Here is a 71137-nt window from a genome sequence, read left to right as displayed (position 1 = left end):
CTCAGTTTCTTTGAGATCGGATGGATGGATGAACACGAGCGTGTACTTACCTCGAGCTTGGTGCCCTCGGCGATGAACCCCAGCACGGCGCTTCCGACCCCGAGCAATCCTACCACGACGGACAGGACGATCACGCTCGTCTCCATTTCTCCAGTAATCTTTGAGCCGATGTCTCCCAGACCGAGAGGCTGTGAGACGGATGGGCGTAGACTTGAGAGGCGTGATCAAATGCAAATGGCCTGATGCCTTAGGTAGAGGACGCTGATGAGGTCGTCTCGTCAAGCTATTAGTTTTTTCTTCACGCGTATTCTTTGCCCATAAACAACCATTGTTACGGGCACCTTCCTGGCACCGGCTGGTGGGGAAAGCGAGGTCAAGATCACTGACGATCACGCCTAGTCGTATGCGGAAAGATCAACGCGCGACATGTCTGATATCATAGCTTATCAGTGAAGAAAATGACGTGGTTACTTCGATGCCAACTTGACCGGCTAGCATAGGGGACACGTACGTAAGCTCACGACTTGTTAGTCGTGAATTCGTGCTCCGATTCGCAGAGCTGGTAGATTTTTTAATGAAGCATTTCGCTGTGAAGGCCAATGCTTGGTCTTGGGGTAGAAGATAGGTTGGGTGGCGCGCACGCAGCCCTCGCGGACTGCTTAATCAAAGGACGCCAAACTTTTCTTTTTTCGAATATAAAAGGACACCTAACTTTACCTGACAAGCTAGCGATAACAAAGATTCTCAAAAAAATAAAAAAACTAGTGATAACAAATGATGTGTGGTATTGTGGTGCACCTACTAGGCTACTAGCTGATGGCAAAGTCAACTAGCAACGCAAGACGTGCATTTGTCAGGTTTAAGGATGCTGGCCGCTGATTACGACACTTTCGGAAGCCGATATGCTGTGTGCACTTTGTATAGAACATGATGAGCAGGCGGCCGGCCGATGCCTTGAACCAATAATGCTCTATGCTGGATGGTGTCAAACAGTTCGCAGAATGTACCACGGCACTGTTCGTCACCATACCAATCAGGCTAGTCAACTCTGGCAAAGTTCTCTAGTGCTCTTGCCTACCGACTGTTGCGTTTCCTGAACTTGAACGACATAAGAGCAACTCTAGCAAATCATCATCAACTTGCATTTCCAATATCCCCGCAAAAGAAAACACCTTGGATTTCCAATATAGTTTTGCGTGCATTCCCAAAAAAAAGGCTCCGGACCTTAATGAAAACTCAGATTGCCGCAGCTTCTAAACAATGTTCCTCTTACTTTTCCGTACACTTTTTCTTCTGATAAAGAGGGCTCCCCCTACGATTTCATTTATCAAAAACTATAATGTCTAAGCAGAATAAAATAAAATAAAATAAAAGATAACATCGCTAGAGAATGCACTAGAATGCCTAAACTAGCAAGCTGAAGATAAGACCAACTGAAGAATCACATGGCTTCAGCAGGCACCAAGGCGACGGAAGGAACATTTGGAACATTGCTTATCACAGGAGTTTAAACGCAGTAAACTACTCCCTTTCATCCATATTAATTGACGTACACTTAGTACAAGACAAAGTGACTTCCCCCTATCAAAATGTAAGACGCTTTTTGACACTATAATAGTGTCAGAAAACATCTTATATTTGATATGGAGGAAGTACATAGCAAGGACCAAAAGTGTCGCCTGTTGTACATGTATGTGGGTCTGGGTTCTATATGCAGTACCTGTAGTATCTGTCTCCCTCTGTATGTACGTGTATCTTAGGAGACAAGATACCGGCCGCGCACCTTGTACCTATATATATGTGCCTAGTGCACGATCAATCAATTATCGATGCACCAAATCATTCTCTACATGGTATCTATCGCAAGTCGATCTTTCAGCTTCCGCTAACCCTAGCCGCCGCCTCGGGCCGCCACGACCTACCGCCGCCGCCGCCGCCGCCGCCCCAAGCCAACGCCACCACCCCTCCTCCCCGCGCGCCACCTCCCCACCGCGCGCCTCCACGCCGCGCCGCCCCTTCCCGCCGCGCCGCCTGCCTCCCGCCGCCGCGCCGCCTCTCCTTAGCCGCGCCGCCGCCTCCCTCCCCACAATCTATCGCCATGTCTTCCAACGCCTCCACCTACTCCAACCCCTTCGCCGTCGACCCTCCGAGATCCGCGACATCAACGTCCATGCCCGCGTCCCCGTGACCCTCGACGCCTCCAACTCCACGTACTTCGCGTGGAAGACGTACTTCACGCTGCTCTTCCGCGAGAACAATCTTGTGGATCACGTGGATGGCACCGTAGACTCCCGCACCATGGTGGCCGACGCCGAGTGGACCGCGATCGACGCCACGATCATCCGGTGGTTCTTCACCACCATCTCCAAGGACTTGTTCCACACGGTCGTGAGTGCCGGCGACGACGCCCGCGCCCTGTGGGTCAAGCTGAACGGCCTCTTCACCGACAACCAGCTTCAGCGCCGCGTTTTTCTGCAGCAGGAATTTTTTGACTGTCACCAGGATGAACAGTCCATTGATGACTACTGCCGCCGCCTGAAGACGTTGGCGGACGAGCTCCGTGACATTGGAGCCAAGGTGGACGACGACCTCCTCCTCAGCACGCTCACCGCCAGCCTCAACGAGGACTTCGGCAACGCCGCCTCTAACCTCACCTTGATGCCGGAGCCCTCCTTCCCCAAGTTTGTGGCGTACTTGAGGTTGGAGGAGCGCCGGATGAAGGGGGTCAAGAAACGTGTGCAGCACCACGCCCTCGCCGCCGGCACCTCCCGCGGCGCCCCTCCACCGCCCGCCCCACCCGCGCCGCGCCAGCAGCCGCCGCCACCAGCGCCTCCGGGGTACTTCCCCCTCCCGCCCGCGCCTCCCGCCCTTCCCGCTGCCCCCCAGCAGCCGGGTGGCGGGCGCTGCGGCAACCGCCGCGGGGGCGGCCGCAAGCAGCAACAGGCGCCGGGGGGGGGGGCCGTCAGTCGCAGCAGGTGACTCCCCCATGGACGTACGGCACCAACCCGTGCACCGGCGTCGTCCACGCCTACTCCATGCCGGTCCCTCGGGCTCCGGCTCCGGGCATCCTTGGGCCCCGCCCGGCGGGTCACCAGGCCCTCTTCGCCGCGCCGAACGCCGCTCCCTAGAGGTCCGCGCCGGCCTATGGGATCGCGCCCTCCTACGGCGCCGCCGCTGCTCCGGCCTTCGGGGCTGCTCCCGCGCCGACCTACGACGGGTTCTACCCTCCTCAGGCGCCGCCGCCGTGGGACCCGGCCTTGCTCGCCGCACTGCACTCCGCCCCGTCACCGAGCTCCTATGGTGGCGGTGGTGACTGGTACATGGACTCGGGCGCCACTGCTCACATGACTGCTCATCCCGGTAACCTCACATCTGCCACTCCCGTTCATACTCCCACCCGTATCACCGTTGGTAACGGTTCCTCCCTACCCATTACTCACGTCGGTCATATGTCTTCTCCTTCTACTTCTACTCCTGTGCATATGTCTAATGTTCTTGTGTCTCCTGACTTAGTCACTAATCTTGTTTCCGTTCGTCGCCTTACTCGTGAGAATCCTATAACTGTTGAATTTGACGATATCGGTTTTTCTGTGAAGGACACCCGTACACGGATGGTGCTCCACCGATGTGATAGCCTGGACGAACTTTATCCAGTGCATCCCTCCGGCGCCACCACCACCCGTCGCCCCGCCGCCTTCGCCGCCAGTGTCGATCTTTGGCATGCCCGTCTCGGTCATCCCAACTCCACCGCTATGCGTCAGATTCTTCAAAGTTTTTCTTTCTCATGTAATAAAGTCGACGATCACTCTTGCGAGGCTTGCCGTCTTGGCAAGCACGTTCGTCTTCCCTTTAGCGAGTCTACAAACATTTCCACCTTTCCGTTTCAGTTGTTGCATAGTGATGTTTGGACGTCCCCGGTTGCTAGCAACACGGGCTATTTATACTATCTGGTGATATTAGATGATTTTACTCATTATGTGTGGACCTTCCCTCTCCGTCGCAAGTCCGACGCTCTTGCCACACTCACCGCTTTTTATTCATATGTCACCACACAGTTCGGTCGTACTATTCTCGGCTTGCAAACTGACAACGGCAAGGAGTTTGACAACGTCGCCGTCCGTAATTTACTTGCGTCCCACGGCACCATCTTTCGCCTCACCTGCCCCTACACGTCTCAGCAGAATGGTCGCGCCGAGCGCGTCCTTCGCACGCTTAACGACTGTGTCCGCACGTTGCTCTTCCACTCCTACGTGCCTACTCGGTTCTGGCCGGACGCGCTCGCGACCGCCAACCTCCTCATTAACATTCGCCCTTGTCGTTCCCGCTGGAACTACACCCCTCACCAGCTCCTCTTCGGTGCGGTTCCATCTTATGATGGTCTTCGCATTTTCGGGTGTCTCTGTTATCCTAGCACCGCATCCACTGCTCCTCACAAACTCGCGCCCCGGTCCCTTCCTTGCATCTTCCTTGGCTATCCTCCCAACACCAAAGGTTACCGGTGCTATGATCCAGTCTCCCACCGCGTTTTCACTTCGCGGCATGTGTACTTTGATGAGCTCGTGTTCCCGTTTCAGCAGGTACCGTCACCTTCGGAGTCTCCTGCGACGCGGTTCGCCCCTGCCTCCACCTTTGGAGGACCGCCCAGCCGCGCCCCGGGTCCGGCCCTGCCCGCGCTCCCCGCGCCGGCGGCTCCTGGCGCTGCGGCCCCAGCCGCGGCCCCCGACGCAGCGGCCTCCTCGGCCGCCTCCGCGGCCCCCGACGCCGCGGCCCCCGTCGCCGTGGCCTCCTCGGCCGGCCCCGCCGCGGCCCCCGCCGTGGCCCCCGTCGCCGCGGCTCCCTTGGCGGCTCCCGTCGCCACGGCTGCACCCCTCCCCGGTGTGGTCACTCGGGCTCGGACTGGGACCCTGCGTCCCAGCACGCGCTACCCGTCGGACGAGTACGCATGCGCGGCTTCTACCTCGACGCCGTCACCGCTCCCCACCTCCGCTCGCGCAGCCCTTCGGGATCCGAACTGGCTAGCTGCGATGCGTGAGGAGTTTGACGCCCTGCAGCGCAACCGTACGTGGCAGCTTGTCCCGCGGCCACCCCGTGCCAATGTCATCACTGGCAAGTGGGTCTTCCGCCACAAGACTCGTCCCGACGGTTCTCTCGAGCGCTACAAGGCGCGTTGGGTGGTGCGCGGTTTTCGCCAGCGCGCCGGCGTGGACTTCACCGACACCTTCGCCCCGGTTGTTAAACCGGGCACGATTCGCGCCGTTCTCCAGCTTGCTGTTTCTCGCGCTTGGCCTGTCCACCAGCTCGATGTGTCTAATGCTTTCTTGCATGGCCATCTCGACGAGCAGGTGTTCTGTCAGCAGCCGACTGGTTTCGTCGACACCGACTATCCGGACCACGTGTGCTTGCTCTCCCGTTCTCTCTACGGGTTGAAGCAGGCACCTCGGGCCTGGTACCAGCGGATCGCGGCCTTCCTCCAGCAACAGGGGTTCCGGTCCACACGGTCCGATGCCTCCCTGTTTGTCTACCACCAGGGCCACGCCACCGCGTACCTCCTCCTGTACGTCGACGACATCATCCTGACTGCGTCCTCGCCAGCGCTTCTTCAGCAGATCACAGCTCGCCTCGGCACCGAGTTCGCCCTCAAGGACTTGGGGGCTCTTCACTACTTCCTCGGCATCGAGGTAGTGCGCCGGGCTACTGGCTTCTTTCTGCACCAGCAGAAGTACGCCTATGAGCTTCTGGAGCGCGCGGGCATGCTTAATTGCAAGCCTGCTTCCACGCCTGTCGATACGAAGGCTAAGGTGTCCGCCGTCGAGGGCTCTCCGGCGTCCGACGCTCCCTTCTACTGCTCCATCGTCGGTGCGCTTCAGTACCTCACACTGACGCGTCCGGACATTCAGTATGCTGTCCAGCAGGTGTGCCTTCACATGCATGCTCCTCGTGACACCCATTGGGCTCTCGTGAAACGTATACTTCAGTACATACGTGGCACCACAGCCATGGGTCTCACCCTGACGGCCTCGCCCGACACCAGCCTTGTCGCCTACTCCGACGCCGACTGGGCTGGGTGTCCCGACACTCGACGCTCCACTTCCGGCTACTGCGTCTACCTCGGGCCCTCTCTGATTTCGTGGTCGTCTAAACGACAACCCACGGTCTCACGATCGAGCGCCGAGGCCGAGTATCGGGCCGTGGCCAACGCCGTCGCGGAGTGTTCCTGGCTACGACAGCTCCTCCAGGAGTTGCTATGTGAGGTCACCAAGGCGACGCTCGTCTACTGTGATAACGTCTCCGCAGTGTACCTCGCTGCCAACCCTGTCCATCACCGACGGACGAAGCACATCGAGCTCGACATCCACTTCGTCCGGGAGTACGTCGCACTTGGTCGTGTTCGTGTTCTACATGTGCCCACCAATCAGCAGTTCGCCGATGTGATGACGAAGGGACTACCCACCTTGACTTTCGAGGGTTTTCGGTCCAGTCTTTGCGTCACCGGCGACGCTTCGCCTGCGGGGGGGGGGGGGGGGGGGGGGGGTGTTGAACATGTGTACATGTACGCAGGTCTGGGTTCTGTATGCAGTACCTGTAGTATCTGTCTCCCTCTGTATGTACGTGTATCTTAGGAGACAAGATACCGGTCGCACCCCTTGTACCTATATATATGTGCCTAGTGCACGATCAATCAATTATCGATGCACCAAATCATTCTCTACATCGCCTTCGAATCAACTCAAAAACTTCATTGTATCCTGAGCACCCCAACGCGCCACCCTGGAGCAACACAATAAACCATTTGCGCACCAACTTTTGAAATTCAACCATACTTCATACATATATTACATACTGAATGAATACTAGTTCATAGTCAGCATGATCCAAGGTCGAAGGGAACCTCCTCCTCTATGGCATGGCGGCGGGCCTTGGTGCGAGATTCGTCAAGGGTCCCCTAGAGCTCGGTGCAATGGTGCGGCAGTAGGCACGTGCAGTCTCGACAATCCAAATGGAGTCATGGGACTACACCATCATGATTTCCACCCTCCTCGTCTCTCCTCAAGGGCCCTCTAGGCGTGGTCCCCTAGGCTAAGCCAACAAGCATGAGTCGGAGGAGTCCTCCTTGTCCCCGTTGTTGTCATCATCGACATCCGCGGCGGCGGCATAATCCCGCTCTACCCAAATCTCATTCTTAGTTGGAGGAGAAGGAGGGTTGCAGGAGGAAGAGCTCACCTCAAGTGAGCGGTTGAACCGCACAATCATGTGGCTAGCGACACAACAAGCCTTCGACGACATGGGTAGGCTACAGATCTAGCGACGATGGGTGGGAGGCGGAAGGGAGCAGAGTTGTGGGTAGAGGAGAGGAGTCAGCAGTGATGAAACTTGGCGGGAAAGGCGCGTGTGGGAAGCGAGCCCGGGTAGGGAATGCGCCGCCACCGGCAATGAATAGGTGAGTTTCTCGATGGCAAATATGCCTAAGGGAGTTGTATGGACGGGGACACCATTAAATGAGAGCGAAGATGGCACTACAAGCTCCCTCCACCCAAATGATTGGGTTTAGAGGGCACACCCCCCCCGGTTCACCAAACCTTAAAATATGAAGGCTACACCCCAATTTTTGGAGGTATAGTGAATATACTAGAGTGAGTTTTTCACTCCTAATCTTTATATTATGTATTATTAGTTCTATATCGATAATACCGTAGTTTGTCTAACAAAATGTACGATTGTCTGGACCTCGGTATCCAAGTTAACATATGAATCAAATTTACAAAAACTCTAATCTTGCCGGGTGGAATCTCTCTCTAATGATGGAGTTCTTGGTGGTGAAATAAGTGATCTTATAAGTGGAGGAATCCGGGATTAATCCAAGTGAAGCAATTCCTTCTGGATCTCCCCTCTTCTCTTCTCTTCTGCTGTGGTGATGTTTTATTCACCTCTCGTCTGTCTAATGTCTCTATACCTTCACGAATGTTGGAGGGCTAGAAGAGGCAGTGGCGCCGCCAGCTGGTAGAAGAGATCTAGTATGAGTGCCTACACTCGTAAGAGTACCCGGATTCACTTTTGTTGGTTTCACGTCAACAGGGAAAGTTTCTTATCACCCCTCTATCTACTTGAAGTCTCAAATACGGTGTTAACTTTCTCCAAATATATATGATCATGCAATCAAAGCACCTAACCAAGATTTATATGTTTTCAACAAATATGGAATGAAGTACGAGCGAAAATCGGCAAAAACCCACGATATAAAATAGAGAGATCATCTACTTTAGAAATAGCATCACGGAAAACTTAAATAATCTTAAGTGTAAAGTAACTAAATGAGGATTTCAAACCCTCCTCCCCCCCCCCCAAAAACATTTTCCTATTTGACTTGGATATAGAGTTATGATGTTGCTAGTACGAAATGAAGGGGCGGGGGGGGGGGGGGGGGTGCAAAAACAACTGGGGAACACATTTGGCATTTGAGTTAACTCCCCATGCACACCGGTGTGTGTGTGTGTGGGGGGGGGGGGGGATTTAATCACTTCGCCACAAACGAGAACCTGAATAATCTGAACTACTCCCTTCGTCTTTGTGTGCAAGTCACTTTGTTTTTTGTGTCAAACTTTGACTTATCATTTTGCTAAACAAAATATGAGTTATATGTCATAAAAATACCATCAAAAAGATCTTTGAAATGTGCATCCATTGACATGCTTTTTGTGCCATGTAATTCATATTTTGTTGGTAAAATTAATGGTCAAAGTTAGACCTACAAATATGAAGTGGCCTTGTATAAAAAATGGCAGGGTAGTTGAGGATTTGACACCCACATCTTGTATTTCAGAAGGATCTAAGGTTACATTGATTCTACAAAGATGAATAAGGAAAACACAAAATCATCACCCGCCTTTGTGATTCTAGAAACATGAATAGGGAAAACACAAAATCATCACCTGCCTTTGTGTGAGGGCTTAATCAACGACCAAATACGAGAACGGCAACACAAGGAAATCAACGCAAATACCCTGAGGATTGCATCAAAGCATGAACAAAAACCACCATCAAACCCAATAGATAAAAAAACTTGTTATAGGGGGAAAATAAACCTCTAAACCCTAGAACTCCACCCAACCGAGAAATGAGAGGGGAGAAGAACCGAGGAAGCGAAGCAGAAATGACACCAAGTCTGCACTAGTATAGTGCTACTGATAACGGGCGTCATAACCTAAAAAACAACAACTCGAAATGTCTAAAAAGAAACTACGAAAGCAGCCCAAGAACCTTAGAAAATTAAATTAAAAAAAGAATGTTCAAACCTCCTCATGCATGAATCGTGACAAGAACAAACCAACGACCATGAATTCGACTTACTTACCCGCAAAAATAGGAAAAAAGGACCGCCTATACAGTAGGCACCTAAAAAATGTTTCGCGTTAGTCACATTCAATCATGTCCGTTAGATCTCCGTCCAACAGTTTAAAGGTCGTCTTCCCCCTCCCGCTATCTTCGAGAACGCATGATCCAATCCAGCAGCCCTCACACAACCGTCCTCGGACCCATCCCTAACCACCGGCCTCTACTACCCGCAGCCGGCGGGCGCTACCATGTGCCACCTCACCACCCCACCCTTCCCTCAACCTCCCCCACCGTCGTGCTACACATTGCCCCTACCATCCATCCCTCTAAGTCGCGCCCAAACAACTCCGGTGAACGCCCCATTGGTTACGATTCAGATTAGCTCCTGCCGGCTACCACCAGCTCCCAATCATACACGACTTGGCCTCGCCATGACCGGCGCTATTCACGCCATCCTCGTCTTCGGCCTAAGAGCATCTACAAGCGAGTCTCTCATACCCGTCTCAAAACACCCGCGTAGGCCGTCCGGTCAGTGACCGGTCACAAAAAATCGACCCAACCGGACCTCTCAAACTACGAACGAACGCCCGGGCTGACCGGCACACCTCATATCCAGCCCAAATATAGGGCGGATATGGGGCGGCCCGGGCACGCCCGGGCGCGTCCTCCTGACAGGCCCGGCCCACCACGGACCCCACAAAAAACCCCAATCCGGGCGGCAAGCTCAAACCCTAGCTCACTCTCTCCCTCTCTCGCTCCCTCTGTCCACTCCTCTCCCTCTCCGGTTCCGATCCCATCCACCACCATGAGCAGCTCCGGCAGTGACTCTGGCTTGGAGCTCGATTACGAGGAGGAGATGGCCCTCCGCAGTGCGCTGGAGCGGTCCAAGGTGGATACCGATGGCAGCTCCGGATCTGGAGCGTCGCCACACCTCCCGCACCGGCGTAGCGTGGACACCGGAGCTGGACCCTCCCGGCCCGCGAAGAAGGCTCGGGTGGCAAGGCTGAAGCGGGAACAGGACAGGGCGGTCCGTCAGATGAAGGGGCTTGTCGTCCTCTCCAACTCCGACTCCGACAGCGGCGACAGTTGTACCTCGTCGTCCGACGACCAAGACCCTCCACCAGCCGCAGGCACCTACAGCTACGCTGGCGACTGGAAGGGCAAAGGCCCGGCGAGGAAGTGGTGATTCCGGCCCCCCTCCTCCTCAATGTTTATATCGTTTTTAGTTGTAGAAGTTTATGAACTTGTCCATGGACGAACTATGATCTTTTGGATATGGTGAAGTATGTTTCTGTCCGATTGCAGCCGATCTTGTGTTCCTTTGCAGCTCAATTTTATTGTCCGTCGTCTGATCACGTAGGATAGATCAACGTGTGCATGGGTAGTATGGATATAAGGTGCTGGATATGAGATACGCGGATGCAGAATGGCAAATATGAGGAGTGCCCGGTCCGTGCCCGCGGACGCGCCCGGACGCGTCCATGGGCGTTTGAGGGGCCGGATTTGCTAAGTCCAACTGTAGATGCTCTAATGTGAACGGCGTCAAGAAAAATTTAAGGCACATAATGTTTAGCAAAACCAATAAAAAAATCGACTGTACAAAAGAAAAATCAAATGACTGAAGAATAGCGAACACGAGTAAATTAATATGATAGTGTTGGTACCGCACAGTGCACAATCTGAAAGCTCAAACACGCCAAACTTGCACAACAAAAACTCTCTGGAACAGAAATGACACGAATCAATCGGAAGACATAGCAGTTACGACGGAAGCAACACTAAAGCAAGAGTACATCGGGACGGAGAGGTAGAAGCAAGAGGACGCCCTACACAGCTTCTGAGTGTTGTGGAGCGGCAGCAGGCTGGCCGATCGCGATGCCGTCGTGCTTGGTCTCGCCCGCCGCCGACGGTCCCGCCACGGTCCCCAGGGTAGCGGTAGTACCAGCACCCGCCGCCGCCGCGGCCACGTAAAGCACGATGTAAGATATGATCCCGAGCACGGTGGCGACGATGCTCAGAATGGCCCCCATCCTGAAGACGCCGTCCTTGAGGTAGGTACATCCCCGGCCCTGTGTAGTTCTGCGCGTCATGGGGGCATTCCCGAACGCACCTTGCAAGAAGAACCACTCCGCGATCAACGCCGCTATCCTGCACACGCATACACAACATATATCGCCCGTTGATTTGATCGTCGTCACCTATCATGCATGGACTATGAGCACGGAAGCTCACCATGAGACGAGGCAGAGGAGGGCGCCAACGCCAATGATCTTCTTGGACCTGGAGCTCTTGGACCCGGAGAAGCCGGCGCCCCGAGGCTTGCAGCAGCCGCAGCAGCCGCCGACGGCGGAGGCGGTGATCTGGGCCACCAGCAGCAGGAGGGCCGCCACTAGCCCCAGTGCGTATGCCGGGTTGTCAGGGTAGACGCACTCGTTCCTGGATATCTTGATGTCATTCGGCTGCGCGCCACAAGCGTCGCCGGTCCGTTTTAGTTTTCTTCAGATGGATCCTACGACTACTAGATTACCAGACTGCTAGTGTACTTACCGTGAGCTTGGTGCCCTCGGCGATGAACCCCAGCACAGCGCTTGCTACCCCAAAAACCGCTACCACGACGGACAAGACGATCACGCCCGTCTTCATTTCTCTGGCTGATGTTTCAGTTGATGTCTCGCTCTCGTTGGCTGCTTCCTCTTTTGGTCCGATCGAGATGATTAAGATCGAGAAGCCGCCGTGAGATGGATTGATATGGAAGCCGTGTTCTGATGCTTATATAGTATGGAGCACGCTGTGCACGTCGGCATGCTACTAGTTTTCCACGACGAGGTGCAATCACGCGTACTCTTTGTCCACAAGCAAACGAACAAACATTGTTTCGCACTGGCTGGCGAGGACCGCGAGGTTAAGGCTGACCATCATGCATAGTCGTATCCGAAAAAGATCATCTAACGACAAGCCTGGACTGCCTGATGATGACTCAGCTGCTGGCTTAAGCAAAGGAGACCCTTTTTTGCAATTTAGCTGCATGTAAGTTGCATGAAATTTTATTTTGGGTCAGTCAATTTTGTGTGCCGTTGATCTTGCTTTGTGATTCGTGCTGTTATTTTTTTTCTGGTTTGTTCTCTAAGGTGTTTGGTTGTGTTAAATAGATGAAGCCCATTACCAGGTGCGACCCAGCCATTCCCCTTTCTTCATTTGTTTTTTCTGTTTTCACTTTTATTTTCATTTTTCTCTATTAGTTGGTTTTTATTCTATTTCTTTTGTGTCTATCTTTGGGATGTTGGGTGAGTATAACTGTATGCACACAAATATTGCACAATATGTGCCAAAATTGCACTATTATATGATTAATCTTTGCATATTAATAAAAGTACAATTTCAGTGAAAAGTTGTGTGTGAGTTTTTTCTTTCTTCTCAAAGGGTAATAGCAATGCCACTAATTCATTCATTCTTATAAATTTTATTATTTAAACTTTGTTTTAGTTTTATTTTCCTTTCTTCTTTAAGGTAATACAAATGCCACTCAATCATTCCTTTTGTAGGAAACTTATTTTTTGCGAAAATCACATTATTATATATTTTTTCTTGCATATTTTATGTGTATATCCTTTGCAATTTTTTTTGCTTTAGATTTTTTTTTCATTTTCTTAAGGGGTAATACCGATGCCACTAATTCATTCTTTCTTAGAAAACTTCTTATTTTTTTCTACTTATTAGTATATATATATTTTTTCCATTTTCTTAAAGGGTAATACCGATGCTACTAATTCATTCTTTCTTAGAAAATTTTATTTTTGTTTCTTTAACTTTTTCAGTATATTAGTGTAGGGGGATGAGAAGGCCAGAGAAAGTAAAAGTTTTTATGTTATATCATTTACACACAGTTGCAGAATATTATTTTCATCTAAATTTTTTGTTTAATTTTTTGTTAAATCACTCCCATGATTCATTTTTTCTTACAAAGAAATTTGCAATTCTTTGTTTTTCCTCTGTTCAAATTGTCATTAGCTCCACTCCCATGTACAAGTGAAATAGTATGCAGAATTGAAATAAAATTCATACGTACCATGGGATTCAAGTACACATAAAAATCACGGAGCTCTTGTCGATCTACACCTGAAAGAAGTACCAGCCCTATGCATGAATATCAATGTCCACTGCACACACAGTGTGCTACAGCTTGGCATTGAAGTAAAAAAAAGAAGTGAGCAGTTAGTATGAACGATCGAGTAGGAAGCATGCAGACATGCAAGCAAATCTATTGAATGCAATTTGTAGTGAACCGACTGACTCTAAATGGAAAACCAATCAACTTACGTGTATTTGATCCTTTTTTTTTTGCTAATGTTAAGCAAAGAAGACGTAACCGTATGGATACTTCCTGGCATGAAGCCCCGGTAGATTGCTCAATCAAAAGGTCCATAGACATGGTTGCAATTTTATTACCTCTGTTGTTCTTTGTACTGTCATGATTAAAGATGAATAGATTGGAAATTTCTCGAAAAAAAAGGGCATGCTCTATATGACAACTTGTGGATTGTGGTGCGTGTAGCTAGGCGGTGGTCGCTGATTGCAAAACTATTTTTTTTCTTCTAAAAGGGGATACCCCGGCTCCGCTCATCATAATGCACACAACCATTTTATTAATTTACTATTTAAAGTATATAACCATAGTGATAGGAAGGAAAAAAAGAGATCGCAGCCGGGTCGGTGATGAGATTACATGATTCAAACCCATAATCTATTATTGACACGCCAGCCAACTAGTGGAATAATTTCTATTCAACCATCTCCAGATGGTGTACCCAAAGGACATATGCTCTTGATCATCCACATGCTGCAGTAATGGCCACATACGGATTGATGTCGTAGCCTTGAATATGACCTGCAAAAAGAACTATATAGATGATCTGTTAAAAATGGAATCATTCTGACAATTCCAAATTGGCCATAGAAGAGCATGAACTCCCACTCGGACGTGTCGCTTGAGTTTTGGGTGGATACCACCCAACCAATTTCCAAACAAATTCAGTAAGGATTAGGAATTAATTTGGGTTGCGCTATATCTATCAAAGAGTATACAATAATTATGGATTTGGTAAATCAAATCCATGGTTTAATAACGAAACGTGTTAACTTACCATAACAACAACTCAATTCCTATTGAATTCCTATAGTGGAATTCCTATCTATAGGATAGAACATACACATGGTGTACGCATTATATATGAGTATACTCGTTGGTGGTAACAAATTACGTCGGAATGGAATTGTAAAATGGCAAGACAGAAAAAGATGATCAGTTGTTTCCTCTTGGTCACAAAGCAACATTTTTGCTACATTGTCAGTTTCATTTTGCCAAGTTATCTTTAGTAAGAATGGCCCCCTCTACAAAACCTACATGAATACTTCAACCCTAACCCTGACCTTGGTTTTCAAAATCTGATGTTTGTGAAAAGTAGGTTCATAATTAGTGAGGTTAGCACACATAGACTAGATAGTGAAGACACCATTGATATTCAACCTCCATCAAAATACGTCTGACATATATGATAAATTGATCCACATCAATCTACGTACTAAATGGAGTCACGCTGTTCTTTTACCATCAATTAAAAGCCCTACGAAATGGAATATTCAAGGGGTTTGCCTCGAGCACTAAGGCCAACGAGGCCTCTTTTCTTTGCACAATATTATATATATAGGGTTGGGTATTGCATAGCTAATGGAGTATCCCCAACCATGTGTCCTTCCAAAAGCTAGTTGATTGGCCATCACCAACCATAAAAGAACCTTTATTGAAAAATGAAGACCCAATCTTCATCAATCCATTCCAGAAAGGCGAGTCAGATGGCATAACAACTACTTGCGAAACCCGCTTGGAATGCAGGTAAACTAACAAGTAGCGTAAGACGTGCATCTATCAAGTTCCGGGATGATATATATGCTCGATGGAGTCTTTTTTCTTAAACACATATAATTTCATTCAAACTTGACAATCATTACATGTATAGTGCAAAGGAAGAACCGGAGTAGTTTTATTCTCAGTGACATTGTGCCATTTGCTGAAGCATCATCAACGAAGATAAAAAATTCACACGATTGTAGACTTCTAATTATGTGAAGGAAGGCTTGAATTCCCCTCGCCTCACAGCAAGCGACTGGATAGGAGGGAACTAGTAAGATCTCAGCCACCTCTCAAACCCTTGTCTCCCGTCTCGCCGACTCTTTGCTCTTTCCACCTGATGTTGGGCCAAGCAAGATTTGGAGAAACCCTAGCGACGACGACATGTTACCTATGGCGGGAAAGAAGAAAATGGGTACACGGGAAATTGGTGCAAACGTCAGCTTGAATTTTCATGTCAGTGCTGATTCTCGCGTCAAATTTCCTGATGGCAATTTACTAAATGCCGGATTGAAGAGTGGTGGATGGTCCAAGCCAATTCGTGGACATGTCAAGCATAATGTTGATGCAACCTTTGACCCAAATTCGATGCTAGGACCGATTCGTGCGGTGCAAGCAAGAGAATTGGAATATATCTTGATGCTTTCATGGCAGAAGCCACTGCACTAAGATTTGGCTTGAATCTAGCACAAGCTATCAGATGCAATAAAATTGTGGTTAACTCTGAAATTTTTTATGAGATAAAAACCATGCAAGAAGGTGGATACCTCGCAGGTACCGTGGTAGCAATATTTGAGGGCTTTTATCACGTGTTGCTTGAGTTATCACATGCAATGTTTGATCACAATATGTGGGAGTCGACTAGTAGCTCATGAACTAGCTAGACTTGGCGCTCGCTTCAAAAAATGCTAGACTTATGAGTTGCCTTTACAAATTGCATATACAAGCTGACATGTGCTACTTTTATTGCGCTACAGCTATTTCTTGCATAGTACGAGCCTCATGCTAGTCTGGTCTCAGGGGGTTTTCCCACATGTTGTTACTGGGTCGGCCCGTTTCTTCTCTTCATGGCTAGCAAACCAAAAGACGCTCGCTCACTCAGTCATTGTAGTTTTCGTTGGTTTCTTCTTTTTCTTGCCTTATAATGGTTGGTCAGGTCCATTTTCACTAGCTTTTTACTCTTTTCCTTTTATGTGTTTTTCTTAGTGGTTTTCTTCAGTTTTCATTGGGTTTTTTCTTTTCTTTCCTTTTTATGTGCATCCTTTGAGGTTTTCTTTACGATTGCAATGGTCATTTATATTCTTTCTTTGTGAGATTTCTTTATGGTTTTCATCTGTTTCCTTCAATTTTTCCTTCTACCCTTTGTCTTTTCCTTTACGGTCCTCTTCGTTTTCATTTTCTTTGTTTTTCTTTGTGTTCTCGTTATGGTTTTCATTGATTTTTCTCTTCTCTTACTTTATATTTTTTTCTTAATGGTAATTTTTAACCTTTTTTGTGTTTTTATTATAGTTTTGTTCGCGTTTCATTGGTTTTTATTTTTATTTTGAATTTTTATATTTAAATTCATGTCTAGTTTTTCCTATATATGTTGTACAATTTTCTTATACAGCAGGGACATTTTTTATATGCATTAAATATTTTTCAAATACATGATTAACATTTAAAAAAAATATGCTTTGCTGTCTACCCTTTTTTAATACACATTGTATATTTTTCATATGCACAAGGAAAACTTACTGTATAATATGGAACCTGTTATACACGTTTAACCTTTTTTGAACACATGATTAACATTTTTCAAAAACACTTTTTTATTTCTACTTTTTTCATATACATTTTACATTTTCTGTATAGACCTGATTTTTTTATACAAGTTCAATATTTTTGAAATACATCCTTAACATTTTTTCAAACACATTATTTGAACATTTTCTTAATATGTAATGATTATCTTTTTAAACGCATGTAGAAACATTTTTTAAACTATGCAAACATATTTTTACATTTTATTTTGTTAAATATCATGAACATATTTTTGAAACGAGTGAACACTTTCTAGATGTAATCTTTAAGAATGGTACGAAACATTTTTTTTCAATTACACAGATATTTTTTACATTGAATAAAGATTTCTAAAAATGTCATGTACATTTTTTTGAAATATGTGGGCATTTGTGAATGTCACAAATAATTTTTTTGAAAGCTACAAACATTTTTCAAAACTTATGGTAACAAAAAATTTACACTTTGTTATTTTAGAAATTCACGATTTTTTCAATTGTATTAAGTAAATTCAGTTTCGGAATATATGTATATAGAGTTTTTTTTGGAAATGCAAACAAAAACCAAAATGAACAAAGAAACATATGTAAGAGTAAAACGAACTAACTAGAAAGTTGGACCGGCCAATACTAGCGACTGGGAGGGTGCTCCTTTCGGAGATATCTTGTTCAATCTAAAAAAAATCTCATTATTCCAAAAAATGTTTGCAACATTCAGAAAATGTTCTAGATTTGGTAAAGTGTTCATATTTTGGGAAACAATGTTAGTGTTTTCCAAACAAATGTTCCCTTGTACAAAATTTGTTCAAGTTTTTAAAATTCTGAACAATATATGAAATTGTGAGCAATTTTCAAAACCCTGAACAATTTTTGAAGATTATGGACCTTTTCTGAAAAAAGAACATCTTCTAAAGACATGAACAATAAACTAAATATTATAAAAATTGCGAATTTATGAAAAATTAAAAGGAAACTCTTTGAGACAACATACTTGTACTCCCTCACAGGTACTACTCCCATGTAATGCAACTTGTGCTTCATGCGACACTATCTACTCCCCATGCAGTGTAACGTGTACTCCGTGGTGCAACTTGTACTTCTAGCGCTATGTAGCAGGTGTGCTTTATGCACAGTGCAACCTATAGTCGTAAACACAATATGTACTTACCGCACAACACAACATGTGATCCTCAGGCGGTGAAACCAGTACTTCCTCGATCAAACAAGTACTTCCCGCACGTTGTAACATGTACTCCCCATGATTAATAAAAGAACTAAAAAGGAAAAATAGGGATAAAAAAGAGTGAATTCCACTTTTTACCATGTAGTTGTATATTTGTGACATATTTTACCTCATTTACTGAAACTTCTCTCGAAATATTAGATTCTGGAGACTTTTAACACAATTTTGTCCGAGTTTTGCATTTTGCTTGTTCATGTTAGATAGGACCGGCATGTTGTCAGTGATTCATAAAAAATGCGTAAAGATGGGAGGGAAAATCATGTTAACACTTCTCTTGAATATCTGTTGCATTCCTCATCATGGTCCACAAATTTTTAAACCTTGGGCGTCGCCTCACACCTTGCCTAATGGACCGACATAAAAAATGAGGGTCCAAAGCTTCTAAAAGGGGTACTCTTGATTAATTTTCACTCAAACGGGTAATTAGTGTCACAAATGCATATCTAGAGGGTAAAATATGGAATTCACTCAAATAAAAAAGGGAAAAAAAATCCAAAATTGAAAAGAGGAACATGGAATGAAAGGGAAAAACCACCAATCCTCCTTTTTTTTAGCCAAGACTCCTGAAGTCATTTTATAATGAGATAAGTATATTTTTCGTCTCTCGCCTCTTTCGAAAGTTTAGAAATAGTCCCTCAACTCCAAACCAGCAAAATTTTATCCCTCAACTTTCAAAACCAGATAAATTTAGTCCCCCAGGCAGTTTTTGTCTAGCATGAACAGTACACCAAGAACAGTAAATTCAAAAAATAGCAATAAAATGAAAAAAAGCTGAAATTTTATGACATTGAAAATACTTGGGTGTGCATGGTGCGTGTGCAAATTTTCGTCATGTTTCGACCGAGGAGATTGCGGGAAAAAACAAAAATGAACAGTAAATTCAAAAAATCTGATTTTTTTTGGCGTCGAAGATGCTCGGTTGCGCAAGGTGCATGCAAAATTTCCTGGTCAAATAACATCTGAGGAGCTCGTGGTGTTTGGAAACCACCCGAAATGGCACGCACACGTACACTATTTTGTTTATTTTTCCATGAGCGCCTTGGATATCATTTGACCCCAAAAATTGGCACGCACATTGCTCAACCAAGCATCTTGGATTTCAACAGATTTCATTTTTTAATTTTGTTTGCTACTTTTTAATTTACTGTTTATGATAGAGCAGATTCACATTCGGTTCTTTGTCGCGAGCTCCTCGAACGTCCAAACACGACTAAATTTTGCACACACCTTGCGCACCTGAGTATCTTCGATGTCATAAAATTTCAGAATTTTTTGATTTTTGTTGCTATTTGTTTTCAAATTACTGTTCATATGTTTACTGTTCACATCGGAGGGAAACAGCCCGAGGGACTAAACTTATCTGGTTTTAAAAGCTGAGAGACCTAGGGCCAGTTCTTTTGACGGTTTAAAAAATAAGCCGCCTCCTCCCCAGCTTTCCCCATAAGCCGCATCCCTCGTTCATTGGGGCTTCTGAACTAATTATGTGGTAACTAATTTAAAAGTCTCAACAAATTTAGGGAGCAACTTATTTTTTAAGATGGGGAGAGGTAGCTTATTAAGAAGTGGCCCCTAGTTTTGTTGGTTTTGGTGTTGAGGGACCATTGCTACACTTCCAAAAGAGTTGAGGGACGAAAAACACATTTATCCCTTTTATAATTGAAAATTATTAAGGATGACAGTGAACAATGCAATGGAAAGGCACCAAACTACAAAATGACCAGCAAAAATTAATATTACATCAAAAATCATGTTGGCTGTCGTCTTCCTTTGACTGTATGCAGTCAGCCGAAGTTTAAAAATCATACTGAAATAACGGTCAGAAAAAATGGTATCACTTGGGGCATCACCCCATGTAACATGGGCTTGCAATTCTTCACCACCCGTCTAGATGGTACTCCCTCCGTCCGGAAATACTTGTCGGAGAATCTAGACGTATTTTAGTTATAGATACATCCATTTTCATTTATTTTTTCGACAAGTATTTTCGGACGGAGGGAGTAGAAGCAAGAGTAGGCCCTCTACACAGCTTGTGCGTGTTGTTGAGCAGCAACAGGGTGGCCGATCGCGATCCCGTCAAGCCTGATCTCGCCTGCCGACGACGGCCCCGCCACGGCCCCCATGGTAGTAGTAGCACCAGCCGCCGCCGCGTAAAGCATGATGTAAGATACGATCCCGAGCACGGTGGCGACGATGCTGAGAATGGCCCCCATCATGAAGACGCCGTCCTTGACGGCGTGACACCCCCGGCCCTGGCTAGTTTCGCGCGTCATGGGGATGTTCGCCGCCGCACCTACCAAGAAGAACCGCTCCGCGATCAACGCCATTATCCTGCACACACTCAACGCCAGCATGTTCATCGCCCGTTGGATTGGCCGTCACCTCGGTCGAACCCTCGACATGCCTGTCAGGAATGGATGGACTATGAGCACGGAAGCTTAGCTCAGCTCACCATGAGAGGACGCAGAGGGCGGCGCCAATGGCCCGCTTGGACTTGGCAACGGCCTTGGACCTGGAGAAGCCGGCGCCCCGAGGCATGCAGCGGCCGCAGCAACCGCCGACGGCCGAGGCGGTGATCTGGGCCAACAGTAGCAGGAGGGCCGCCAGTAACCCCAGCGCGTATGCCGGGTTGTCAGGGTACACGCACTCGTTGCTGTACACCTCAATGTCATTCCGCTGCGCGCCACGAGCACCGCAAGCGCGCTGGTCAGTTCAGTTTGCTTGAGATGGACGGAGCCACTACCAGTGTACATGCTTACCGTGAGCTTGGTGCCCTCGGCGATGAACCCCAGGACGGCACTTGCGACCCCAAACAATGCTACCACGACGGACAAGACGATCACGGTAATCTTCATTTCTCTAACAACTTCACGACTTCCTTTTTTGGTCCGTCGTCCGAGATAGTGACTGCGTGAGGTGATGGATGGGTATAAAAGCCATGATCAAATGTTCTGATGCTTATATAGAGGACGCTTATGAGGTCGGCCAGGCTATTAGGTTTTCCACGAAGGTGCCTTCACGCGTACTACTCTCTTGTCCGCAAGCATCGTCTCGCACCGGCTGGCGATGACCGCAAGGCTAAGGCTGACGATCGTACATAGTCGTATCCGAAAAGGATCATCTCACGACAAAGCCTGATTACGTAGACATCTAGCAACGCAGGACGTGTGCATCTGCCAAGTTAAATTGATGCTGCCCGCTGATTACGAGTGTTTTGGAAGCCCACGTTTTGGAAGCCTTGGCGAGATGATCTCGACGAACCAAAGTGCTTTCATCACCGGCAAGTGTATCCACGGCAATTTCCTACTCGTGCAACAAACGACGTGCCGCCTCCACAACCTCAAGCTGGCTCGCGTCAGGCTCGAGCTAGACATCGCCCGCGCGTTCGACTCGGTCTCTTGGCCCTTCCTCCTCGACATTTTGCGTCATTTGGGTTTTGGCCCGTGCTGAAGGGAGTGGATCTTCATCCTCCTAGGCATGGCGAGCACTCGGGTCCTCCTCAACGGCTGCGCTGGGCCTCCTGTTGCGCACCGCAAGGGGCTTCGCCAGGGTGACCCTGTTTCCCCATGCTTTTCGTACTGGTCATTGACGTCTTGGACAGGCTGCTCGAGCGGGCCGTCGCCGACGGCATTCTTCGCCGCCTTACCCCGCGCCACATGGCATCTAGCATCTCCCTTTATGCTGATGACATCATCATCTTCTGCCATCCGGACGAGCACGACCTCGCGTGGTCCGTGAGCTTCTTCGGGTCTATGGCGTCGCCTCAGGCCTCCACACCAACTTCGCAAAGTGCGATGCTTCTCCGATCCCGTGCTCACCGGACGATCGCGCGGCCATCCTCCGCGGCCTCGCATGCCCGATCGTGGATTTCCCCACCAAGTACCTTGGCCTTCCCCTCTCCATCAGGAAGGTCTCCTCCACCACGCTCCAACCCTTCATCGACAAGCTCGAGTGGAAGTTGTCGCCTTGGTGGGCTACCTTGCTCTCCAAGGGCGAGAGGTTGGCGCTTGCTTGCCACGTCCTTGGGGCCATGCCGCTGCACATCATGCGCCGATCCTGAAGCAGCTCAACCGCCTGGTCCGCTCCTTCCTTTGGAGCGGGCGCAAGGAGGCTAACGGCGGCCACTGTCTCGTCAACTGGCCTTCGGTCTACAGTCCGATTTCGCTCAACGGGCTTGGCATCCCTGACTTCCAGCGCGCTGGGGTTGCGTTGCGGACCCGATGGTTGTGGCTCCAGGCGACAGATCCTTCCTGCCCTTGGCACCACCTGCACATGCCTAGCTACTCCGAGGTCCAGGCCATCTTCCGAGCCTCCACGACGTGGGCTCTTGGAGACGGCCGTACATGCCGCTTCTGGGTTGATCACTGGCTAGATGGCACGTCTATCGCGGAGTTTGCCCCACTGATATATGAAAAAGTTCCACGGCGGCGGCGCAAGATCCCTTCTGTCTGTGATGCCCTAGCCGACCGTTCCTGGGCGCGAGACATCTCCGGTTCTCTAGGGCCGGCAGCGCTGGTCCAGTACGTCCAGCTGTGGCAGCGGCTGCGTCAGCTCACTCTCTCGGACTCTCCGGACTCACGCACTTGGCGATGGACTGCCAACGGCGCCTTCACTGCGAGCTCGTGCTACAATGCAATGTTCCTTGGTCCATCGGGGCCCCCCATTGGCGGCTCACCTGGCGCCCCTGGGCGCCACTTCGCGTGAAAATCTTCTTCTGGCTTGTGCTCAGGGATCGGTGCTGGACGGCAGAGCGCCTCGCTAGGCATGGCCTCCCACACGGCTCTATGTGCTCCCTGTGTGACCAGGCACCGGAAACCATGGCCCATCTCCTCTCGGGATGCCCTTTCTCTAGGCAGGTATGGCATGACTCTCTCGCTTGGTGTTGACTCTCGGTGACTATCCCTCCCGCGGACACCCCCTTCATCGACTGGCTTGCTTCTTCGGCCGCCACCACCCCCTCCTGCTTGCGCCGCAGCTTCACCACTCTGGCTCTCCTCATCGCCTGGGAGATCTGGAAGCAAGGCAATGCTTGCATCTGCGATGCCGCCCGGCCGTCCATCTCTAGCACCTTGGCGACGATAATGGAGGAAGCTCGCGGTCGGGCCCCTGCGTGCGCCTTAGGACTTTGCAACATTTTGCCTGAGGAGTAGTTTTTCTGCTTTGGGACGCATACACCCCTTTCTGTTGTACGCTGTAACCTCCTGACTCACGCCGCGCCGCGTGTTCGTGCTCGTCAGAGGTTCCTGTAATTGCTCTTGCTACTACTTCTACCTATCAATGCAATGATACTCAAGCCTTTTGCGTATTCGCGAAAAATGATTAGCCGGTGGTAAGCCAATCCATCGAGCCAAGAAGAACAACCGTAGTAGCTAGCAGGCTCACGCAGCCTTTAAAATCAACAAAATAAAGGTTAGAGGGCAAAATACACTCTTAACCGATTTTCTAAACCCCCTCTATCTTCAATATTTTAAAACGATCCCGCAAAAAAGAAGAGAATATTTTAAAACATTTCTGAAATGGAAGGGGGGAATATAAAGGACCCTAATATCCACGGCTCGACCGCTAGGGAAGAACTTACAATTCGTTCGCGAGGGGAAGGAGCTCGCAGCGCGGGGGGGGGGGGGGGGGGGGGGGGGTCGCTGGGGGGCCCTCAGCGCCGATTAGGAGAAGCGGCGCTCGCTACAACGCCAAGTGGGCCAGCCCACGAAGGGGCACGAGGGCCCAACTATTAGGGCGTGTCATCCGAAGTGTCAGAATGCAACCCTAACGCTTTAAATACTATCATAGCCACTCATACATGTTTTTCTTAAAAAAATAAACTTCACATATTTCGGAAAAAGTTCATGAACATGCAAAAAAAACATTCCCCAATTAAAAAAAGTTCAATGATTTTGAAAAAATATCATCAATTTTAAAAATAGTTCACTAAAAATTTAAAAATGTTCACCAAAATTCTGAAAAAAGTTTATCAAAATTTTAAAAAGTTCACAAAACTGAAAAAAGTTCATTGTTTGAAAATAATCATCGAATTTTAAAAAATATTCATTGAATTTGAAAAATGTTCATCAAATTTGAAAAATATCATCGAACTTGAAAAAAGTTCATCGAATTAGAAAAAAGTTCATCGAATTTGAAAAAATCATCGGTTTTGGAAAAAAAGTTCATCGGTTTTGTGAAATGGTTCATCAATTTTGAAAAAATATGTTCAATTTAGCAAAAGAGAAATGGAAAAAGAAATAAAAAATGGACAAAAAGAAAAAGGAAAAAAGAAAAGGAGATATGAAGAAAAGAGCGAAGAAGATATAATTGAGCACATGAGGTGCGGCCGGTGGGTGGTTCTGGTTCGAATATCATCGGCCGCACATTGAATTTTTTGTTTTGTTTTATATAACAGAAATGAAAGGGGAAGATGAGCCGAGCCCAACTAGCCGACCGTTTCTGGTCGTTCGCCTGGAGGGCAGGCCAGGGCACGCCCCCCCCCCCCCCCCCCCCCCCCCCCCGACCCCAAATTTAATTTCCACTTTAAAACAAAAAAAACAAGTGATACAGAATTTATTTTTGCCAGGCTAAACATTAAAACTGCCATGCTCTATATAAAAAATACCGTGAACAAAAAATTACGCATGAATTTATAAAAATGTCATGCTCTGACAAAAGGTGAAATATAAAACTGCCAACCCCTAATAAAATATTTTATCTGGATAAGCCCAAAATAAGCTGCCATGCAATTAAAAATAAAAATTGCCAACCTTTTTGTTTTTAAAAATGCCATCTTCTTGACATTAACAATGTCACCCTCTTTATAATAAAAATTTCAGTAATAAAAAAGGATTTCTATTTTTATGCCCCTGATTTTTTAGTTGTGCTCAGTTTTGCTCAAGCCAACTAACTTGGCTCACTTTTCCCTCCCTCCTTAAACATCTGCTAACAAAAGCCTAGAGGGAGCACTGTTGTCCAGTCAAAGCCTTTGACTGTTACCTCTTGGCGAGTGGGGTCCTGTGATATCCTGACAGGTGGGGTCGGGCCACTCTTTGTCCCCAGAGTGGTGACGCTTTAAAATCATGACGTGTGGGGCCGAGGCAACTTATGACATGTGGGGTCGCATGATATCCTAACAGGTGGAGTTAGGCAACATTCTCTCCCCACAGTGGTGATGTGTTAAAATGCCGACATGTGGGGCCAAGGCAACTTATGACAGGTAGGGCTGAGGCAGCTAATGACAGGTGGAACCGGGGCAGAATATGAATGGTGAGGTATGTTCTCTCTATCATTTGTCAACAACCAACCACACGCAGCCTGAGCAGCTTCCCCCACCTCCTACAGACTAGCCATGGACGTAGTTTGCCCGCATCGCCGACTCTTATTCTGGGGCCGACCAATGGATGGCAGCACTGCACGTCCGCGATGGCACCCTCCTTATTTCCTCTGCCCGAATTATCCCTCGAGGCCCAACCGACCGCACATAGAGCTCCCGGTGCCCCCTCCCCCACTATCTGGATTTGTTCTGCCAACGAAGAAAGCGGCCGACAGTCGTGCGACATTGCTCTCATTTCTTAATAACCTCTTCAATCATGATCTGCCTTATTCAAGCGCTTCGGGACACCTTTCCCGTAATCTCATCTAAAACTCTAATTTTAGGGGAGCCATCATGTTCAATTTTTTGTCGCAGCGGGTACACCAACGAGGGAGGGGATTCGATCATCTATTGTCCATGTTCACCAACACCAGATTTAGAGGAAGTTCAGTTAGTTAGCGCTCATGGCCTATCTGAACGACCCCTTGGTTGATTTGAAGTGTTAATTGTGTTTTGGAGGGATTATTACGGTTTAACAGGCAAGCTGATGATCCTTGGTATATTGCATATCAAGATGAGTCAATCCAGTAGGGTAGAGAGAAGATGATATTGAAGGAGACAGTTGCTAATTTAGGTGTCGAATAAAAATAGATTGATTGTTGAGCCGAGGCGTACTATGAGGAAGAAAAGATAATTGCAGAGCTTGTTCGCAAGGATAAGTTGAAACTAAAGACTGGTCTAGCCATATTTGATCATGTGGTAGAGGATCCGAAAATGGGTGGAGAGGAGAAAGCAAAAGTCTTACAAGGACTTGAAGTAATGAAGGGAGAGGAGAAAACAGGTACATGGTGGCACTTATCATAGTTATCATCTCTGCACTAGCTTTTTACTATGTAGTTTAGGTAAACTGAAATAATGTAAGAGATATGCAAACGTGATGGGTTGTTGAGTAAGCTTGTACTACTGGAATCTAGGTAAGATGTGACATCTTGTTAACCGCTTGTTCTTAGGCTATTTGGTCTGTAAAAGCTCTGTAATTTAGTCCACATGATATGCATCTTGGTTTGTAAAACTTTCAGGAAAAATTGTCATTTTTTTATTAGGCTATTTGATGAAATTTTCACAATGTTTCTCCAAACATTGTAAAAGCATATTTGATGAAATTTCCCATATCAGTACAGATCATATGCAATTTGGCGTCTACAAACTGAGAATTTAAGGAATTGAAAACATCGTGCATTGTGAACTAATCTACTTGAAATTATCGTTGCATCTACATGTTTCTTACACCAGCATGTTCAATACAACAACTTGACAAACATTGAAAATAATGCTAGTACTAAAAAACATTTGAGAAAATTTCCCTCCCTCTAATTTCTTTTGCTTAACCCTAAACTGGTTAATAGCAGCACAATTACCAGCATCTTTCTTCAATAACACCTCAATTTGCATATCCTTTTGTCTTGAGTAAATACTTATTCCAAGCCTTCTTCTGCAGCCATTCTTCATTCCATGCTTTGTAGGCCTGTAATTCATTAAGAAGTTCATCATTTTCTATTTTGAGCCGACACACCATGTCACACAAATCAGTCAAGTGTTGCTTCAAGAACTCGGGAACTTCTGGATAGAACCATTTGAAGAACTTGCATCCACCAACCTATGATATTAACACAAATCAGAGTTAGGAATATGTTTTCCTTTTTTGCCAGAAAATGTTGAAAAATGTAAAGAAAAAGGAAATCACACGAACTCTAGTGTAGTTGAAATATCTCGGCCCTGGGTTGCAATCGCTCCAAGAAATTCATCTGGAAGTCTTCTCATTGCACCAACATTTAGTTGCCAGTGAATATTGCAACGGATTCTCTTTGTACGGTATCGGGGAGCAGAACGAGGACTTGCCGTCGCTACGCCATGCAGTGTTGCTGACGCTAGAACTAGACATGTCCTAGCTTTATGCATACTTATGAAATAATAAAAATGTCAGTGTTCATAAACTAGCTCATGAACTAGCTCAGTGTGCAGTGGGCAGTGATTGTCGTGATAAACTAGCTCAATGTGAAGTGGGCAGTGGTGGCTGATAAAATAGCCCATAAAACTAGCCATGTCCATAATCTAATCCCATAATACTCAAATGTGCAACTTCATCGAAGATGATTTGGTGAAGTAGGAACTTACCGTGGCGCCAGTGAGAGGGAGCGGCCAAGCCAGCACCAACGCATCCGCGCCGCCCCGCCCAGAACTGCACCGACAGGGGGAGCAATCGTGCCAGCACCACTGCGTATGCACCGATGCGCCCCACCCATATCCACACCGCCACGCCCCGTCAAGACCCGGACCCGTAGCTCCTTGTCCAGATCCGCTCCGTGCAGACGACACTAGGAGGCGAGGAGGAAGTCGATGAATGCGCCTCTACGAGGGGGGACGTGTATCGATCAGTTGTGGCGACAGGGAGGAGGTGGAAGACCAATGCGTCGGAGACAAGCACCGCCGAGGAGGTGTGGTGACGGCTGGTGGTGTGGCGCCTGCCTCTAACCAAGACTTAGGGTTCGATGAGGGAGGGGGAGGGGAGAATGCGGCGGCATGAATGAGCTTCAGTAACTTATCTGCAGCTGGCTTTGTCTCTATGACATGTGGGCCAAGCATATGCTTGGCCCCGCCTGTCGCAGAGACAAAAGGCGGATGTAGTAAGTCACCTTTGCTGCGTACGTGACGACTAAGTGCGTGACTTGGCTCGTCCCACCTTTTTTTCGCGCCAAAACCTGTAGTGCTCTGTGCAAAAAAGACATTAGTAGCCAAATAGGATTTAACAAATCTTTGTTAGAGCACTGATTTTGCCTTTTTTTCGCACAAAGCACCACACAGTTTGTTTCACCATGGAATTTGGCATGTATTTAGAACATTTGTATATGTTCGTCACCAAAAAAATTCAGATTTTTAAAAATGTTTTAATAATTTTTTGATTTTTTATTCGAGCAGGAGCATATGAGCATGGTAGCAAAACATCATTCCCAACTAGTAGGCTATTTCCTACTAGTGGCTATTGTTAGTGTGTTGGTTATGGTACTAGTATGTTGGTTTATGTTACTGTGATTGATTGCTCATGAATTTCTGTGTTCATTATGGAAGCGTTGTCTTTGTTTCAATACTATGCCGGGTAAGCTCACCACATGGAGAAGAGATTACCATAGGGGCAGTTTTGCTGCCAATAAAAAAGGGCATAATTGCGTAGAAAATGCAATGCATCAAACCAAACAGCCGCATCCAGTTTTTTGAATGGTCCAAAATAATGTTTTGCAGGCGATCAAACGAATTGCACAAACATGCTTTTAGAGGTGATTCTCTCCCGCAATAGGCCCTGGCCAGCCATGTTATAGGGAGGCCCAAAAAGGCTGCATGCTACCAATCACCCCTACTATACATATTCAGAAAAAAATACAATGGAGTGTGGCGTACAAAGACTTTTGGGTAAGAAATGCAAGGCAAGATGCCCATCAAATAAAGCCCTTGAGCTGAAACACACACCCTAGCGGAGTGTAGAAATATCGTAGACCAACAAACTGCGAATCCATGGCTATAGATAAAAGTATAATAAATATATCATGTTAATCGTTATATTTTTCTGGCCTATGACAGCACAAGTGAATTACAAATACTGCCATTCTAGTGTAGATGAGTTTCAAGCCTGAGGGGAAAACACAGCTAGATGAAACCAATAGATTGTCGTCACACCGGCGTTTCATGCATCAAAATTATCTAACTCGCACTGTGTAAACACCGATGGCATCAATATATCTGCCAGATCTACCATAGAACCCCACGATGGTGCTGCCCTCGTCAGCCACGAACCTGAAATGAGTTGCCGACACGTCTGGACCTGGATGATCAGGAGTTCCGAAAGGTCCGTACGTTCCTTCGTTGGTGACAAACGTAAGGAACTTCACGATAACGATTCCATTGTGATTCCCGTATGCTCCACATACTTCCTTGACAAACTCCGCTGGGCCAAAGCTGATCTGCACCCCAAAGTGATGCCATAATTAATTCTAGCAATTCTTCAAGGTGCTACAAAACTATACTATGTACCATGCATGCATGAGAAAGCAAATGAACACACCGTCTTAGTCGTGTCATTGTAGTATCCTTCGCCCCAAGGACCAACACTTTGCTTCTTCCCAGCTTGGTCGATGTAAGAAAAGGAGAATGCATCGATTAACCCTTTGTAGCTAACCGTGAGACTTGTCAGACGCCAGGACTTTTGATTAATGTCTCGAGCACTACCTCCGCTTCCACCCCAGGATCCACTCTTAGTGGGGGTGGGCAAGCCCTGCATGGATTTGTAAATCTAGTGTGTCAACAATTTTCATCCAAAAAATGTGGATGAACATGATATCAAGTAGAAACAGAACCCGATCAAAAACTACACAAGCTTATTAATGTGTGTATATGCAGAACATGCGCACATAATTTTCTGAAGTGATACGAATTCCAATATTTCACAACAACTTCTGATATTGAGCTTAATTTCCTTGTAACCAAGATTACTTGACCATGTAATTTGTAAGGAGTCTTGTAATCCATATATTTAATAAGCACGCTAGATTCCTCGAGCACACACCTAGTAACTCACTTAGCAGTCATGAATTGTCATATCTTGCTGCCCATAACAGCACTTTGGGCTTTATCTTGTATTATCATGCATTGAGAAGTTGAGGCATTCAGAAAGAAATCAATTCAATGGCTACATTTCTCCTTGCTAGTAGTAAGTATCCCGAGTCATGCTTTGTTAAAGGGCACCAGATCACTGGCTCTTGCGTGCCTTGGTTCTCCTTTTGCCAACAAGCGATATGCCATTCTTTTTTTATGTTTTCACTTCTCAGGAAGATATTAATGTTGGGAATAATTAGGAGACATCAAATTTATTAATGTTGTTTTCACTTCTCAGGAAGATATCTCATGAAAATTTATTATGCAAACCGAAGGGTGCGCAGAGTACATTTCTCGAGATACACTTATCTATGTCAGTACTGTACCTGGCCATCGAGAATCAGCGGCACAGAAATAAGCCCGACTGTCGTCCTATCGTTGGGATACTGAAAGCAAAAGCAAATTAATAAGAACATGCCTCTGCTAAGAAGGGAACATGTTGCACACATCCAAATGTTATAATACCATGTAAACACCAATGGCGTCGATATAGCTGCCGGATCTACCATGGAAACCAACGATGCGGCTGCCCTCATCAGCCATGAACCTGAAATGAGTTAGTCCTGCCATATGTTCATGATAAGGATTTCCGAAAGGTCCGTAGGTTCTGACATTGGTGACAAACGTAAGGGATATCACACGAAGGATTCCCCTATAATTCCCGTATGCTCCAGATACTTCCTCGACAAACTCCGAAGAGCCAAAGCAGATCTGTAGCACACCAATAAATGATCAGAAGGCAATGAAGTGGTTCCATGATTCATTCTAGCAGTTCACCGAAACAACTCCATATCTTGATTATGTACCACACATGCACGGCAAAGAAAATAAACACACCGTTTCAGTATTCTGGCTAATGTAGTCTACGCCCCAGGGACCTACATGTTGCTTCCTCCCATATTGGTCGATGTAAGAAAATGAGATCGAATCAATTATCCCTCTACAGAAAATCGTGAGACTTGTCAGGCGCCAAGGATTTTCTTCGATATCACAAATAGAACCTCCCATTCCACCCCTTGGTCCAATCTTAGTGGGAGTGGGCAAGCTCTGCATGCATGCATAGATGTAGTATGTGAGCCATTTTTCATCTGACATGGGTCTATGTGAGATCGAGTATTGAAAAAAAAACTATAGAAGTTTGTGTATATGTAGAATGTGCTCACATAAACTTGTCAGCACAAAAAATATGAGTCCTTATTTTTCACAACAACTTTCGAAACATTTCATGACAATTTCGGTTGTGCACGGTATGTGTTGCCACTTGTGTTTATATATTCTTAGGGATCATACCTGGCCCAAGAGATGAAACCTTTTTTCTGTCTCCCGCAGGGTATTCAAAATTTCTGCTACAGTGGGTCTATTCTCTCGTTCACGATCCACACATTTTATTGCTATTTTGATGCAAGTCTCCACTTGATCTATTTCTGCTGATGGGCATGGTGATGTCATTGCACATATCCATTTCTGCCATTTCTCAATTACCTACCGAATCAATATACAAAGATATAACTCAAAATAGAATATAGTGTAAATAGTATAGAAAAGTTAGATGTGCGCTTGTTCTTGAATTGAAAATTGTTCTTGGTAACGAAATAAATTATCTTACCAGCTTATTAAATGGTGTGACATCATCCATTTCATGAAATTCCAAGTAGCCTCTACGTCCAACCAAAATTTCTATGATTATAATTCCTAAACTATAAACATCATTCTTCGGTGAAATCTGTCTTTTGGACCAGAACTCTGGTGGCATATAACCGCTGCATGATGTCGGAAATATTTAGCTCAAATTTAGTGCCAAGGTAAGAACATTTATATATTAAATGCACATTAGAAAGGAAAATATCTAAGATTCGGCACTCCTAAGTCCACTTACTCTGTTCCTGCAATTGTATTTGTGATGTGGGTATGTTGTTTACTCAAGAACCTTGACAACCCGAAATCTGCAACTTTTGCTCGCATGTCCTTATCTAGTAATATGTTTCCTGGTTTTAGATCCAGGTGAAGAATTTGTGATCCACATCCCGTGTGAAGGAAATTTAAACCTTCACAGGTCCCCTTTATTATATCGTAACATGTTGGCCAGTCATAGTCACGAGATTCTTCAGCATAGGCAGAACAAAAGAGTATGACTCAAGTTTAAAATTAAGGAATTGGTCTTTGGTAAACAAAAAAGAAATAACTTGGACTTTGCGTATCTTACCATTGAGGTACTTGTCTAGGCTTCCTCCCTGCATTAACTCAAAGCAGAGAATTCTATATATGTGATCAGAAAACCGCAGTTCACCATTGTACATAACATGTTTACGTTGTGTTTCATAACAGTAGCCAACTAACCGTATAATATTTGGATGTTGGATCCTCAGAATGTTAAAGCATTCATTCTCAAATGTCTTGTCAAGTGCTTGCACACCATAAAACAATTTGACAGCAATGTGTTCTCCATTGTAAACTCCCTGTTAGACAGAACTAATTGATATTAAAACTCCATATTAACTTGCATCACCCCGTGTCTTTAATTAAGAGGAGAGAAGGTTAAGGGAGACAGATAGAATATGTATTAAATGCACGACAGATATACTCCCTCCGTTTTTATTTACTTTGCATATTAGATTTGTCTCGAGTCAAACTTTCTAAACTTTGACCAAGTTTATACAGAAAATTATTAACATCCACATTACCAAATCAATACCATTGGAATTGCCATTCAATATATTTTCATACTTTTATTGTGAAAGTTTGGTAAACTTGGTCAAACTTTATAAAGTTTGACTTACGTCAAAGCTAATATGCAGAGTAAGAAAAACGGAGGAGGTATCCAACAAAAGTTGGTAGTGTTGGATATATTTAGTTATGAAAGCTATTGACTATATCTAATAGCTGTGATGTCTCCGATAAATGATGGCATTGGTGCAAGTGAACCCTTTCATGTCTAACCTGACATATATTTTTCAAAACAGAGACATAAGATTTGTCTCATCTATTAAATACTCCCTCCCTTTTTATTTACTCCGCATATTAGTTTTGGTCAAAGTCAAGCTTTGTAAACTTTGACAAAGTTTATAGACAAAAATATTAACATATACAATAACAAATCAATACCATTTGATTCATTATTGAATGTACTTTCACATGATATAGATTTGTTATGGTAAATGTTTATATTATTTTCTATAAACTTGATCAAACTTTATGAAGTTTGACTTCAGTCAAATCTAATATGCAGAGTAAATAAAGAACGGATGGCGTAAGAAGAGAATGGAGTTTTTACAAGCAACCCACAACCACGACAATTACTCGCATAATACAATGTGCCCTAGGTGCTTGGCACCCGCGGTGTCCCATGGCTTTTTTTCATTGGAAATTAAGCGCACCAAGATGGGGGGGGGGGGGGTAGGGCGCTCCTGTGACGGAGGACGCTGACATTTCTTTATTTCCAAATGGTCCAAGAGACAAGTATGCTGTGGGACGCCCTCACGCGGCAGTTTGGAGTTTGCATGTCAGTAATCTTGTCCCACCAAGCCAACATGGAGTCCTCAGTGTGCCATGTCGAGATGCTGTCAAGAGGAAGGCAAAGCCTCTCAAAACCCAAATGCCAAAGCCTAATGGTGTAACGGTACATGAAGAAGAGATGTGGGCCTGTCTCCTGCTCCCTCTTGCAAAGAGGACAATGACCACAATTTTCCCACCCACGCTTATCCAACCGGTCGGCCGTCCAAATTCGATCTTGAATAGCAAGCCGAGACAAGAATTTAACTTTCGGGGGAGCCCAGCCTTCCAAACCATGCGATCTATCGGAGAAAGGGTCACCCCAAGAAATTGTGCCTTGCACGCAGTGGATGCCAAGTAGATGCCGTCATTAAAGTGTTACCAAATGATATCATCCTCCCCAAGATCATCAAGAGGGAAATCATGAACGAGCATCCAAAGAGTACAAAACTCTCGGATGTGGGCACCGGAGATAGTTGTATCTTGTTTGATCTTGAGGATCCAAGCATTATATTTGAGGGATTCACGAACCTTCTGGCTTTTCCTTCTCGAGGCTTCGAAAATAAGGGGTGCAATGTCTTTAGGCATATGCCCAAGTAGCCACGGGGAATACCTAGATGGCGTTTTCGCTCCATTGCCAATGATGATAGTGGTCGAGGCATAGAAAAATTAAAGATCCTCCTTGGTCCATGGGTTTCCAAGCCCTGCCCACAATTGGTTTGGCTCCTTCCATTCATACCACGACCAACGAAGGTAGAGAGCACGAGCAGACTTGTCGGTGTTGAGAACCCCAAGACCGACGTATTCGCGGGAGCGACACACGATCTCCCAATTGACCTTGCACTTGGCACCGGTCATCTTATCCGAGCTGGACCAAAGGAAAGCCCGCTCTATTTTGTTGAGGTTATGGAGGGAGCTCGGTGATGCAGTGAGAGGCGTGATCGAGTACACCGCTTCAGAGGAAATGAATGATTTGACAAGCATCGTACGACCGATGGCAATGATATTTTTGCCCCCCCAATTTATCAAATTACCAGCCGCCTTGTCCGCAAGATGTTGGGAGTCCATCTTCTTAAGTTGCCAAACTGAGAGAGGAAGCCCCAAGTATTTCATAGTGTATGACAAGTCATCAAATTTGACCAAGACATCTCTTTTGTTCCCAAGATTCGTTGGAAAGTTTAAATGTGTGCATGATGTGCTTCGTGTCTCCATGTTGTGTAAGTACCTTCGAAAACCAGAATGACAAATCACCATTGACCCACTTATGATCGAGCAAGATTCGACCTTTAAGGCTAGGACGGTGAGGATCCTGGAGGAGGTCGATAGGGTGATGGGGCACCGAAGAATCAAGCTCTTGAAGGTGCTTTGGATGAACCAAACCAAATGAGAAGCAACGTAGGAACTTGAGTTGAAGATGCGGGAATAATAGCTATAGTTATTCATCCTAGGAGTAATTTACAGTAATGCTACATTCACGTAAACTTACTGATGGTTTTTACGTAAAAAAGAATGTGGAAAGAGGGGATTGGGTCGATGGGGGTAGAAGGGCCCATCCCCATGAAAATCAGGGAGGAGAATAAAAGTAGTTAGGGAAGTTACGTAGGCTCAAGTAGCTCTTACATAGATGCAGGATTATTGAGTGATTTATTTCTTGTTAGAATTCGAGTTATTCTTTCTTCAAGTAATAAGAGTTAAGAATTTGAGGGCAAATTCTGTTGAAGTGGGGGAGAATGTAATACCCCAAAAAATCATAGGTTCAATTCCGGAATAAGTCAAGGATGTTGACCTAACTTTGATAACCATAGGTATTATATGAAATCTGAAGCTGCAGTTCAGTTTGCCTCGTCGAGTTGGCCCTGAGTATAAGATTATTCAACATGGAGTCCAGACGAGTATTGGGCGAGCCGGTTAATTCTAGCCTTCGGATGATTTTGAGAAGAAAAAAAAGAAAAAAACTGGTGCAGATAAGAATAGAGGAGAGAAAAAAAGAGAAGGCAATAAAATCTCGGGTAATGGTTGGGCGCGGTGCGCCGGCCGAACTTTCGGCCGGTCGCACGCCACACTGGCAAAACGCGCCCCGCGCAATGGCCCTGTTGACACCAGATTTTGGCACGGCCAAGAACTTAATTAAGATGGCCTCAAATGGAGAAGTGCTCAAAGTGAAAAAGTTCCGTATCGTCAAAAGGAAAAACTTTGATATTTGAGCCATAGTCATCCGGTCTCATCTCTAAGGCCGAAGTTGTGTTCGAAGTACTCAGATTTTGTATTCAGAACGCTATTCGGCTGATTACGCCTCCAAGATGGCCTCATATGGGAAAAGTTTCTACACGGATTGTCTTCGTCTCGTCGAAACGACTGATTTTGATATAAAGAACGTATAAATTAGAGTTCGTATGCAAAAGTTAGAGCCAAAACTATGTGCTGCATAAGTCTGCCCCGGAAGTTCCGGGCAAAAGTTCCGGGCAAAACTTCCGGGGAGGTTCCGGGCTAAATAGAAACTTCGCGCGTGGTGCGCCCCGAAAACTGGAATTTTAACATTATTTGCAGATTTGCGGGACCATTTCGACATCAAGATGACCTCGGATGAAAAAGTGATCAACTAAGGAATTTTTTCTCCATTGCAAGATCTACAACTTTGCTTTTGGGACCATCGCGATCCGAAGCCATATGCGACCTGCAGGAGCTGTGCAAGAGGGCTACTTGATGTAATTTTAGCCCGGAAGTTCCGGGCTGACCGGAATTTCCGGCCCTCGTGGTCCGAGTTAGGTTATTTTTTATGTTTTGGATGGGATTTGAGTCATTTTCTTGTACGGAAAGTCCAGCCGCCTTATATATATGTAAGAGGTGACGGCCGATTGAATAACAACACACAATCGAACAATCAATCTACTTTTTACCCTAGTTTTACATCTCTCCCTTGTTCTTTCTCTCTCGTTCTTCGTTCGTTCTTCATATTGAAGGGCAGCGATCCTCGAGGCTCTAGGGGCGGGCGAATCGACCTAGGACAGCCCATAGCCGCCGCGCGTCCAGACGGGGTCCCTCCCGAGCGCGTGGGGTTTCGGGTCCTGAAAAGCACCCACCGGATTGCTTGCGTACCGCGCTTCCGGACGATTCTCCTTCGACGTGAGCTGCGGTGCATCACCCTCGGCGTTGGAGGTACACGGTGACGTGTTCGTGTGCGAACACACTTTTTGGCGACTCCACTGGGGAAGAAAGATCAAGAATCATCATCAACCATGTCAAATCTCCCCAAGCCCTCAGAAGTTGACGCCGATAATATCATTAAGCCCGGTCTTGATGAACTATCGGATGAACATCGCCAAGCCTACGAAGCACGCAAGAAGCATCGTGAAGAGGCTTTTGAGGCGCTCAAGAAGAAGTGCGAGGAGGAGGATTTGGAGGCGTTCCTTTCAATTTTCAAGAAGGAACGTCAAGGCAACATCACTCCGGTTGGAAACGTCAATTTCCCTCCTCTACTTGACGAACAAGATGAAATCACTGTGAGTAAAGTTTTTTCTCCAGAGCAAGTGGCTGTGATTGAGAGTCTTGTTAGTAAGGGTAATGTGATGACGTACAATTCTTTTATGGCAAATACTAATGCTAAGAAAAACATGCCTGCGTCATCTAGTGGTACTGTTGGTGTATCTGAAAACCCTAGTCTAACTTTACCTATTTCATCGGCACCTCCGATACAACAGCAATATAGTATGCCGTTGAATTTTTACCCTAGTCAAACCAACCAGCTTGTGGCCGCACCTGCATATCCTAATCCTATTATGAGTGTGCCCAATTCGGCGTCAATGCCGAATCACTTTGTCACACCACCCATAGGCGCAAGCATGTTTGGTCTTTCGCCGAATTATGGTTCGGTGCCCATCCCACAAGTTGCACCAATAGCTAGTACTCAGGTTGCTCCTATGTCATTGCCACAAACATCCGCATCTACCTCGGATCCAATTTTAGCTAAATTAAGGGAGGATTTGCATAAGATGTTTCTAGAAACTTTTGGAAACGAGCCGAAAGTAAAGAGTCGTGTGTACCAAAAGCCTTATTGTGAACATTTCGATGCAATTTCTTACCCTCAAGGTTATAAGGTTCCTGATTTTGTTAAATTTAGTGGTGAGGGTACGAAAACAATTTGGGAGCATGTGAGTCAGTATCTAGCACAGTTGGGTGAAGCAGGTTCCATAGAAGAGTTGAAAGTGCGTTTATTTCCCTTGTCTTTAACTGGCACCGCATTTTCATGGTTTGCTTCTTTGCCACATGACTCAATTCTCTTATGGTCGCAATTAGAGCAAAAGTTTCATGATCACTTTTATAGCGGCGATAATGAGCTAAAGTTGTCACATCTTACATCGGTTAGGCAAAAACATGATGAATCGGTCACCGATTATGTCAAGAGATTTAGAGATATAAAAAACCGATGTTATAGCTTAGTGATAACTGAGAGAGACTTGGCAGATCTTGTTCTTATTGGTTTGAAAACTCACATTGAAGAGAGGCTAGAAAGTTATGAGTTTTTGAGCATTAATCAAGTCTTACAAATAGCTTTGGCTCAAGAAAATCGAAGTAAAGGGATTCATAGGTCTACAACCGATCGTCCTAGAATGCATATGGTTGAACACAATGATGATAATTTGGACGATGAGGTTGATGTTTATACTACTGAATTTGTTTGGTCCTCAAAGGCCAAACCCTATACGTGCAATGCTCTTAAGCCGATTCGCAAGAATCGTGATGAGGAGATGAAGTTTACTTTTGATATATCTAAGTGTGATAAAATATTTGATGCTCTCTTGCAAGATAAGATGATTAGAATATCACACACCATACTGCCGTTTGAGGAGCTGAAACGGCGTGCGTATTGCAAGTACCATAATTCATTTTCTCATGCTACTAACGATTGCAATGTTTTCAGACAACAAATACAATCGGCCATTAATGATGGACGATTGAATTTTGCTGAGATGCAAGTTGATAAACAGCCCTTCCCGATAAACACCATGGACTTGGAGGGAAAGAAAATGTTGATTCGGCCTAGCGTAGCCGAATCTGCTAATAAAGATAATGTTCTTATTGGTGAACCCAGGAAAAGCAAGGAGGGTGACAAAGTCTTGGGACGAGAGGTTGTGCTTGATAAGCAACCTGATGGCAAGGAAGTATTGAAGATCACCATAAAAAATCCTGCACTCGGGGGGCAACCACAAGTACAAGAAGATACTCATGTTAAATTTATCAATCCCAAGAATTCAGAAGTTGGCAAGTGGGGAAAGAGTGAAGCTGAGCGCACGCGAATCAGGCCAACTTTTGATATGTTGCTATCCAAATATGCAAGTCACACGACCGGTTCTAGCTCTAATCGGCCATCACATTCAAAGCGTTCAAGATTGCCTCCGGAGCAAGAGTTTCGACGCTATGCAAGGCCATATGGGTCATGGGCACCGACACCTTGGATGTCACAACCCTCCTATGCGCCATATTACATGAGAGGCTTCAGTGGAGGATGGGGGCAGCCCACAATGGCTCCTTATGCTTTCCATATGGGGTGGGCAACACCTAGAAGGACTGCTCGCGAGAGGCTTTATTATCCCACACAAGGCCGTTTGAGCTATGGTGCTAATCGGCCAACAAAAATTTCTCCAAGTAAGGCCAACAAAAAAGTGTGGCGTGTGAAGTCATGTAATGCGGAAATTGCAGAATGTGACAAGCAAAAGGAGATCGAAAAGCCGGTTGTTGGTAATCTGGCTACTTCTAATGGTGATATTATTATTGTTCAGCAGGGTTCCATGGTTAGTGATCATGAGGCAAGCACAAGCAAGGCCAAACCAAGGGATCCCAAATATACTCAACCTAAGTGGTGTCCTCCCGGTTTAACCAAGACCATGAAAAGAAGATTACAACGCATGAGGAACCACGAGAAGGTAGAGCACAAAGAGGAGAGGCAAAGGGACGAATTGTTAAGTGAAATTCGGCCCATGGCACTCACAAAACAAGTGTGGAGGCCTAAACAAAAACAAAACACAGATGCTTCTACATTAGCTGCAACAACACCTTCACCACCAAAAGAGGATGATGCGACCCCTATTACATCATCCACACCACCTGAAAAATCCCCTTCGATTGAGGAAACTTTAAGCCCAATATACACATTGGGAGATGAAGATGAGATGGTGGATTACGAATCTACACCGGTTCGGGAAGGTATGGATATTAATATGGTGTATTACTTACCTGCCGAGTTTCGTGCTATAGGTGAAGAAGGGGAGGTGACTCAACTGGATTTTGGTCCAAAGAACGCTATCTTCGAGAAGCCAAAAGAACCGGTGAAACACTTGAATCCATTGTACCTCAAAGGTCATATTAACGGATCGCGGGTTGCTAGGATGCTCGTTGATGGTGGTGCTGTGGTAAATCTTATGCCCTACTCGGTCTTCAAGAAGTTGGGGTTAGATGATGATGCATTGATGAAGACCAATATGGTACTTAATGGATTTGAGGGTAAAGAAAAGACAGAGACCAAAGGTGTGATGTGCATGGAACTCACCGTGGGAAGCAAAACTTTGGCCACCACATTCTTCATCGCCGAGGTGCAAGGTAACTATAATGTTATATTAGGCCGCGATTGGGTTCATGCTAACCAATGTGTGCCATCTACCATGCATCAATTCTTAATACAATGGGTCGATGATGAGGTAGAAGTCATTCACGCGGATAATTCGGCTTGTGTTGCTTTGGCCGATGTATCGGTGGATTGGAATCATCCGGATGTTACTTGCTTAACAGGGCGTGACCTCTCGGAGTTTGACTTCCTTAGTGCTACGAGGAACGGGTTCATTCCCATATCTTTAAAGCCGATTGGTGGTAATCGGTTACAGGATATGATGTAAACAAGAAGTTAAAATCAGTGACCGGTATAGAATTATCGCCCTAAGCGTAAACATGGCCGATATAGAAATTATCGCCCTAAGCACATAAAATGGCCGATGGAGTGTTGACATCGTCCTTAGGAAAAGCATCGTGCAAGTTATTTTTCGGCACACAAGTTTGCCGAAAAACAGGGGGGCATGTGTTGACACCAGATTTTGGCACGGCCGAGAACTTAATTAAAAAGGCCTCAAATGGAGAAGTGCTCAAATTGAGAAAGTTCCGTATCGTCAAAAGGGAAAGCTTTGATATTTGGGCCATAGTCATCCGGTCTCATCTCTAAGGCCGAAGTTGTGATCGAAGTACTTAGATTTTGTATTCAGAACACTATTCGGCTGATTACGCCTCCAAGATGGCCTCATATGGGATAAGTTTCTACACTGATTGTCTTCGTCTCGTCGAAACGACCGATTTTGATATAAAGAACGTCTAAATCGGAGTTCATATGCAAAAGTTAGAGCCAAAACTATGTGCTGCATAAGTCTGCCCCGGAAATTCCGGGCAAAACTTCCGGGGAGGTTCCGGGCTAAACAGAAACTTTGCGCGCGGTGCGCCCCAAAAACTGGAATTTTAACATTATTTACAGATTTGCGGGGCCGATTGCGACATCAAGATGACCTCGGATGAAAAAGTGATCAACTAAGGAATTTTTCTCCATTGCAAGATCTACAACTTTGCTTTTGGGACCATCGCGATTCGAAGCCATATGCGACCTGCAGTAGTTGTGCAAGAGGGCTACTTGATGTAATTTTAGCCCGGAAGTTCCGGGCTAACCGGAAGTTCCGGCCCTCGTGGTCCGACTTAGGTTATTTTTTGATGTTTTGGACGGGATTTGAGTCCTTTTCTTATACGGAAAGTCCAGCCGCCTCATATATATGTAAGGGGTGACGGCCGATTGAATAACAACACACAATCGAACAATCAATCTACTTTTTACCCTAGTTTTACATCTCTCCCTTGTTCTTTATCTCTCGTTCTTCGTTCGTTCTTCATATTGAAGGGCAGCGATCCTCGAGGCTCTAAGGGCGGGCGAACCGACCTAGGGCAGCTCATAGCCGCCGCGCGTCCAGACGGGGTCCCTCCCGGGCGCGTGGGGTTTCGGGTCCTGAAAAGCACCCGCCGGATTGCTTGCGTACCGCGCTTCCGGACGGGTCTCCTTCGACGTGAGCCGCGGTGCATCACCCTCGGCGTTGGAGGTACACGGTGTTCGTGTGCGAACAGGCCCAGCGCGCCCCGCCTTCTTCCAGCGCCTCCATCCCCCTTCCTTCCAGCGCGCGCATCCTTTCCCCCCCCCCCCCCCCCCCCCCCCGGGCAGCGACTTGGCCACCATGAGCTCCATTGCCGGCGGCCAGGAGCTCCCTCGCCGGCTGCCATGGCCAAATCCATCCCCTACCTACAGTCTTCACGCGTGCGCATCCCCTCCCCCCTCCTCCCGGGCTGCGTTTGGGCCTCCACAAGCTCCATCGCCGGCGGCCAGGCGCTCCCTCGCCGGCCGCCAGGGCTGCCTGCCGCCATGCCCGGATCCTCCCGCGTACACAAGTGTTGCAACCGTCACCTAGAAAAGCTTCAACAGCCGTTGAAAAAAGCTTCAACCATAGACATAGAAAGCTTCAATGGCACTGCACACAAGGGGAAGCTGCAACCGTTGTTGAATTTTGCTACTACCGACAAAGCGTTTTGCTACATCCATCAGGCAGAGCTGCGACCTCGCGAGGACGACAATGATATTTTTGCTGCAACCATAGCAGGATTTTGCTACTACCGTTGGAGGTTTTTGCTACATCCATGATATTTTGCTGCAACCGTAGTGGGATTTTGCAACTACCGTTGGAGGTTTTTGCTACATCCATGTAAGGCGGAGCTGCGACCTCGCGAAGGCGGCGACGGCGTTTTTGCTGCACCCGTAGTTTGATTTTGCTACTACCGGTGAATTTTTTTACTACATCCATTCAAACGACGTTGATTGACTCGCGGCCGCCGTCGACGTATTTTCCTGCAGCGAGCATCAATGGCGAGGGCGGCGGAGCTACAACCGTCGTCGTCAAGAGCCGCAACCCGCAGGTGGAGCCGTTGCATGGGTCGAGGCGAGAACGAGGCCGGGAGGGGTGGGGGACCGCTGACGAGGACGGCCGGCGAGGGCGGGGTCCGGCGGGCGACGAGGAAGACCGGCGAGGGTGGGGACTGACCACCGGAGGGGACAGGAGGCGCGGTGCCGTGCTCCTCGAGGGAGATGCGGATCCAGGTCGACTGCACGAGGAGGAAGAAGCTGGGGCGATCTGTATTTTTTTGACTGGATCCAACGGCCGCGTGGCTCACATCCGATGGCTTGGGCTGGACCGGCCGAAACTGTGGGCCGGTGCGCCGGTGCCTATAAGTGCCCTAAAATCTCCTTTCTCCTAGTCTCACGCACGAACAGAACCCACGCCTGCCAACACCCAAGTCGCCGCCTCCGCCTAGGGTTGGTGCCCTTGCCTCCACCATCGTGGGAGGAGCTGCTGGTGACCGTCGCCGGAGACGACGCTGGTCACTAGTCACTACCACGTCCTGTGCGTGCCCGGGGTGTCGTCATCTAGGCCGTTGCGGTGGTTGGGGAGCCTAACGTATTGTCAGGTTTCGGAGCATCAGGTGCAGGAGTAGTTCTCCTAGTTAAACATTTGTCCAAGGCAAGTGTATGATGGATTGTCTTGGTTTATGTTTGCCGACAATGGTTCTTTCTCGTGTTTGTTTGTTATCGTCTCATCTCATATTCATGCATGTATCGGTGTATCACGTGTTGCCACATGACACTACATCAAGCACTCATATACGAGAGATGTATTTCACTCATTTCTCTAGATTTGCATGCGTGACCATCTCTTGCTGACACACAAGTACTTATGAAGCATGCATGCATTTTGTTTTCGCTTTCACAATTTCAATCACGCATATCTTTTAATCTATAGATTTATTTTTAAAACTTTTTTTTGTATTTGAACTCCCAGGGTCAAGACCTTTACAACAAGATCATTCTTGGATATATTTGAAAGATGTTTAAATTTCAACGTTTCAATTCACTTATTTCGTTCAATCTATTAATTCCGTGTGGTAAATTTGTTTTTCATTTCAGTGAATTTATTTTGAAATGAGCTAAACTTGTGTTGAGTGAAATTAGAAATGAGCTAAAATAATTTTGAAATTAGTTTTGTAATGGATGAAATATAGTATTTCAATAGAATTTTTGAGTGAAATATTTTTAAACGTGTGAAATATATTTATTGAAATGATTGAAATCAATTTTTATATGAGTGAAATATCAGTTTTGCAAGTGCACAGTGAAATTAGTTTTGAAATATATCTTTTGTAATGAGTGAAAAAGGTATTTTGAAACGAGTGAAATATAGTATTTCAATTGAATGAGTGTAATGTGTTTTCTGAAATGAGTGAAATTAATGTGTTTTTTAGTGAAATAATTTTACTGAAACTGAAAAATGAGTGAAATCTATCATTTGTAAATGATTGTAATGTGTTTTCTGAATCTAGTGAAATGTGAAATTGACTCAAAGGTTTTCCGAAACTAGTGAAATGTGAAACTGACTGAAATGCTTTCTCTAAAATGAGTGAAACAGTAAAATTCAAACTAGCTAAAGTGTATCCAAGATTGATCTTGTTTTAAAGGTCTCGTCGCGCTGAATTCAAAAATATAAAATATTTCAAAACTGGATATTTAGTTCAAAAGTTATCAACCATTTAAAATGTGGCATGGAAAATAAAGTGCAAGTATTTAATACGTGCATGCAGCTCATTCATCCGCTCTCTCTCTCACCCTGCCACATGATAAAAGGTACTGCTGTGGAACCCGTCCAACCTTGTATATGTGTTTGTATAAGATTCGTATTGCTAAAAAGAGAAACAAAAGCATAGTGGGGTCTACCAGCCACACCAATCTCAAAGCAACGTTTGTCGTAGATTCTCCACGGTACCTCCCGCCACCGGTAGAAAAACTTATTCGCACCCCGGTCGCTCCCCCGCGGGCGATCTGGGCGTGCCGCGAGCCGCCGTCTCTCTCCCCGCTGCCGCCGACGAGCGCCGCCGGGCAAAGCCCGTTTGGCGTCGGTGGCGGCGGGTCCTACTCCTCTCTCCTTGGGTGGGGATCGCGAGGGGGCCGCTCATCCTGGTAGAGGCGCGAGGCCACGCGGCTCGGCGGGCTGCACCGGCACAGCACGCGTTACTTGTGAGCTGGGTCAGTCCATGGATCCCAGCTTCGCGGGCTCGCGGCCAGACTTGTTCCGTGCTAACACAGCTAGCATGCGAGGGCAGCGGCGTGGTTGCAACCGGCAATCCGAGGCAGCAGGCGCACGTTCTCCCAGCGCTGATCTATAGCGCACGCGCGGACGCCGGCCTCCACGCGGTTCTACTCGGCGGTGGCCTGGTGCAGTGTGCGGGCGGCCAGAGTCTTGGAACCGACGACTGTCTACGGTATGCTAGACCGTCGGATCTGTAGTCAGGCGGCCGGTACGTTGCCTTGATTCAGATCTGAAAGGATTGGTGGTGGTGATCCAGATCCGTTCGTCCTGTTTGGTGGTGACTGACCTTGTACGGCTCCACGACGGCGGTGGTCATCCGAAGGTCATAGGGAGGGTTCATCTCTCGAGATTCGGCGGTTGACTTCAGCGGTGAGATGCAAAACTACGGACGGCGGCTTGATGCAGAGGGATGGTTGTGCAGCGGCGACGACACATCGCATGTATTGCTGGGATTGCGGAAAAATGGTGGCGACAACACATGAGTGACTTTGATGGGTGGTGCTATTCGAGCACCCGGTCTAGAGCTCCGGGGTGAAAGCCTAGGTTCGACCGGAGTTGGTCATTCCTGGCAATGACGATGTTTTTTTACATCGTTACCTTGTTGAAGGCATTGCTCGGACATGTTTCAGACTGATTCTTCAGGGTGAAAACCTACATTCTGACCTTTGTGGCTCCATCGGTGACGATGACGCTTGAGCTTCGCTCCCTTCCTGAAGGCGTTGCTGTTGAAGGCCTCATCGTCCATGTGGTATCATGATATGGTTGGTGCAGATATGGCCGTTGTTATAGTTTTGGCGATCGCTGATCTGATTGCTTTGAGACTTTTTTATTTTTTTCCTCGGCTATGCATAGCTTTGGTCTTATGACTTTGCTAATTGCCGGCGTATTTGTGTGTGTTGATGTTGGCTGTGTGCATCTTAGCAATGCAGAGGTCGGGTGTTGGTTCATCATGTTTTGTATCTTCTTGATGCTTCATTTTGAGTCAATAAAATCCACCCATTGTCAACAAAAAAAATCCGTTTATCAGTATATCGGTTTGGACATAGGTTGACTATTCCGGATATGACCAGTGAGAAATGTCAAGTGAGTCTAGTCCGGGGTGTAGATGACACTTCCCGCTGGATGAATCAGATTTACTTCAATTGTGGATTAGTGCAGCATTCAGTTTTATGTTCATATATTATCTTTGTTGATGGTTCGGCTCTACCGTGCACTTGGCTGAGTATTCTTTACTCACTCTTGTGTTTTTCCTTGTTGGTTTTTATTTGGATTTCAGGTACTCGAAGTAAGGATATGCAGGGGAGGGAGTAGTTCACCACCACACACGGACACACACGTCTATACTACATACATTAGTTCTACCTATCACATAATCCTTAAGACTATCATTTGTTATTCCTCATAGTATGAAAGTTCCTTGCACGGCTTAGGTTGCTCTAGTTTTGACATCTCTATTTCACCGTTTGAAATGAGTGGATGTTTATCAAGAGATGTTATGCTATATATATGGGTATCATATTCTTGCTGTCGATTCCTTTAGAAAGAAAGAACTTGCTGCCAAAATTTGGAGTTTTATAGGTACTTGTTTTTAATTAGAGAAGCGTGGTAACATCGCCAGCTAGTGTAGGGCGTTACAGCCACTCCATGCTGCTGCATGCCAGCTTACGGAATAGGCGGCTCCAAGCCGGCACGTGGTTCAACAACTTGCTAGTCCAAGCTAGCTCGCCGTGGGGTAGCGAGATGCTCCAGGCCAGCACGCAGGGGATCACAGCGGCACAGGCATCGTGGCTGCCATGGATGAGGCCGCGTCATACCGCTCCTCTCATGCTTGCGACCGCGCCATCCGCCGCCAACGTTGGCGGAACCCTGCCTTGCCAGCGGAGATAGAAGTTGGCTTCACGGAGATCGATGACGCGGCGGCTAGCACGTCCTCGCCTGCCGTCATCAACAAGGAAAAGTATAACATGGGAGGCCGCCGCCGCTTGGGTCCTAGGAAGGCCAGCGCCGTGGCGTCGCCGGCGTGCACAACCGGTGACTTGCCCGCTCTCGCAGGCCACTGCCGTCCCCCTTCCCGGTGCTCCGGTGCCATTCCGACTAGCGGCGCTGCCAAACAAGGAGGGGGGGGGGCAGTCCTTTGCGCTGAAGCATATACCTCTAGACCTCATTACATACAGTTCTATGAGTGGGCTGCCGAACATGAGGAAGACAAGGGAGACCCGCCGCCGCCGGCCATAGACTAGTCAAGGGTATTTGTGTCGTCGGCATGGATATCCGCCGGCACCGGACATCGACTAGGTGTAGATTTTAGTTAAAAAATATTCCAAATGTAATGAATTTCGTCTGGTTTATATGAAATCCGCCGTATTTGCATGAATTTCGTCCGGTTAATTCAAATAATGGATGAAATACATGCGGGCAGTGTTGGATGGTCGGCTTCCGCATCCATGTTCACGGACTATCCCACGTGTCCGCGAATGAATGCAGGAGCAAATATGTGGGTCAGCGTTGGAGATGCCTTTACATTATATAGATTTAGTGAAAGGTCGGCCTGTATGGTGCCACGCCTGTCCATCTTGTAATTAATTCTTGAATATCAGCTAGCTTAGCTCTTCTTTGTACACTAAAAAATCCTGCAAGAATGATATGTTTGCTCTCTGAACCTTGTATGCTTTTCCATTGATATTATATTGAAGATTTAGGAAAGGCTCGTCTTTATGGCGCAACATATTGATACTTGAATATCTTCTGTATAAATGAAAATTCACTAAAAAAGTGTTTAAAAATGATATGCTTGTTCTCTGTACCTTGTAAACTTTTCCGTAGCCTCCACTTCCAATCATCTGCTTGTCGGAGAATTTCTCTGTAGTTTGCTCCAAGACATGAAACGGTATACTCATATCCATTGATGTCATATCTAAATGGTGTTAACCTGGCTCTTTTCTGCATGAACAAGAATATGCATGGATAAGAAACAAGATACGATTACCTTTGACAGTAACTAACTGCCTACAAGGGTGTAACTACAGTTGGATATTAGTTCATCGGTGACTATATATGGACACAATCCAGTACTGTTGATCACATTGCATAGGTCTATAGGCTATAGTTTACAAACTGAGCAATATCAGCCACAAGAGTTTGAAGTGATTGTATGCAAAACAAATTGTGCACGACCTAGTTCTGATGACTTTGTTTCCATACTCCGCAGTAGTCCTAGCCATGGGCAGCCCGGCCCGGTCGGCCCAAAAAAGCCCGACCCGGCCCGACCTTGTCCACGGGCCGGGCTCGGGCCTAGGTTTTGAGCCCGAAGCACGGGTTGGGCCGGGTCCAGGCCCGTCGTTTTCGTCATTTAAGGAAGAGGCCCGGCGGGCTTTTAAAATGATGGGCCGGGCTTAGGCCCGAATTTTAGGCCTGCCAGGCGGGCCGGGCCGGGCTCGGGCTTAGGTTTTTTGCGTCGGGCTTTGGTTGGCCCGGCCCAAGGGATGGCCAGGTATACTCCGCGGCATAAGTACATTACACCGTGCAATATAAGATTGAGCAAGGTCAAGTTTTAGCCATGAGCAATAATTAGATTAAGCACATTACACCGTACATTACACCAACTAATAGACGCAGCCATGTGCTTAATTAGCATAGTCATCTAATAGTTGGATAATTCGTACAAACTCAAATATTTTTTGAATAGATTTTTTTTAGAAAAGGAGGTTAAAACCTCCTACCTCTGCATCAATTGATGCATACAACCATCTTCATTAATTATTTAATAAAGATATAACAAGAACATACATCAAGCCACCCGAAGCAACCACTCACACCTACAAACTCGATAATGTGGAGTGCTCTCACTCCCTATATCTAAAATTGGTGTGGTCTTCAATCCATCTGCATAACATATCAAAACCAACAACCGGTGCAGCAAACCTAAAGTGTACACCACATGCACACGTTTTAGAAGCCGCCACCATTATCGAACCGCTGCTATCTTCAGGAAAGAGATATGCATCCTTGCCAGTCCGGCCATCCGTCGACACCACCACGACGCGAGACAACGTCACCATCCTGCGCGCATCCATCAACACGCGTCCATTGCCGAGACCCAGCTACCCCCATGCCGCCAAGACCCGTCGTTGTTAACGCGCCAGATACCACGCCGCTCCACCTTTGCGAACACCACCTGCTGCCACTAGTCTAATCCTCTCTGCCTGTAGTTCCTCTAACTGAACACCCGAACACCCTAGGCAGCACCTCCAAGAAGGGCACGACACACGCGGTGCCGCCACTGCCCAATCCGAGGAGATTTTGGGTTTTCACCCGGGCACGGGGTCTGGGTGGAGAGGGGAGACTTCGAGGGCGCCTAAGGAAGAAAGCGGCGACCTTGGTCGTCGCCTGTCGGGATGATCGAGCCATCGAGAGTGTCCTCCGGTCCAAAGCCACCTCCACCAGCCCCTGACAATGCACCGGGACCGACCGCCGAGACCGCAAGCCACCAAGTGGTGGCGGGAGAGAGGATGCAGTAGAGAGGACATCTACCGGCGACTCAGCGCCCACGCAGTCAAGAAGCCGTCCATCTACCACCCGCAAGCGCCGCCAGCCGAAGACGCTGCCGACAAGATCGGCGCCATCCCCAACCCGCCGGTAGTCCGTCGGCTGCCCGAGCCAACCACCGGGAGCTCGCCAGCCTCGCCTCGCCACCGAATAGGGAGGCGCCACCAAGGGGGCCGCCGTCCCAGCTCCAAGACCCCCGACCGCAAACGCCCATCACCATGTTGCCACCTAGCGCTGCCGCTAGAGGCAGGCCGTCGCTCTACCGCAAACCGGATCTGGGGATGCGCCTCCGCGTGGGTGGATGCCCCACCCCATCCAGGCCTGACGCAGGGAGGAGGAGAGCACCTCCGCCACCACTGTCAGCCGCCCAGGCTTCGCCCGACAGCTTCCTCCAGCGGTGATGGAGGAAGGGATGAGGGGAAGGGCGCCCCGGCGGCTTGGTTACAGGAGCTCCCTCCGAGCCACCCAAGCGGGGGACGGCTCGGGGGCGAACCGAAATTCGCAGGGCTTACTAGATCCCTTAAAAATGTGAGAGATTTTCACTTCCAGCCTCTGCACCAACTTGGAATGCATACAACCATTTTAGTATGAGTAGCAAGATAAACATGGTCCTCAGTTTTTTTAAAATGAGTATCAAGATATTTTTAATTAGTGGTTCCACCAGACACCAAGCTTGGTTCTCAATAAATGAGGAGAAAACCCGTGTGCATCACCTGTCAATTCTAGAAATTGAACTCGGCTAGTTAGGCTGCACCCGCATGCCCAACCACTGAGCCAAGGCTCTCTTTGCAATCACAAGCTAATCAACTAAAGTTGGAGGGAATATTGGCAATCTGCCATTCTCTAAAACCAGTCCTACCAATGATATACCAGTAAATCTTCCCCACAAAAAAGAGAGACCAGTAAATATATGTGTTAATAATAAACTAACCATCAGCGTAACTAGGTCAGTTTCTGTCTTTTATGTTAATTATAAAACATGAAAATTTGGTGAATTTGGACCATTGGAACGAGGAAATACTGGGATTAGATTATTACTGTATAATGCCACGCGCGCCAAAAACCGTCGGCACAGGTGAAAACACTCTGGACAGAATTTCCTCAATTAAGACCAACAGTCGGAGCGGTAAAGTATCTTGCCAACTCTGGCGGAGACACTGCGTTTAGCTAAATATGGTGGGAGCGATAAAGTATATTGTTAACTCTTTATCCGAAAGAGAGAAGTCCAATAATTTACCCCCCCCCCCCCCCCCCCCCCCCCCCCCCCCTCTCAAAGTTCACTTTACAACCCAAGTGAACTCGGGGACAAGTTTAGGGGTGAAAATTAAACCAACTTTGAGTTAAGAGCTGTATAGTGAACTTGGGGACAAGATTAGGGGTGTAAATTGGACTTCTTTCTTATCGGAACGATGATAATGGCAAAACTGTCCTAAGTGCCACAATTGGGAGAAAGTGGACCAAAACGAAAATAGATTGTTCTTAGTTCTATGCTTTAATCACTTTGATTTATCAAACAAAAAAAAGTTCATACTCTTGTCTGTAGCCAAGCATCAAGTGGCTAAATTTCTAAAAGAAAGTTAGACCAGATATTAGTGCTGTAAACCAGATTTACATGTTGCTTGCTGTCAAATGTCTTGCTCAAACAACAAAACAAAACAAGATGGATCGATCGGCAGCCTAAGGTATCAAAGAAAGTTACGGCAAAATGGAACACTTGCATGTTCCAATTACTGTCAGCTGAAAAAAGAAATAAAGACCTTGGTAGTACATCACAGGCTGTATGGACTGTAAGAACTAAGGAGACGGAGTCTAAGTCCCTAGATTTGCACGGAGAATCCATCAGAGTGGAAAGAGGATATAGACTCTACCTTGGAGAAGCGACGAGCTGCCTGAGGACGACGAGCTGCCGGAGGATGAGCGCTGCCAGAGTTAGGCGTTGGGGTCGCGGGACGACGGAGCAGAAAGCACAGCTGCGGAGGACGGCGCGGAATCAGCTTCCACGGAATCGACGGGGGGACGGCGGGACGATTACGTTGGAGAAGGGCTCCGGAGGGAGCCGGTGTACTTAGAAGAAAGGACGATCAAATGGGACGGACGTCCAAGGACAATGATTAACGATGAAGGAATCAGTGGTTGCAATCCGGTCAAATGCAGTGCTGTCACTATTGCAGAAAAATGCAGTGCTGTCACTGGCACATGCTTGTTTTTATTCATACAAGTGGGTTGGCCATGACCATTTCTTCATGGCAAGGATGTCCACCATTACTAAAAAAACATTACGCAGACGCGCGTCGGTTGCTGCGGAGGAATGTCCACGGTTAGCTGCTGCGGAGGGAACCAGTGTACGCTACAGTGGTATTTTGTTCAGCAGTACTTACAAGAAAGACCGGTCAAATGGGACGGCGTCCAGAACAATTAACACAAGTGGCTAAGGAATCACTGGTTGCGACCCGGTCAAATGCAGTGCTGTCACTACCACATGCTTGTTTTTATTCATACAAGTGGACAACCGGGCATTATCATCGGTTCGTAAGGCCCTTTTTAGTGCCGGTTCTATTCTGTAACCGGTACTAAAGAGTGAGGATTAAAGGCCCCCCTCTAGTACCGGTTCAACACAAACCGCCACTAAAGGGCCACCACATGGCACGAGCCAGCGCTGGGGGCGAAGAGACCACCGGTACTAAAAGGTTTGGGGGTTTTTGTTTTGTTATTTATTTTTCCTTTAATTTTGTGTTTTCCATTTAATCGAGTTCAACATGTCATGAGATTATAAGCATTCATAAGACTACAAAAGCAAATCACTTTGAGATTAAGTTCAGGACGAAGAACACGGACATAAGAGGACAAGTACTAAGAGCAGGAACTAGCTAATCACTCCTGCTGCTCTCTCTCAGGTAAAATAGCATGGAACGTGTGTAGCTCTCCCGATTCATCATATTGGAGCATGCAGATGAACCTGTCTCCTAATTGTGGGCCGCGCTTCTGATTGCTGCCCCTAGTATTTCTCTGTGATCCTTCAGAATTTTGCTCCAGCCTTCCACTTTTAAGCATTCCTCGGTTTTAGAAATCCTGAATGCACTCACGTGCGATGTAGGATGTCTTGGCCGTAAGCTAATCATTGTCATGTGACCTTTAGTCTCGGTCCAATGAGGCACAACTATCATCGGGAGTCCTTGTTGAAGAACATCGTATAGTAACATACTTAGCAATGAAGTTTAGCTTAAAAAATAATGTATGCAAAAGATGCACTGGGGACAAATAGTAAATTTTTTACCATCTTTCCTAAATAGATGTGACCGTAGTTCAATACGAACACTATTGGTCGCACGTTTTGAGTACTAAGATTTTCAAGTCTAGGAAAATAATTTCTCTTGACAGCATCAAGGTCCTCAAGCCATGAAACATAATGATTTATCTCCTCGCAGTTTAGTTCAGCCCCGGGACAGTGGACGGTCCTGTCTACCAAGCGTCGGACATGTTTGCTTGAATGGAAATAAGCTGTCAATAGAAATTAGTTGTCAACTATTTTTGAATAAACAATATCGAAGACATAAATATGGTTGAGAAACTCACATAATGGTAGAACTGGAGGCGTTTGCACATCGACCCAGATGTCGATATTACCTTCAATATCATCTTCCGGACGAATATCAAAGGTGATAACCGTATCAGGCTCAAATGCATAAGCCTTGCATAGTGCTTCCCAAGTTTTGCATTCAAAATAGGCGTAGGTGTCTGCATTATATAATTTTGCATCGAATGTATAACCATGCTCGGTCTTCAAGTAAACTCTCTTTACCTCCACAGTTTTCATAGGACTGAAACCAATCTTATCCAAGACAAAAATTCTTGCACGGCAAGGGATACGCTAGTAGAATAGTAAAAAATTAAAATTATAAGTTGAAGCAAATGAAGCATAAGTCATGCTTAATTACGAAAAAAGACTTGTCGTTGTGACTTAGTGTATCCACTTCGAAGGTCTCATCCAGCTTGATGCTGAAGCGCCTACCATTAACTACGAAATTTCTATCGCACAGGCCGCACTCGTCTTCGCAGTATTCGCGCATACAGAAATCCTTTTCGTCGTCAGACATTTCCTAAGTTCATAGTTGAAACATTAATTGATAAACACTTACTATTCTATTAATTCAACTGGTTCTATTAATTCAACTTGTTCTATTAATTCAACTAATTCAACTAATAAGCACTTACTAAAAATAAACTAGTTCTATTAATTTTCTTACTAAAAATAAACTAGCTAGTTCTATAGTAAAATTTTAATTAGATCATCAAATCTCATATACCTAAATTTTCTTACTAAAAATAAACTAGTTCTATTAATTACACTAGTTCAACTAAGCACTTACTATAAATAAAAATAATTAATTTTCTTACTAATTCAACTTAGCACTTACTAATTCATCTAACATTTGACATTAATATCTAACTTTTCTATCTAATTCATCTAACATTTGACATTAATCTAACATTCTTATCTAGCTAATTCATCTAATTTCGATCATCTAATTAACAATTTGACATGCATTAATCTAATTCTTTTATCTAGCTAAAACTTTGACATTAACAATTTGACATTAATCTAAAAAACAAAAAATAAGTAAAAAATGTGTGTGTGTGTGTGCGCGCGCGCGTGTACGTGTGTGTGTGTACGAGCGGGGGCTAGCTCGATCGGGGCGCGGCCATGGCGCGTGCAGGGGGCTTACACCGCGGGGCGACCGGGGCGGCGACGGGGGGCGGCGATCGACCAGCGCGGCGGCGCGAGACGTACGGCGACGACAGGTCGGGGCGTCGACGGGGACGGGGGCGGCGGCGACGGGGACGTCGATGGCGACGGCGCGCGGCGGGGGCGGCGACGGGCGACGGCGCGGGATGGGGGCGGCGTACAGGGTGGCGGCGATGTCGAAAGAGATTGGAGAAGTGGGAGATGAAACCGAATTTTTTTTAAGTGTTGTATATATAGGATGGACCTTTAGTACCGGTTGGACGCAGCAACCGGTACTAAAGGTCAAATTTGGCCAGGCCAAGCGGCGGGAAGCGCACCCCCTTTAGTACTGGGTCGTGGCAGCAACCGGTACTAAAGATCCCCCCTTTAGCACCGGTTGGTGCCACGACCCGGTACTAAAGGGGGTGCGCTGCCACCCCGCGGTGCACAAAGTTTACTCCCACCTCGCCGAGCGAAGGGCAACCACACTGGTTTAAAAACCCAGCCGCGGCTGCTCCTTCGAGCTCCTCTCTAATGCAGGCTTCTCCGCCTAAACAGCTGCTCTGCCCTGTGGCCCTACTGGGCCTGCATCCCGGCCAGCTACAGGTTGGGTTTCTAGTCGTATGCAGGCCGTTGTGGCCTAGTAGGTGGGCTTTTTTAATTTTGTTTTTTCTTTTCTGCTTTAATTTCTTTTTATTTAATTGTGAGTTGTTTTTTTGCTGTATTTAGAGTTTCTTTGTGAATATTTTTACTTTAGGTACAAAAAATTACAAACTTTCTGTTAGTTCCAGTAGTTTTCAAATTTGAATAGTTTCAATTTGAATTATTTGAATTTTGTGTGAATCACTAGTTTAAATTTGGGTGAAATGATGATACCATGCCAAGTTTCAACCTTTTCAAAGTTCATTTGTAGTGCTTTTCAATTTCAGGGTCATTTAGCTCAAAAAATGATTAAATGCATGAAAAAATAGCAAATGATGTCAGAAGGGATTGAAAAGTTGACGACGTGGCTTTGAATGGTGCATACTGAACGCACAAAAAGTCTGGAGTTGTAATAAGTTTAAAAAAATGAAGTGCCTTTGTAACAGATGAGTTTTCGTCCGAAACCATGATACTTCGAAAGAGATTGTCCAGTTTGTACACGAAGTGCATCCAGTTTTTGCCGTAACCCTCTCTACTTTTTCGCACATGCCATGTGGGTGAAATGATGTTACCATGCCAACTTTCAACCTTCTCAGAGTTCATTTGTAGTGCTTTTCAATTTCAGGGTCATTTAGCTCAAATCAACTCATAAAATGCATGAAAAATAGCAAATGAAGGCAGAAAGGGTTGAAATTTGATGATGTGGCTTTGAATGGTGCATACTGAACACACAAAAAGTCTGGTGTTGTAATAAGTTGAAAAAAATGAAGCGCCTTTGTAACAGATGAGTTTTCGTCCGAAACCCTAATACTTCGAAAGAGATTGTCCAGTTTGTACACAAAGTGCATCCAGTTTTTGCTGTAACCCTCTATACTTTTTTGCACATGCTATGTGGGTGAAATGATGATACCATGCCAAGTTTCAACCTTTTCAGAGTTCATTTGTAGTGCTCTTCAATTTCAGGGTCATTTAGCTCCAAAAAATCATTAAATGCATGAAAAATAGCAAATGAAGGCAGAAAGGGTTGAAAGTTGTGACGTGGCTTTGAATGGTGCATACTGAACGCACAAAAAGTCTGGAGTTGTAATAAGTTTTAAAAAATGAAGTGCCTTTTGTAACAGATGAGTTTTCGTCCGAAACCCTGATACTTCGAAACAGATTGTCCAGTTTGTACACGAAGTGCATCCAGTTTTGCCGTAACCCTCTCTACTTTTTTGCACATGCTATGTGGGTGAAATGATGATACCATGCCAACTTTCAGCCTTTTTAGAGTTCATTTGTATAGCTTTTCAATTTCAGGGTCATTTAGATAAAAAATCATTAAATGCATGAAAAATAGCAAATGAAGGCAGAAAGGGTTGAAAGTTGATGACGTGGCTTTGAATGGTGCATACTGAACACACAAAAAGTCTGTAGTTGTAATAAGTTTTAAAAAATGAAGTTCCTTTGTAACAGACGAGCTTTCGTCCGAAACACTGATACTTCGAAATAGATTGTCCAGTTTGTACACGAAGTGCATCCAATTTTTGCCGTAACACTCTCTACTTTTTTGCACATGCTATGTGGGTGAAATGATGATACCATGCCAACTTTCAACCTTTTCAAAGTTCCTTTTTTAGTGCTCTTCAATTTCAGGGTCATTTAGCTCAAAAAATCGTTAAATGCATTAAAAAATAGCAAATGAAGGCAGAAAGGGTTCAAAGTTGATGACGTGGCTTTGAATGGTGCACACTAAACGCTCAAAAAGTCTGGAGTTGTAATAAGTTTAAAAAAAATGAAGTGCCTTTGTAACAGTTGAGTTTTCGTCTGAAACCCTGATACTTCGAAAGAGATTGTCCAGTTTGTACACGAAGAGCATCTAGTTTTCGCCATAACCCTCTCTAATTTTTTGCACACGCTATGTGGGTAAAATGATGATACCATGCCAACTTTCACCTTTTCAGACTTAATTTGTAGTGCTCTTCAATTTCATGGTCATTTTGCTAAAAAAAATCATTAAATGCATGAAAAATAGCAAATGAAGGCAAAAAGGGTTGAAAGTTGGTGACGTGGCATTGAATGGTGCACACTGAACGCATAAAAAGTCTGGAGTTGTAATAAGTTAAAAAAATGTAGTGCCTTTGTAACAGATGAGATTTCGACTGAAACCCTGATACTTCGAAAGAGATTGTCCAGTTTGTACACGAAGTGCATCCAATTTTTTCCGTAACCCTCTCTACTATTTTGCACATGCTATGTGGGTGAAATGATGATACCATGCCAAGTTTCAACCTTTTCAAAGTTCATTTGTAGTGCTCTTCAATTTCAGGGTCATTTATCTCAAAACAAATCATTAAATGCATGAAAAATAGCAAATGAAGCCAGAAAGGGTTGAAAGTTGATGACGTGGCTTTGAATGGTGCATACTGAACGCACAAAAGGTCTTGAGTTGTAATAAGTTTTAAAAAATGAAGTGCCTTTGTAACAAATGAGTTTTTGTACGAAACCCTGATACTTCGAAAGAGATTGTCCAGTTTGTACACGAAGTGCATCCAATTTTTGCCGTAACACTATTTACTTTTTGCACATGCTATATGGGTGAAATGATGATACCATGCTAACTTTCAACATTTTCAAAGTTTTTTTAGTGCTCTTCAATTTCAGGGTCATTTAGCTAAAAAAATCGTTAAATGCATGAAAAATAGCAAATGAAGGTAGAAAGGCTTGAAAGTTGATGACGTGGCTTTGAATTGTGCATACTGAACGCACAAATAGTCTGGAGTTGTGATAAGTTAAAAAAGATGTAGTGCCTTTGTAACACATGAGTTTTCGTCTAAAACGCTGATACTTCGAAAGAGATTGTCCAGTTTGTACACGAAGTGCATCCAGTTTTTGCCGTAACCCTCTCTACTTTTTTGTACACGCTATGTGGGTGAAATGATGATACCATGCCAAGTTTCAACCTTTTCAAAGTTCATTTGTAGTGCTCTTCAATTTCAGGGCCATTTAACTCAAAACAAATCATTAAATGCATGAAAAATAGCAAATGATGGCAGAAAGGGTTGAAAATTTGATGATGTGGCTTTGAATGGTGCATACTGAACGCACAAAAAGTCTGGAGTTGTAATAAGTTTAAAAATATGAAGTTCCTTTGTAACAGATGAGTTTTCGTCCGAAACCCTGATACTTCGAAAGAGATTGTCTAGTTTGTACACGAAGTGCATCCAGTTTTTGTCGTAACACTCTCTACTTTTTTGCACATGCTATGTGGGTGAAATGATGATACCATGCCAACTTTCAACCTTTTCAAAATTCCTTTTTAGTGCTCTTCAATTTCAGGGTCATTTAGCTCAAAAAGATCGTTAAATGCATGAAAAATAGCAAATGAAGGCAGAAAGGGTTGAAAGTTGATGATGTGGATTTGAATGGTGCATACTGAACGCTCAAAAAGTCTGGAGTTGTAATAAGTAAAAAAGTAAAGTGCCTTTGTAACAGATGAGTTTTCGTCCGAAACCCTGATACTTTGAAAGAGATTGTCCAGTTTGTACACGAAGTGCATCATGTTTTTACCATAACCCTCTCTACTTTTTCGCACATGCCATGTGGGTGAAATGATGATGCCATGCCAACTTTCAACCTTCTCAGAGTTCATTTGTAGTGCTTTTCAATTTCAGGGTCATTTAGCTCAAAACAAATCATTAAATGCATGAAAAATAGCAAATGAACGCGGAAAGGGTTGAAAGTTGATGACGTGGCTTTGAATGGTGCATACTGAACACACAAAAAGTCTGGAGTTGTAATAAGTTGAAAAAAATGAAGCTCCTTTGTAACACATGAATTTTCGTCCGAAACCCTAATACTTCGAAAGAGATTGTCCAGTTTGTACACAAAGTGCATCCAGTTTTTGTTGTAACCCTCTCTACTTTTTTGCACATGCTATGTGGGTGAAATTATGATACCATGCCAAGTTTCAACCTTTTCAGAGTCCATTTGTAGTGCTCTTCAATTTCAGGGTCATTTAGCTCAAAAAATCATTAAATGCATTAAAAATAGCAAATGAAGGCAGAAAGGGTTGAAAGTTGTGACGTGGCTTTGAATGGTGCATACTGAACGCATAAGAAGTCTGGAGTTGTAATAAGTTTAAAAAAATGAAGTGCCTTTGAAACAGATGAGTTTTCGTCCGAAACCCTGATACTTCGAAAAAGATTATCCAGTTTGCACACGAAGTGCATCCAGTTTTGCCGTAACCCTCTCTACTTTTTTGCACATGCTATGTGGGTGAAATGATGATACCATGCCAACTTTCAACATTTTTAGAGTTCATTTGTAGTGCTTTTCAATTTCAGGGTCTTTTAGCTAAAAAATCATTAAATGCATGAAAAATAGCAAATGAAGGCAGAAAGGGTTGAAAGTTGATGACGTGGCTTTGAATGGTGCATACTGAACGCACAAAAAGTCTGGAGTTGTAATTAAAAAAATGAAGCGCCTTTGTAACAGATGAGTTTTCGTTCGAAACCATAATACTTCGAAAGAGATTGTCCAGCGTGTACACGAAGTGCATCCAATTTTTACCGTAACCCTCTCTAATTTTATGCACATGCTATGTGGGTGAAATGATGATACCATGCCAACTTTCTACCTTTTCAGAGTTCATTTGTAGTGCTTTTCAATTTCAGGGTCATTTAGCTCAAAACAAATCATTAAATGCATGAAAAATAGAAAATGAAGGCAGAAAGGGTTCAAAGTTGATGACGTGGCTTTGAATGGGGCATACTAATCGCACAAAAGGTCTGGAGTTGTAATAAGTTTAAAAAAATGAAGTGCCTTTGTAACAGATGAGTTTTCGTCGGAAACCCTGATACATCGAAAGAGATTGTCCAGTTTGTACACGAAGTGCATCCAGTTTTTGCCGTAACACTCTCTACTTTTTTGCACATGCTATGTGGGTGAAATGATGATACCGTGCCAACTTTCAACCTTTTTAGAGTTCCTTTTTAGTGCGTCTTCAATTGCAGGGTCATTTAGCTCAAAAAAATCGTTAAATGAATGAAAAATAGCAAATGAAGGCAGAAAGGCTTGAAAGTTGATGACGTGGCTTTGAATGGTGCATACTGAACGCACAAAAAGTCTGGAGTTGTAATAAGTTAAAAAAGATGTAGTGCCTTTGTAACAGACGAGTTTTCATCTGAAACACTGATACTTCGAAAGAGATTGTCCAGTTTGTACACGAAGTGCATCCAGTTTTTGCCGTAACCCTCTCTACTTTTTTGCACACGCTATGTTGCTGAAATGATGATACCATGCCAAGTTTCAACCTTTTCAAAGTTCATTTGTAGTGCTCTTCAATTTCATGGTCATTTAGCTCAAAACAAATCATTAAATGCATGAAAAATTGCAAATGAAGGCTGAAAGGGTTGAAAATTTGATGATGTGGCTTTGAATGGTGCATACTGAACGAACAAAAAGTCTGAAGTTGTAATAAGTTTAAAAAAATGAAGTTCCTTTGTAACAGACGAGTTTTCGTCCGAAACCCTGATACTTCGAAAGAGATTGTCCAGTTTGTACACGAAGTGCATCCAATTTTTGCCGTAACACTCTCTACTTTTTTGCACATGCTATGCGGGTGAAATGATGATACCATGCCAACTTTCAACCTTTTCAAAGTTCCTTTTTTAGTGCTCTTCAATTTCAGGGTCTTTAGCTCAAAAAAATCGTTAAATGCATGAAAAATAGCAAATGAAGGCAGAAAGGCTTGAAAGTTGATGATGTGGCTTTGAATGGTGCATACTGAACGCTCAAAAAGTCTGGAGTTGTAATAAGTTTAAAAAAATGAAGTGCCTTTGTAACAGATGAGTTTTCATCCGAAACACTGATACTTCGAAAGAGATTGTCCAATTTGTACACGAAGTGCATACAGTTTTTGTCGTAACCCTCTCTACTTTTTTGCACATGCTATGTGGGTGAAATGATGATACCATGCCAAGTTTCAACCTTTTCAGAGTTCATTTGGAGTGCTCTTCAATTTCAGGGTCATTTAGCTCAAAACAAATCATTAAATGCATGAAAAATACCAAATGAAGGCAGAAAGGGTTGAAAGTTGATGACGTGGCATTAAATGGTGCATACTGAATGCACAAAAAGTCTGGAGTTGTAATAAGATAAAAAGATGAAGTGCCTTTGTAACAGATGAGTTTTCGTCCTAAACCCTGATACTTCGAAAGAGATTGTCCAGTTTGTACACGAAGTGCATCTAGTTTTTGCCGCAACCCTTTCTACTTTTTTGCACATGCTATGTGGGTGAAATGATGATACCATGCCAAGTTTCAACTTTTTCAGAGTTCATTTGTAGTGCTCTTCAATTTCATGGTCATTTAGCTCAAAACAAATCATTAAATGCATGAAAAATACCAAATGAAGGTAGAAAGGGTTGAAAGTTAATGACGTGGCTTTGAATGATGCATACTGAACGCACAAAATTATAGGCCAATTTAGGTGAGATGGAGGAGAGAAAAAGAGTGACACGTGCACTAGTAGGGGTCGCCGTGAGAAGTCTAGCTTTGAATGGTGCATACTGAACGCACAAAAAGTCTGGAGTTATAATAAGTTTTAAAAAATGAAATGCTTTTGTAAAGGAGAGGCGCAATGCTCATCTGCACGTTGCTTAGCTTCAGGCTTTGAGAAAGGAGACATAGCTCCGTGCAGTCTACACCATTTCCCCAAGGCCTGAAGTTAAGCAACGTGTAGGTGAGCATTGCGCCTCTCCTTAATCGTCGTTCCCCGTCTCTGCACTCAGGGCGTATAAACCGCTGCGAGTCCCTCTCGCTTGGCGAGGTGGGACTAAAAACCGCTGCTAAAAGAATCAACTAAAAAACTCTAGTACCGGTTTGTGGCATGAACTGGTACTAAAGGTGCTGGTGGGGCCCCAGCCTGACAACAGCTTGCCACCACCCATTTAGTACCGGTTCGTGGCATGAACCGGTACTAAAGATTCGCCGCGAACCCGTACTAATGATCGCCGCCCGCCTAACCGTTGGAACCGGCACTAATGAGCACATTAGTGCCGGTTCAGTTACAAACCGGGACTAATGTGTCTCACGTAAGGTCGTTTTTCTACTAGTGGGATTTAGTTTACATGACAAGGAATTTAATTTTATTTATGTCCACTGTTACCATATATAGGCCGAGCTGGCAAAATTTGGCCCACCCTAAAAGACTCTCAAATTGGGTACAATCTCACAGCAACCGTTTCTGGTCCATTTAAGTTTTTTTGGTTTAAAATTTCCATGTTACAACTTTAAAACAAAAAAATTCAAGTGATCTAGAATTTGTTTTTGCCATGCTAAACTTTAAAACTGCCATGCTCTATATAAAAATACCATGAACAAAAAATTACGTATAAATTTAAAAAAAATTCATGCTGTGACAAAAGGTGAAATATAGAACTGCCATCCTCTACTAATTTTTTTATCTAAATAAGCCCAAAATAAACTGCCATGCAATTAAAAAAAGCCAACCTTTTTTGTTTTTAAAAATGACATCCTCTTGACATTAAAAATCTCACCCTCTTTATAATAAAAATGTTAGTAATAAAAGGGATTTCTGTTTTTGTGCCACTGGTTGTTTAGTTCTGCTCAGTTTTACTCAAGCGAACTAACATCTGCTAACAAAAGCCCGGACGGAGCACTACTGTCCAGCCAAAGCCTTTGACCGTTTCCTCTTGGCGAGTGAGGTCGTGTGATATCCTGACAGGTGGGGTCGGGCCACTCTCTATCCCCAGAGTGGTGACGCTTTACAATCAAGACGTGTGGGGCCGAGGCAACACATGACATGTGGGGTCGCGTGATATCAACAGGTGGAGTCATTTAACTTTTTCTCCCGATAGTGGTGATGTGTTAAAAATGCTGACATGTGGGGCCGAGGAAACTTATGACAGGTAGGGCTGAAGCAGCTAATGACAGCTGGAGCCGGGGCAGAATATGACAGGTGAGGTATGTTCTTTCTATCATTTTTCAACAGCCAACCACCCGCAGCCTGAGCAGCTTCCCCCATCTCCCATAGACTAGCCATGGCCTTAGTTTGCCCGCATCACCGGCTCTGATTCCGGCGCCGAGCAACGGATGGCGGCACTGCACATCCGCGATGGCACCACCCTTATTTCCTCTGCCTGTGTTGTCCCTCGAGGCCCAAGCGACTGCACGCAGAGCTCCCGGTGCCACCTCCCCCACTATCTGCATTCGTTCTGCCATCAAAGCGAGCGGTCGACAGTCGTGCGACATTGCTCACATTTCTTAATAAACTCTTCGATCTTGATCCGCGTTATTCAAGCGCTTTGGGACACCTTGTTGGAAATATGCCCTAGAGGCAATAATAAATGGTTATTATTATATTTCTGTGTTCATGATAATAGTCTATTATTCATGCTATAATTGTATTGTCCGGAAATCATAATACATGTGTGAATACATAGACCACAACCTGTCCCTAGTAAGCCTCTAGTTGACTAGCTCGTTGATCAACAGATAGTCATGGTTTCCTGACTATGGACATTGGATGTCATTGATAACGGGATCACATCATTAGGAGAATGATGTGATGGACAAGACCCAACTTAAGCATAGCATAAAAGATCGTGTAGTTTCGTTTGCTAGAGCTTTTCCAATGTCAAGTATCTTTTCCTTAGACCATGAGATCGTGCAACTCCCGGATACCGTAGGAGTGCTTTGGGTGTGCCAAACGTCACAACGTAACTGGGTGACTATAAAGGTGCATTACGGGTATCTCCGAAAGTGTCTGTTGGGTTGGCACGGATTGAGACTGGGATTTGTCACTCCGTGTGACGGAGAGGTATCTCTGGGCCCACTCGGTAATGCATCATCATAATGAGCTCAATGTGACTAAGGCGTTAGTCACGGGATCATGCATTGCGGTACAAGTAAAGAGACTTGCCGGTAACGAGATTGAACAAGGTATTGGGATACCGACGATCGAATCTCGGGCAACTAACATACCGATTGACAAAGGGAATTGCATACAGATTGATTGAATCCTCGACACCGTGGTTCATCCGATGATATCATCGTGGAACATGTGGGAGCCAACATGGGTATCCAGATCCCGCTGTTGGTTATTGACCGGAGAGGCGTCTCGGTCATGTCTGCATGTCTCCCGAACCCGTAGGGTCTACACACTTAAGGTCCGGTGACGCTAGGGTTGTAGAGATATATGTATGCGGAAACCCGAAAGTTGTTCGGAGTCCCGGATGAGATCTCGGACGTCACGAAAGGTTCCGGAATGGTCCGGAGGTAAAGATTTATATATGGGAAGTCTTATTTTGGTCGCCGGAAAAGTTTCGCGCTTTATCGGTATTGTACCGGGAGTGCCGAAAGGGGTCCGGGGGTCCACCAAGGGGGTCCACCAGCCCCGGGGGGGACACATGGGCTGTAAGGGGTGCGCCTTGGCCTATATGGGCCAAGGGCACCAGCCCCAAGAGGCCCATGCGCAAGAGATAAGAAAGAAGGGAGAGTCCTAAAAGGGGAAGGCACCTCCGAGGTGCCTTGGGGGGAAGGACTCCCCCCTGGCGGCACCCTTCCTTGAAGGAAGGGGCAAGGCTGCGCCCCCCCCCTCTCCCTTGGCCCTATATATAGTGGGGGGAAGGGAGGGCAGCGAGATCTAAGCCTTGGGCGCCTCCCTCCTCCCCTGCAACCTCATTCTCTCTCTCGCAGAAGCTCGGCGAAGCCCTGCCGGAGACCCGCTACATCCACCACCACGCCGTCGTGCTGTTGGATCTCCATCAACCTCTCCTTCCCCCTTGCTGGATCAAGAAGGAGGAGACGTCGCTGCACCGTACGTGTGTTGAACGCGGAGGTGCCGTCCGTTCGGCACTTGGTCATCGGTGATTTGGATCACGGCGAGTACGACTCCGTCATCCACGTTCATTGGAACGCTTCCGCTCGCGATCTACAAGGGTATGTAGATCCACTCCTTTCCCCTCGTTGCTAGTAGACTCCATAGATGCATCTTGGTGAGCGTAGGAAAATTTTAAATTATGCTACGATTCCCAACAGTGGCATCATGAGCCAGGTTTATGCGTAGTTACTATGCACGAGTAGAACACAAAGAAGTTGTGGGCATTGATGTTGCCAATTCTTCTTGCCGCTACTAGTCGTTTCTTGTTTCGGCGGCATTGTAGGATGAAGCGGCCCGGACCGACCTTACACGTACGCTTACGTGAGACAGGTTCCACCGATTGACATGCACTAGTTGCATAAGGTGGCTAGCGGGTGTCTGTCTCTCCTACTTTAGTCGGAACGGATTCGATGAAAAGGGTCCTTATGAAGGGTAAATAGAAATTGGCAAATCACGTTGTGGTCATACGTAGGTAAGAAACGTTCTTGTTACAAACCTACAAACCACGTAAAACTTGCAACAACAATTAGAGGACGTCTAACTTGTTTTTGCAGCAAGTGATATATGTGATATGATATGGCCAGAAGATGTGATGAATGATATATGTGATGTATGAGATTGATCATATTCTTGTAATAGGAATCACGACTTGCATGTCGATGAGTATGACAACCGGCAGGAGCCATAGGAGTTGTCTTTATTATTTTGCATGACCTGCGTGTCATTGAATAACGCCATGTAATTTACTTTACTTTGTTGCTAAACGCGTTAGCCATACAAGTAGAAGTAATCATTGGCGTGACGACTTCATGAAGACACAATGATGGAGATCATGATGATGGAGATCATGGTGTCATGCCGGTGACGAAGATGATCATGGTGCCCCGAAGATGGAGATCAAAGGAGCATGATGATATTGGCCATATCATGTCACTATATGATTGCATGTGATGTTTATCATGTTTTTGCATCTTATTTGCTTAGAACGACGGTAGTAAGTAAGATGATCCCTTATAATAATTTCAAGAAAGTGTTCGCCCTAACTGTGCACCGTTGCGAAGGTTCGTTGTTTCGAAGCACCACGTGATGATCGGGTGTGATAGATTCTAACGTTCGAATACAACGGGTGTTGACGAGCCTAGCATGTACAGACATGGCCTCGGAACACACGCAATACACTTAGGTTCACTTGACGAGCCTAGCATGTACAGACATGGCCTCGGAACACGGAGGACCGAAAGGTCGAGCATGAGTCGTATAGAAGATACGATCAACATGGAGATGTTCACCGATCTTGACTAGTCCGTCTCACGTGATGATCGGACACGGCCTAGTCGAATTCGGATCATGTTTCACTTAGATGACTAGAGGGATGTCTATCTGAGTGGGAGTTCATTAAATAATTTGATTATATGAACTTAATTATCATGAACTTAGTCTAAAATCTTTACACTATGTATTGTAGATCAAATGGCCCACGTTGTCCTCAATTTCAACGCGTTCCTAGAGAAAACCAAGCTGAAAGATGATGGCAGCAACTATACGGACTGGGTCCGGAACCTGAGGATCATCCTCATAGCAGCCAAGAAAGATTATGTCTTAGAAGCACCGCTAGGTGAAGCACCAATCCCTGAGAACCAAGACGTTATGAACGCTTGGCAGCAGCGTGCTGATGATTACTCCCTCGTTCAGTGCGGCATGCTTTACAGCTTAGAACCGGGTCTCCAAAAGCGTTTTGAGAAACATGGAGCATATGAGATGTTCGAGGAGCTGAAACTGGTTTTTCAAGCTCATGCCCGGGTCGAGAGATATGATGTCTCCGACAAGTTCTTCAGCTGTAAAATGGAGGAGAACAGTTCTGTTAGTGAGCACATACTCAGAATGTCTGGGTTGCACAACCGCTTGTCTCAGCTGGGAGTTAATCTCCCGGATGACGCGGTCATTGACAGAATCCTCCAGTCGCTTCCACCAAGCTACAAGAGCTTTGTGATGAACTACAATATGCAGGGGATGGAAAAGACCATTCCCGAGGTATATTCAATGCTGAAATCAGCTGAGGTAGAGATCAGAAAAGAACATCAAGTGTTGATGGTGAATAAAACCACTAAGTTCAAGAAGGGCAAGGGTAAGAAGAACTTCAAGAAGGACGGCAAGGGAGTTGCCGCGCCCGGTAAGCCAGTTACCGGGAAGAAGTCAAAGAATGGACCCAAGCCCGAGACTGAGTGCTTTTATTGCAAGGGAAGTGGTCACTGGAAGCGGAACTGCCCCAAATATTTAGCGGACAAGAAGAAGGCCGGCAACACCCAAGGTATATGTGATATACAAGTAATTGATGTGTACCTTACCAGTACTCGTAGTAGCTCCTGGGTATTTGATACCGGTGCGGTTGCTCATATTTGTAACTCAAAACAGGAACTACGGAATAAACGGAGACTGGCAAAGGACGAGGTGACGATGCGCGTCGGGAATGGTTCCAAGGTCGATGTGATCGCCGTCGGCACGCTACCTCTGCATCTACCCACGGGATTAGTTTTAAACCTCAATAATTGTTATTTAGTGCCAGCTTTGAGCATGAACATTGTATCTGGATCTCGTTTAATTCGAGATGGCTACTCATTTAAATCTGAGAATAATGGTTGTTCTATTTATTTGAGAGATATGTTTTATGGTCATGCCCCGCTGGTCGATGGTTTATTTTTGATGAATCTCGAACGTGATGTTACACATGTTCATAGTGTGAATACCAAAAGATGTAAAGTTGATAACGATAGTCCCACATACTTGTGGCACTGCCGCCTTGGTCACATTGGTGTCAAGCGCATGAAGAAGCTCCATGCAGATGGACTTTTGGAGTCTCTTGATTACGAATCATTTGACACGTGCGAACCATGCCTCATGGGTAAGATGACCAAGACTCCGTTCTCCGGAACAATGGAGCGAGCAACCAACTTATTGGAAATCATACATACCGATGTGTGTGGTCCAATGAGTGTTGAGGCTCGCGGAGGATATCGTTATGTTCTCACTCTCACTGATGACTTAAGTAGATATGGGTATGTCTACCTAATGAAACACAAGTCTGAAACCTTTGAAAAGTTCAAGGAATTTCAGAGTGAAGTCGAGAATCAACGTGACAGGAAAATAAAATTCTTACGATCAGATCGTGGTGGAGAATATTTAAGTCACGAATTTGGTACACACTTAAGGAAATGTGGAATAGTTTCACAACTCACGCCGCCTGGAACACCTCAGAGAAATGGTGTGTCCGAACGTCGTAATCGCACTCTATTGGATATGGTGCGATCTATGATGTCTCTTACCGATTTACCGCTCTCATTTTGGGGTTATGCTTTAGAGACTGCCGCGTTCACTTTAAATAGGGCACCGTCTAAATCCGTTGAGACGACACCGTATGAATTATGGTTTGGGAAGAAACCTAAGCTGTCGTTTCTAAAAGTTTGGGGATGCGATGCTTATGTCAAGAAACTTCAACCTGAAAAGCTCGAACCCAAATCGGAAAAATGCGTCTTCATAGGATACCCTAAGGAAACTATTGGGTATACCTTCTACCTCAGATCCGAAGGCAAGATCTTCGTTGCAAAGAACGGGTCCTTTCTAGAGAAGGAGTTTCTCTCGAAAGAATTGAGTGGGAGGAAAGTGGAACTTGATGAGGTGATAGTCACCCCTTCCGAACCGGAAATTAGCGCAGCGCGGGAAAATGTTCCTGTGGTGCCTACACCGACTGGGGAGGAAGTTAATGATGATGATCATGAAGCTTCAGATCAAGTTGCTGAACTTCGTAGGTCCACAAGGACACGTTCCGCACCAGAGTGGTACGGCAACCCTGTCCTGGAAATCATGTTGTTAGACAACGGTGAACCTTCGAACTATGAAGAAGCGATGGCGGGCCCGGATTCCGACAAATGGCTAGAAGCCATGAAATCCGAGATAGAATCCATGTATGAAAACAAAGTATGGACTTTGACTGACTTGCCCGATGAGCGGCGAGCCATAGAAAACAAATGGATCTTTAAGAAGAAGACGGACGCAGATGGTAATGTGACCATCTACAAAGCTCGACTTGTCGCTAAGGGTTATCGACAAGTTCAAGGGGTTGACTACGATGAGACTTTCTCACCCGTAGCGAACCTGAAGTCCGTCCGAATCATGTTAGCAATTGCCGCATACTATGATTATGAGATATGGCAGATGGACGTCAAAACGGCATTCCTTAACGGCTTCCTTAAGGAAGAGTTGTATATGATGCAGCCGGAAGGTTTTGTCGATCCTAAGAATGCTAACAAAGTATGCAAGCTCCAACGCTCAATCTATGGGCTGGTGCAAGCATCTCGGAGTTGGAACATTCGCTTTGATGAGATGATCAAAGCGTTTGGGTTTACACAGACTTATGGAGAAGCCTGTGTTTACAAGAAAGTGAGTGGGAGCTCTGTAGCATTTCTCATATTATATGTGGATGACATACTATTGATGGGAAATGATATAGAATTCTTGGAAAGTATAAAGGCCTATTTGAATAAGTGTTTTTCAATGAAGGACCTTGGAGAAGCTGCTTATATATTAGGCATCAAGATCTATAGAGATAGATCAAGACGCCTCATTGGTCTTTCACAGAGTACATACCTTGACAAGATATTGAAGAAGTTCAGTATGGATCAGTCCAAGAAGGGGTTCTTGCCTGTATTGCAAGGTGTGCAATTGAGCACGGCTCAATGCCCGACCACGGCAGAAGATATAGAAGAGATGAGTGTCATCCCCTATGCCTCGGCCATAGGGTCTATTATGTATGCCATGCTGTGTACCAGACCTGATGTAAACCTTGCCGTAAGTTTGGTAGGAAGGTACCAAAGTAATCCCGGCAAGGAACACTGGACAGCGGTCAAGAATATCCTGAAGTACCTGAAGAGGACTAAGGATATGTTTCTCGTTTATGGAGGTGACGAAGAGCTCGTCGTAAAGGGTTACGTCGACGCTAGCTTCGACACAGATCTGGATGACTCGAAGTCACAGACCGGATACGTGTATATATTGAATAGAGGAGCAGTAAGCTGGTGCAGTTGCAAGCAAAGCGTCGTGGCGGGATCTACATGTGAAGCGGAGTACATGGCAGCCTCGGAGGCAGCACAGGAAGCAGTCTGGATGAAGGAGTTCATTACCGACCTAGGGGTGATTCCCAATGCGTCGGGCCCAATGACTCTCTTTTGTGACAACACTGGAGCTATTGCCCTTGCGAAGGAGCCCAGGTTTCACAGGAAGACCAGGCATATCAAGCGTCGCTTCAACTCCATTCGTGAAAGTGTTCAAAATGGAGACATAGATATTTGTAAAGTACATACGGACCTGAATGTAGCAGATCCGTTGACTAAACCTCTCCCTAGGGCAAAACATGATCAACACCAGGACGCAATGGGTGTTCGATTCATCACAATGTAACTAGATTATTGACTCTAGTGCAAGTGGGAGACTGTTGGAAATATGCCCTAGAGGCAATAATAAATGGTTATTATTATATTTCTGTGTTCATGATAATAGTCTATTATTCATGCTATAATTGTATTGTCCGGAAATCATAATACATGTGTGAATACATAGACCACAACCTGTCCCTAGTAAGCCTCTAGTTGACTAGCTCGTTGATCAACAGATAGTCATGGTTTCCTGACTATGGACATTAGATGTCATTGATAACGGGATCACATCATTAGGAGAATGATGTGATGGACAAGACCCAACTTAAGCATAGCATAAAAGATCGTGTAGTTTCGTTTGCTAGAGCTTTTCCAATGTCAAGTATCTTTTCCTTAGACCATGAGATCGTGCAACTCCCGGATACCGTAGGAGTGCTTTGGGTGTGCCAAACGTCACAACGTAACTGGGTGACTATAAAGGTGCATTACGGGTATCTCCGAAAGTGTCTGTTGGGTTGGCACGGATTGAGACTGGGATTTGTCACTCCGTGTGACGGAGAGGTATCTCTGGGCCCACTCGGTAATGCATCATCATAATGAGCTCAATGTGACTAAGGAGTTAGTCATGGGATCATGCATTGCGGTACAAGTAAAGAGACTTGCCGGTAACGAGATTGAACAAGGTATTGGGATACCGACGATCGAATCTCGGGCAACTAACATACCGATTGACAAAGGGAATTGCATACGGATTGATTGAATCCTCGACACCGTGGTTCATCCGATGATATCATCGTGGAACATGTGGGAGCCAACATGGGTATCCAGATCCCGCTGTTGGTTATTGACCGGAGAGGCGTCTCGGTCATGTCTGCATGTCTCCCGAACCCGTAGGGTCTACACACTTAAGGTCCGGTGACGCTAGGGTTGTAGAGATATATGTATGCGGAAACCCGAAAGTTGTTC

The 71137-nt window shown here is 45.6% G+C and overlaps 4 protein-coding genes across 6 annotated transcripts in view; all 4 read right to left on the bottom strand.

Annotated features, from left to right (window-relative positions):
* Nucleotides 1–356, bottom strand: part of LOC123182137 (uncharacterized) — a 1388-nt gene extending 1032 nt beyond the window's left edge. The window contains exon 1 of the mRNA XM_044594610.1: nucleotides 51–356. Within this exon, the coding sequence (XP_044450545.1) occupies nucleotides 51–146 (96 nt within the window). The 5' untranslated portion in view covers nucleotides 147–356. The remainder of the gene's footprint in view (nucleotides 1–50) is intronic.
* Nucleotides 357–10949: 10593 nt separating this feature from the next.
* Nucleotides 10950–12021, bottom strand: LOC123182138 (uncharacterized). The gene is made up of 3 exons (XM_044594611.1): nucleotides 11878–12021; nucleotides 11563–11789; nucleotides 10950–11478 (listed from the first exon to the last, which is right to left on the bottom strand). Exons 1-3 carry the CDS (start codon nucleotides 11971–11973, stop codon nucleotides 11157–11159), a joined length of 645 nt encoding a protein of 214 aa, XP_044450546.1. The 5' UTR covers nucleotides 11974–12021; the 3' UTR covers nucleotides 10950–11156.
* Nucleotides 12022–19987: 7966 nt separating this feature from the next.
* Nucleotides 19988–21167, bottom strand: LOC123170212 (uncharacterized). The gene is made up of 3 exons (XM_044588052.1): nucleotides 21016–21167; nucleotides 20709–20932; nucleotides 19988–20587 (listed from the first exon to the last, which is right to left on the bottom strand). The coding sequence occupies exons 1-3, from the start codon at nucleotides 21109–21111 to the stop codon at nucleotides 20278–20280; spliced, it is 630 nt and encodes a 209-aa protein (XP_044443987.1). The 5' UTR covers nucleotides 21112–21167; the 3' UTR covers nucleotides 19988–20277.
* A 7928-nt stretch (nucleotides 21168–29095) lies between these two features.
* On the bottom strand, nucleotides 29096–51637 carry LOC123182136 (putative proline-rich receptor-like protein kinase PERK6). Of its 3 annotated transcripts, XM_044594608.1 has the most exons (12): nucleotides 51364–51637; nucleotides 47755–47890; nucleotides 32592–32710; nucleotides 32458–32510; nucleotides 32131–32356; nucleotides 31861–32014; nucleotides 31545–31736; nucleotides 31092–31301; nucleotides 30720–30965; nucleotides 30581–30640; nucleotides 29665–29874; nucleotides 29096–29563 (listed from the first exon to the last, which is right to left on the bottom strand). In XM_044594608.1, the coding sequence occupies exons 2-12, from the start codon at nucleotides 47860–47862 to the stop codon at nucleotides 29300–29302; spliced, it is 1842 nt and encodes a 613-aa protein (XP_044450543.1). In that variant the 5' UTR covers nucleotides 47863–47890; nucleotides 51364–51637; the 3' UTR covers nucleotides 29096–29299. The 3 variants fall into 3 exon arrangements, with proteins under 3 accessions (XP_044450543.1, XP_044450541.1, XP_044450542.1); XM_044594606.1 differs by having other exon boundaries at nucleotides 32458–32710; XM_044594607.1 differs by having other exon boundaries at nucleotides 31137–31301; nucleotides 32458–32710.
* Nucleotides 51638–71137: the final 19500 nt, after the last annotated feature.

This window comes from Triticum aestivum, chromosome 1D (genome assembly GCF_018294505.1).
Source record: "Triticum aestivum cultivar Chinese Spring chromosome 1D, IWGSC CS RefSeq v2.1, whole genome shotgun sequence".
NCBI classification, from domain to species: domain Eukaryota; kingdom Viridiplantae; phylum Streptophyta; class Magnoliopsida; order Poales; family Poaceae; genus Triticum; species Triticum aestivum.
This window is presented reverse-complemented; position numbering and strand designations above follow the sequence as displayed.

Bases quoted from the DNA above. Each gene is read 5' to 3' on its own strand.
- LOC123182138 (XM_044594611.1), bottom strand. From the start codon at position 11,973: ATGAAGACGGGCGTGATCGTCTTGTCCGTCGTGGTAGCGGTTTTTGGG. The intron at 11,790-11,877 runs GTAAGTACACTA...TGTGGCGCGCAG, and splicing joins CCGAGGGCACCAAGCTCACG to CCGAATGACATCAAGATATC. The intron at 11,479-11,562 runs GTGAGCTTCCGT...ATGCGTGTGCAG, and splicing joins CTCCTCTGCCTCGTCTCATG to GATAGCGGCGTTGATCGCGG.
- LOC123170212 (XM_044588052.1), bottom strand. From the start codon at position 21,111: ATGAAGATTACCGTGATCGTCTTGTCCGTCGTGGTAGCATTGTTTGGG. The intron at 20,933-21,015 runs GTAAGCATGTAC...CGTGGCGCGCAG, and splicing joins CCGAGGGCACCAAGCTCACG to CGGAATGACATTGAGGTGTA. The intron at 20,588-20,708 runs GTGAGCTGAGCT...GAGTGTGTGCAG, and splicing joins GCCCTCTGCGTCCTCTCATG to GATAATGGCGTTGATCGCGG.
- LOC123182136 (XM_044594606.1), bottom strand. From the start codon at position 47,862: ATGACATCAATGGATATGAGTATACCGTTTCATGTCTTGGAGCAAACT. The intron at 32,711-47,754 runs GTACAGAGAACA...TCTGTCTAACAG, and splicing joins GCTACGGAAAAGTTTACAAG to GGAGTTTACAATGGAGAACA. The intron at 30,966-31,091 runs GTGTGTTTATTT...GGTGTGCTACAG, and splicing joins TTAGCCAGAATACTGAAACG to ATCTGCTTTGGCTCTTCGGA.